The 72,089-nt window shown below is 42.7% G+C and overlaps 2 protein-coding genes across 3 annotated transcripts in view; one reads left to right on the forward strand and one right to left on the reverse strand.

The window, feature by feature from the left end:
- Window positions 1-2,224: 2,224 nt before the first annotated feature.
- FAF2 (Fas associated factor family member 2) lies at window positions 2,225-53,167 on the forward strand (the record flags this gene model as incomplete). Its single annotated transcript, XM_084243624.1, has 11 exons — window positions 2,225-2,287; window positions 30,000-30,068; window positions 36,329-36,463; window positions 38,026-38,102; window positions 40,565-40,703; window positions 42,308-42,393; window positions 42,500-42,591; window positions 44,611-44,788; window positions 45,711-45,882; window positions 48,021-48,164; window positions 52,609-53,167. 11 exons carry the CDS (start codon window positions 2,225-2,227, stop codon window positions 52,789-52,791), a joined length of 1,338 nt encoding a protein of 445 aa, XP_084099750.1. The 3' UTR covers window positions 52,792-53,167.
- Window positions 53,168-70,610: 17,443 nt separating this feature from the next.
- Window positions 70,611-72,089, reverse strand: part of RNF44 (ring finger protein 44) — a gene marked incomplete at its 3' end in the record, with an annotated part of 3,118 nt that continues 1,639 nt past the window's right edge. For both annotated transcript variants that reach the window (XM_084243191.1, XM_084243190.1), the window contains exons 5-10: window positions 71,867-72,016; window positions 71,652-71,776; window positions 71,279-71,366; window positions 71,070-71,191; window positions 70,834-70,933; window positions 70,611-70,673 (exon numbers count right to left, since the gene is read on the reverse strand). In XM_084243191.1, the coding sequence (XP_084099317.1) occupies window positions 70,611-70,673; window positions 70,834-70,933; window positions 71,070-71,191; window positions 71,279-71,366; window positions 71,652-71,776; window positions 71,867-72,016 (648 nt within the window). The remainder of the gene's footprint in view (window positions 70,674-70,833; window positions 70,934-71,069; window positions 71,192-71,278; window positions 71,367-71,651; window positions 71,777-71,866; window positions 72,017-72,089) is intronic.

Below are 72,089 nucleotides of genomic sequence, written 5' to 3' on the forward strand. Positions count from 1 at the left end.
TCATCTCGCGGTCTCTTCTCTGGTCTTCTCCTTTCCCAGTCTCCTCTTCAGTTTCTTCTCCTCCTTGCTCAGCTCCACCCTCCCTTGGGTTGTCAGGTTTTTCCTGTCCTCCCGCCATTAGCATCTATGACCTGTGGTCTTACACGCGTGCCTGATGTGGCCCCTGGAGCATGGTGTGGGCGTGTGTGAGTGGGTGCCCCTAAGCTAGAGACTTAGCATACAAGGGGAGCATCACAGAGGTACAGTGGCAGAGATCAGAGTCTGGCAGCAGAGGACGGGAAGCAGCAGAGGCCAGTGCAGCAGAGCACAGTAGAGACCAGAGAAGAGACCAGAGAGGATGCAGGGGCCCCAAAAAGAATACAGATTCACCCAGGGCTGGGAGGCCTGTTAGCCTCCTGTTCCCTGGCCCCTCTGCCTGCCCTGCACCTAGTTGCCTCACTACAAATGATATAGATATATCATTAAGGGCCCGAAAAAGCCACTGAGGGCTCCAGGACTCCTCCTTTACCTGTCTGGCAGGATCATAGAAAACCTGCTCTGTGCCTTCTTGGCACTACACCTACCCCCACCTCTCCTTTTTGACCTTGTGAAAACTTCTAAATATTTCAACTCTAAGTTTCCATCAAAAGTAGCCCAAGGGCCTCCCTGGTGGCACAAGGGGTTAAGACACAACCTATGAAGCTATCAGCAGCCACTGCAGCACCAGTTTGATCCCAAGCCAGGGAGCAACCCACATGGCACAGCTGACCTCTCCTGACTTGTCCCCGGCTCCCCTCAGCAGTGTACTTCAGTCAATCCGCCTGTTCTGTTCCCCACTCTGTCTCTGGTGAATCCTCTCACCCCCCACACCTCTGGCCTGTACCCCAGTTCTTGTATGCATAAATAAATAAATCTTAAAAAAAAAAAAGTAGCCCAAACTTAAGTCCTTCTATCCTTTAAGGTACGCTTCACAGAAATTTCAGCTTTCACAGCATTTCCTGTTGTGTCTAACTTCACTGATTCTGTGAAGTGGGCAGGGGTGGGATTCCACAGATGGATGGGACCCAGTCCAGGAAGAGGAGGGCCTCTGGAGGAGCTTCACAGGCAATCCGTGGAAAGCATGTGCCCACTCAGACCCCTCTATTCCCAAAGCCTTCATTACCGACAGGGAGGACAGAGGAGGCCGACAGTAGGGGAAGAGTAGTGGAAATGAAAAGGAGAGCTCTTAAGAGAGGTGGCAGGTTATAGGGCGCAAGAGAGTGCAAAGGGAGGCGGACATTGAGGGGTGGAGATAAGGCAGCAGAAAGGGTGAGGGGCTGTGGCCAGAGGGTGAGTTGAGAGGGCAAGGCAGCAGCTTTTGGGGAATCTCTTTCCACCACTGGCACAAGGGAGCCCAGAGAGCTGGCGGCTCACCCACGGAGATCCAGCACTGTTCCGGGTGGGCACTGGCGCCTGAACCCATCTTCTGATCCCCAGTCCAGGGAGCTCCCTGCGGTGGGTCACAGAAAGACGAGCCAGGGGCGGAGAGATGGCACCGGGCTTGGGCTAGCAGGGCAAAGGCCCAGCCTTGGCAACGGGGATGGATGAAAGGGCTGCCCGAGGCTGGTAGTGCCATTCATTGTCAAAGACCCAGGCAGCTGAGCCCCAACAAGGCTAGCAACCGACTCTGAAACTGCGGTTTTCAGTGACAGGACAACTGGCAGGGAAATACCCGATCAGAATTCGGGGACTTGCGGAACCTTCCAAGAGATGATCAGAAGCTTTTAGAAACGTCAGGGCCGGAATCAAGCATCGAAAGGTCGATATTTTGGAACAGCCACAATTTCCAAAAAAAATCAGTCAGGCATATGAGACGTTAAAGGCAAATAGTTTAGGGAACAAGAGAAGTCGGCCGAGTGGCATTCGGGAATTTGCGGAGTTTATGGCGAAGTCTTCGGGGCCTCTCGACTCCTTTCGTTCTATGCTGGCGCCGGGTCTCCAGCGGATGCGCTCGCGGCCTCACTCGAGAAGGCGACTCAGACCGACAATCTCTCGGCAATTTCCGGAGATGTCCGGGCTAGGCCCGAGAGTGGCGTCCTCTGGCGGCGAGAAGCGTCGCCACTCCCGACACCACTCCCGGGGCTGGGCTAGTGCGCGCAGACGCAGTTGCGCGCCCGCGGCCGTTCAGACCGGACGTGGTTGCTGCTGAGGTCAGTTCCGGCGGGTGACGGTGCGGACGGGTCAGAAGCGTAGAGGCGGCGGCAAAATGGCGGCGCCTGAGGAGCGGGATCTAACCCAGGAGCAGACAGAGAAGCTGCTGCAGTTTCAGGTAGCAGCGAGTACTCGGTGCAGCTAATACCGCCGCGGGCTGGGAAGTGGGTCCCTAGAGGAGCCCAGAACCTTCCTCAGATCAGGCTGGGGATCCTTCTCGGACCACAGGCGGCCCCCTCCCCCCAGCCACCAACTGCCCTGCTGCCCCCGGCCCCCGAGCCCCTGCCTGTCCCCGGCCTCCCAGCCATGACTGCAGTGAGACCCGCCTCTCTCTCCAGCCCCTCTCCCGTCAACGGGACAGCTTCCTTGGTTTCTCTTGGCGCCCCTCCGCACCCATCCTTCTCAGCTCGGTTACCGGACAAACGCTCTCCGCCCAACGCCTTTGCTCCTACCCGAGATGTCTGGTCCCCACCTCGGAGTTGATGTGGTTTCTGGTCTCTTGAAAGCCTCCCACTCCATTTCCACAAAGGCTTACTAAGTGAAGGCCTCTAGGTCGTCAGGTCCTGTGTTGGGCGCTCAGGTGGGGGAGGGGGCAGGCCTGGCCCCCGCCCCAAGGTGTAGGAGGACACAACGATAGAAGTGTCATCAGTGGCTTCTGTTGGGGTTTGTTAATCTGAGTTTACCCTGGACTCAGGTGCTTCACTCTGCTTGGGAGAGTGACTACCCAGTGACTTGAAGGAACCTGCCTCCTTTTAGTGGATGTTGGGTTAAGAACATTGGCACTAACCACCTAATGGCTTGACTGGAGAATTTGCTTGGAGTCGACCGCTAGTGTGGGTAACCTTGGCAATTCGGTACCGGGCTGCATACCCGTTTCCTAATTTCTAAAATACATATCTTAAGAATGTTTACTTCCTAAGGATGTTGTGGAGATCACATGATTTTGTAGATATCTGAAGGGCTTTGTAAAGTGTATAATGCTCCCAAAGAGTATTGATGCTATTAACCATTATTTAACGTAGGATGGAATTAAAATTAGTGGTGCATTTATTTATTAATGTAAAATGTGCTACTCATTTATTCCACTATGTTTACAAAGAACCTTCGTGCTCGGGTACCACTAATTAGAATACCATTTATTTATGATATTATAAGTACTTTACTAAACACTTAGTGTATGTTATTGCCTTTAGCACCACAACACTACGAGACTCATACATACCATTACAGTCCCTGTTTTACAGAAGAGAGATGTGAGGCTTAAGAAGTAACATGCTGGGCCTCCCCGGTGGCACAGCGGTTGAGCGCTGGGTTGTGAAGCTGCCCGCAGCCTCTGCAGCGCCGGTTCCATCCCCGGCTGCTCCCCGGCCACAGAGGAGGGTCCCACATGGCGCGCAGACCTCTCCTGCCGCCTTCTGCTCCCCTCAGCAGTGTGCTTCGGTCCTTCTGCCTGCTCTGCTCCCCGCTCTGGCTCTGGTGAATTCTCTCACCCTCTCGCGCTTCTGACTGTACCCAGTGCTTGTATAAATAAATAAACAATAATTAATAAATAAATAAATAATAAATCTTTAAAAAAAAGAAAAAAAGAAGTAACATGCTAGGTTACACAGCTAGTAAGTGGTGTCCAGTTGAAGCCAGGACCAATTTTCCAGAACTGTTTCTGAACTTTTGACTTGTGAGCTGTACAACCTGTGTAAGTATCAAAGAACAATTGAGAATGGAATACAAATGCTGTGATATTCAGGATGTCTTTTTTTTTTTTTTTTTTTTGGTACTTTGTCAGTTTTCCCTTGATTAAAGTTCACTGTACTTTTTTTTTAAAGATTTATTTATTTATTTATACAAGCACTGGGTACAGTCAAGCGCGGGAGGATGAGAGAATTCACCAGAGCCAGAGGGGAGAGCAGAGCAGGCAGACTGATGAAGCACACTGCTGAGGGGAGCAGCGGGCAGCAGGAGAGGTCTGCGCGCCATATGGGACCCTCGCCTGGCGGCGGGGAATCGAACCAGCGCTGCAGAGGCTGCGGGCAGCTTCGCAACCCAGCGCTCAACCACTGCGCCACTGGGGAGGCCCACTGTACTTACTTTTGACGGTTTTTTTTCCCCCTCTTAAGTTGAGCAAAGGGTTAGAAGTATATAAATGGGGAAAATATATGTTAGAAATCGTTGGCCTTTGCTTGGAGTTTTGAGTTAAAGAAATTGATGCACAGCAAATTAGAATCAGAGTGAATAGACAACAGGCTTCCACTTTGTGTAGACCACTAATTTCAGAGTTTTCTTTAACTTTGTCAGGGCATTGTTGCCCCATACAACTCTTCAGGATTAAGCCCCAGTATTTCAGTGTGATGGATGTGGTGATGTGAGTTGTAAGTCATGATGTGCTTACTGTGGTACTGGAAAAATAAGAATATGCAGTAGTATTTCTGAGGTAAAGTATTTAGAAACCTCCGTTTGAATTTTCATGGACATCTTTACCAATAAGAGCTGAGTAGCAGGGTACAGTTGTATCAAGATTGCTTTGTGAAATTGGATTTGAAAAGGCAAAGCATTTTGTATTTATCTGTTCTTTAAGCATCTGCTAGATCAGGTTCATCATCCTGATGCCATTCACCATTCTTTGACACTTAGATAATGTCAAGTATTATACCAGGTATTGGATGTACATTAACTCCTTTAAACCTCTTAATAACACTGTTAATTTCAATTCATTTTATTAATGACAAAATGGGTTCTGAGAGGTCAAGTAACTTGCACAAGTAGTAATTGGCAGAGATTTAGAAATGCATACTCATAACCACCTTGTTTGTAACCTGGTGGAGAAGTCAGATACATACAGGAATGGTGAATATCCTGAAATATATTTAATTACATATAACTTAGGGGTTAGCAGTTAATTAAGTGTCTTATGTACCTTGGGAATGGTTCATCCTCATAGTAGTCTTGTCAAGTTCCTTAGGTAGTATGCTGCCTTCTAAGTAGAGAGATCTGTTGAAGTATTTGCTCCAGGTCATTTAAGTTATTAAGTAGTGGAGATGGAATCAGAATTAGAAATCTATGGGATTGGGTCTGGATCTGGACTTCAAGCCTGGGCTATTTCTACTGTATTTTGCTACTTTAAAGAGGAATGAATTTCAATAGGTGGTGAGCAGAACATGTTCAAAGCTAAAGTACCAACTCAAGCAAGGTTATGGAGATGGAAAAGTAAGAGGTATGTTTGTTGTGATGGATTTAGAGAATTAGAAATGGAAAATAAGTTTGTAGAGGTAAATTAGAGCCACATTTTGGAGGTTTTTCAAAACTGCACAATTTTTTAAATTTTAGGTATGGGAGCCATTAAATGATTTTTTCAATTAGAGAGTGATGGAACTCTAGTTTCAGGTTTGCCTCACTAACAGTATAAAACTCATCCGTGGAATCTCCACAGGGGTCAGGACAGAATCAGGTGACATTGTTAGGAACGTGTTCCTAAAATGTTTTTTCATTTGATAATGTTAAAATTATCAAAATAAAGTATTTCAGAAATCTCAGGTTTCCTGTCTTATTTTTGTGTGACTTGTGACTTGACTGGAACTCCCTAGGGTATATTTATCATGCCTCTCAGTCTTTTTGATATCTTCTAAGATTTTTCTAGTTATCCTTGTCTCCTGTTTATTTTGGAACCAACATAATGTAGACATTAGGTTTTTAAGCTGTTTCAAATGGGAAAGAGGTTTTAAGAATAGCGTTGGGCAAGTATAAAGAAAGTTTTATTGAAGTCCAGTTTCCCCAAATTTCCAAATATAGCAGATTCTCCTAGTGTCTTGATTTACTGCCTCTAAGCTGTTGTTTGACCACCTGAAGAAGGATGACATGGACACAGAGAGAAGGGACTAAATGGGTCATATACATGGCCTTTTCTGCTTATTCCGGAATGAGACTTTTTTTCTCTTAAGTGATTCTGATCCTTGTTGGTTGCGGGGAAGGATGGGGTGAAGGCTGGAGGCTTGCAGGTAGAAGAATTCACCAGAGAAAGCGTGGAGAACAGAAAAGGGGGATTTATTGAATTACATTGCTGAGAGGAGTAGTGGGCAAGGTTCAGGGGTCCTCTGTGCTGAGAGGGTCCCCATGTTCTATACTCTAGGCATCAGTGGTTGGGTAAGATAGCTAGCCTTGGCCTGTCCTGACTAGATCTGGATCATCAGCTTAATTCCCTTCCCATGGCAGTCCCATCCCCTTATCCATTCCAGCCTCCCAAACTTGCCTGCTAAGCAGGGATTGGGTGCTTAGTTTTTTTGTTTTGTTTTTTAAGATTTATTTATTTAGTTATACAAGCACTAGGTACAGTCGGAAGTGCGGGAGGGTGAGAGGATTCACCAGAGCCAGAGTAGGGAGCAGAACAGGCAGAAGGACCGAAGAACACTGCTGAGGGGAGCAGCGGGCACGGCAGGAGAGGTCTGCGCGCCATGTGGGACCCTGACCGGCAGTCGAACTGAGCCCAGCACTCAGCTGCTGCGCCACCAGGGGAGGCCCTGGGTGCTTAGTTTTTAACTTTAAGTAATGATACTACTTCATTTTCCTTTTATTTTATTATTTTTTTTAAAGATATACAAGAACTGGGGTACAGGCCAGAGGTAGTTGGGGGTGGGGGTGAAAGGGTTTGCCAGAGACAGAGTGGAGAACAGAACAGGCAGATTGTCTGAAATACACTGCTGAGGGGAGCAGCGGGTGAGTCAGGAGAGGTCTGCTGTGCCATGTGGGTCACCTCCCTGGCCGGGGATCGAACTTCTGCTACAGTGGCTACAGATAGCTTCATAGGTTGCGTCTTAACCCCTTGCGCTACCAGGGAGGGAGGCCCTACATTTTCCTTTTAAATTATAGAAAATTAAATCTGAACTGAATGATATAACTAATTGCTATAGACTCAAACTTGTAACTCGTTTTGAAAATCTCATTTTGGCTTCATTTGACCATTACCTAAAGGGAAAAAAATACATGTGCTTTTTGTTCGTGTATTTTTTTTTTTTAATTGTAAAGTGATCTATTTGAATTTTTCGTTAGGAAATTTGGTATTATGGAAAAAATAAGAGTTTTGAAACTGTGGGCAGACCTGAGTTTGTCTTTAGACTTAGCTTCTGATCAGTACTCTGATCTTGGGCAAGTTTTTACTTCCCTGAATCTTTCCTTATCTATGAAATGGGCATACTATTATCTAATTCACAGGATGAATTGTTTTTAACTTTAAGGAAAATCTACTAAGTAATGCATACTTATTGCAAGTCTGCAACATAAAATTGTACAAAAAGGTAATTAGCTGTCACCTTGTTGGGAGAAAAGGATGTCCGGAACAAACTCCATAAACACAGGTTTTCTGGACTTCACCCCCACCCCAGATCAAGGAGGTCCAAGACACCAAGGATTACAAATCCCATAATGTCATCAGCACTGAAGGTAGGATTGCTGGGAATTGAAGGTGGAGTTAAGCAGCCAGTCTTGGTATATAATCAGACATGGACTTTAGGGGTCCTAGGTTTTCCACCAGCTTTCAGCATGCTTTTGGGGTCCCAGCTCAGTTAAATTGGTAGGATGCATTTACCAGTCTCTCTCTTTTTCCCGTAGTCATTCCTTTTTTCATTTTCCCTTTTTGTAAATAAACCCTTTATTAATCTTTTTATGTATGCCTGCAGTTGAGTCTCATTATAAGTCCTTTTTAAGTACATGGCTGAGAATCCATTCAGGCCACCCCATTTCACATTGGGGGTTGCCCTGTAACAGTCTTATTCCTTGTTGCCAGTTTGTTGTGTATCTTTGTAAATACACTTTTTTCTTCTGTATATACAAAGATGCTTAATGGATAAACTCTTACTCTAATTTATACCCAGGTATATTTGCTCTTATCAGTTGAGTTGTATTCTTGACAAGATTAAGTTGGGCTTGCTCCTAAACCAATGTATACTGGTTCTTTTTGCACTGTCAATATATTGTGTAAACCAATAAAGTATCAATGCAAAAAGTTTGGTGACATGAAAACTAAATTAAATGCCTTGGAAAGGCTGTTTAGATGCATTTCACTGGAAAATTGTTGAAGTATGTATGGACGAGATAACTTTGGGAATAATCCTTTTTTTTTTTAAAGATTTATTTATTTATGCATACAAGAGCTGGGGTAAAGGCCAGAGTTATGGGGGGTGAGAGGATTCACCAGAGACAGAGTGGGGAACAGAACAGGCAGATTGAAATACACTGCTGAGGGAAGCAGCAGGCGAGTCAGGAGAGGTCTGTCGCGCCAGGTGGGTTGCTCCCTGGCCGGCCGGGGATCAAACTTGTGCTTCATAGGCTGTGTCTTAACCCCTTGTGCCACCAGGGAGGCCCCGAATAATCCTTTTTGATGCATGATTGTGCTCTTACTACTTGGCAAGTGTTCAAGGTTGCACTCAACTTCAAGAAATCAAATCCATATCTATGGATATGGTTTATGTTAGAAAAGACTAGAGAATGCTAGTGGACACATTCTCTAAAGGGATAGGCTTTCATTAAAAGATTGCTGCATAAATATATATGCTTTATGTTTAAATGAAATATTTAAGTAATATATGGAATGTTTTTATTTTTCATTTTAAGCGATCTCTAAATTAGTTGTCTAGTTATGGTTCCAGTTCTCTTTGGGGAAGAGAACTTCTGCTGTCTTTCTCTTTCTCCCCCCCCCCCTTTTTTTTAAGATTGATTTATTTACACATGCAAGAGCTGGGGTACAGGCCAGAGATGCAGGGGGTAAGCGGATTCACCAGAGACAGAGTAGGGAACAGAACAGGCAGATTGACCAAAGTACACTGCTGAGGGGAGAAGTGGGCGAGTCAGGAGAGGTCTGCTGCACCATGTGGATAGCTCCCCGGCTGGCCGGGGATCGAACTTGTGCTGCAGAGGCTGCGGATAGCTTCATAGGTTGCATCTTAACCTCTTGTGCCACCAGGGAGGCCCTCTGCTGTCTTTCTCTTAGGGAGACAATACCATATATTTCGGAAAGGCAGCACAGCATGGTAAGTAGTCGTGAAGACTGGCTCTGAAGTAAGAAAATTCTGGGCTCTTCAATTACTAATGTGACTTCAGGCAAGTTATTTAACTTCTCTGTCTTAGTTTCTTCATCTGTGCACTAATATTACCTAACTTAGAAGTTGTTGCAGTAAATGAAATGTTAATATATCCAAAGCACAGGAAAATATTAAGCACTTAAGTGTTAAATATTATTTTAATCTCTAGTTTTTAAAACACTGATGGACAATCAGGTTGTTTTGTAACAATGTGATTCACATGAGTAGTACTGCGGTCAGTATCTTTATACATATACTTTTGTTGCATTCTCAGTCAACTCTTATTCAGCACCTGCTACTGCTAGTTACAGTTCTAGGTGCAGGGTACAGCAGCATATTAAACATAATTCCTACCCTTGTGGAGCTCATATTCTAGTGGGCGGAGACAAAGAAAAGTCAGTATAAGTAAGGGAAATGTGTACTACCTTAACAATAAGTGCTGTGGGAGAAAAATAAATAGAAAGTTTCAAGGAGGGGGGTGTTTCATTTTAAATAGGATAATCAAGGGATGGCCTTACTGAGAAACTGAGAAAGTCATTTGTGTGAAAATCTGAAGGAAATAGAAAACAAATCATGTGACTAGGGAAAGAGAATTCCAGATAGAGGGAATAAGGTATGCAAGAACCCTAAGGCATGGTCTCAGGGACTTCATCCAGGAATAGCAACGTGGCTACATGGCTAGAAGTGAAAGTGGGTGGAAGAAAGGTAGTAGGAGATAAGTCAGAGAAAGGCAAAACCAGTTCATAGAAGGCCTTGTAGGCTGTTGTAAAAATTTTTGCTTTAACCTGAGGTAAGGCATCTAACTGTGGGAAGACTTTGAATAATGACAGGATTTATGGTTTATTGGGTCACTTTGGCTGTTTCCTCGAGGACGGTCTGAAGAAAGAGAAGGGGGTCCAGTTAGGAGATTTTTGCAGTGAATAAGGACTTCTTGGGCCAGGATGGAGTAATCATGAGGAAGAGTTGGATTCTGAATATATTTTGAAGGCAAAATGGACAGGACTTACTTTCTTCTTCTTCTTTTTTTTTTTTTTTTAAAGATTTATTTATTTATTTATTTATACACGCACTGGATACAGTCACAAGTGCGGGAGGGTGAGAGAATTCGCCAGAGCCAGAGCGGGGAGCAGAGCAGGCAGACTGATGAAGTACACTGCTGAGGGGAGCAGCGGGCAGCTGGAGAGGTCTGTGTGCCATGTGGGACCCTCCTCCGGTGGCCGGGGAGCAGCCAGGGATGGAACCGGCGCTGCAGAGGCTGCGGGCAGCTTCGCAACCCAGCGCTCAACTGCTGCACCACCAGGGAGGCCCTGGATAGGACTTTCTAAGGGATTATATGTGAGGTGAGAGAAAAAGGGAGAAAACAAGGGTATCTAAGATTTTTTAGCTAAGTAACTGGAAGGGTGGAAGATTTATTAACTGAGATAAGGAAAGCTAAAGGAGATGGATGTTTGGGTGTGAGGATGAAATAAGCTCAGTTTTGGTCATGTAAAATTGGAAATTTCCAAGTGAAGATGACTGACTGGATATACTCGTATTGAGTGCAGGTTAATGATCTAGGCCAGCAATAAGAAGTTGGAAATCATCTGCATTAGATAATATTTATCTGTAGAAAAGATCAGAAGGCTAAGCCCCAAAGCATTTCAATCTCGAACATTCTAAGGATATAATGAGGACCTTGGCACAGGAGACTAAAGTGGCAAATATGGTAGGAAGAAAACCAGGTATTGTCCTAGAATGAAATACCTTGAGGAATGAGCAGCTCTCTGGATTTGCATTGTGGCAGTCATTGATGGTCTTTGCCAAAAGTTTTTTTAGGATCTTGGGGAGGTTTGGTTGGAGTGAGCTCAAGAGAAAAAAGCATGAGAAATTGGAGATTCCTACAGGTTTTGCTCTCAAAAGAAAAGAGTGGGAAGAATCTGGGGTGAAGTAAAGGGATTGTTTTTTGTTTTGTTTTTTAATTTGGATGGAATGTTGGCATGTGTGAGTGCTAATGAAGAACATGTTTTAAAAAGAAATCTTGGGGCCTCCCAGATGGTGCAGGGGGTTAAGATACAATCTATGAAGCTATTTACAGCCACTGCAGCACAAGTTCAGTCCCCGGCCTGCCAGGGAGCATCCCATATGGCACAGCAGACCTCTTCTGACTCGCCCACGGCTCCCCTCAACAGTGTATTTCAGTCAATCTGCCTATTCTGTTCCCTACTCTGTCTCTGGTGAATCCTCTCACCCCCTCACACCTCTGGCCTGTACCCCAGTTCTTGTATTCATAATAAATAAATCTTTAAAAAAAAAAAAGAAATCTTGGTGCAGAGGAAGGAGAATTGCTATTATGATACTCTTGAATACGTGAAGGGGGGATAGGATCAGATACAAGATGAGAAGGAATTGGCCTTTGCCAGGAGTTTGGATAAGTTTGTCCATAGTAAAAAAAAAAAAAGGTGGACATGGCACAGATGATGCATATAGATGGGTTGATGTGCTGGTTAAAGCTTTTGATTAAAGTCTCTGTGAAATAGGAAACATGATCATTAAGAATAAGGATGGAGGAGATGATATTGGAAGTTTGAGAAGAGAAGATGTGGTCATCTAGGAAAATGGGAATGAATTGACTAGACAAGTAGTATGAAGGCTGGACATTATTACAGAGCCACTTGAAGTTATCCATCATAAATTTATTTAAGAACAGTCAGCCTTTAAAAAAAAAAAAAAGAACAGTCACCTTTAGCTGTTGAGGGTACAGTGCAGTGTAGGCAGAGATTTGGAATTTAAGAAGATTGTGATTTAGGGCCTCCCCAGGTGGCTCAGGCGGTTGAGCGCAGCGCTGTGAGGCTGTCTGCAGTCTCTGCAGCACTGATTTGATCCCGGCCACCTGGCCGGCTCCCACATGGCGCAGCAGACCTCTCCTGTTTCACCCGCTGCTCCTCTCAGCAGTGTATTTCGTCAGTCTGCCTGTTCTGTTCCCTGCTCTGTCTCTGGTGAATCCTCTCACCCTCCCGCGAATCTGGCCTGTACCCCAGTTCTTGTATAAATAAATAAATAAACAAACAAACAGATAAATCTTTAAAAAAAAAAAAAGATTGTGAGGGCCTCCCCGGTGGCGCAGCGGTTGAGCGCTGGGTTGCGAAGCTGCCCGCAGCCTCTGCAGCGCCGGTTGAATCCCCGGCTGCACCCCGGCCACCAGAGGAGGGTCCCACATGGCGCGCAGACCTCTCCTGCCACCCGCTGCTCCCCTCAGCAGTGTACTTCGGTCCTTCTGCCTGCTCTGCTCCCCGCTCTGGCTCTGGTGAATTCTCTCACCCTCCCGCGCTTCTGACTGTACCCAGTGCATGTATAAACAAAAAACAAACAAACAAATAAATAAATAAATAAATAAAAAAGATTGTGGTTTAGCATGTAGGAATGTGATTGTGATGTGATTGTGATAGAGTGGGAAAGGAGTTAAGGATATGTGCAAGAGAGTGGTTATAGTATCTGCCTGTAGAATTTATGATGCGCGAGATGGAAAGTGAGTAGAGGAGAGGTATGAGGTACAGTGAAAAGGTAGAAGAATTAATGGAATGTAAGGCCCATAGATTGAAGAATTTAGAGATAGAGCATTAGGAGGAGGAAACTGAAAAGGTAGAAAGATAATAGTGGGAGAGTGTGGAAGGGCTTGCAGTTATTTATAATGGTGAGGTCTAGCTTTGACCCCAGAATAAGGTGGGTAAGGACTTGAGAGACCAAAACATTAGAAGTTATACAAATGGTGATATCACCAGGACACCAGCAGAGTTGTAGAGAATGATGGGAATCTAGGAGCTAAAATTTTAGAGTGAAAGGCAATGATTTGGATTGAGTAAATGATCTCAAGAGGGAAAGGAGACTGAGTGGTATACATTGATTAAATTTTGAGATTTGGAGAGGTTTTTGATGTTATTAATTATTAAGCATTTATTGAGCATTTACTTTCTCCAGTGTGCTCTGGATCCATTGTGTTACTGATTTCTCCCTAGTAAACAAATGGTGTAGGTTTTTGTATTGGTAAATAAACTAGGGTCAGTAGATAACCTACCTTAGCTAGTGACAAGTGTAAAACTGTGGATTTTCTTTTTTCTTTTTTGTCACCTAGCACCACCTCTTTGGCCCTAAGTTTTGATCTCTTTTTAACTATGGGTGAGTAGGGTGGTAGAATAGCTAAGCGGCAATTTTGTAAAAGCACACAGCAAGTGAATTCCAAAGTGTGATTCTACTCCTGGACATCATTCTTTAGTCTCCTCCACATGAAGGTAGAAGTTTTTATGGTGAAGAGAAGTGGAATCCTCAGAAGTGGGAGTGAATAAGGACAGTTCTCATTTCTATATCCACATGTGTGAGAGAGAAAATGAGGGGAGAGAGGGCCTCCCTGGTGGCACAGGTGGTTGAGCGCAGCACTGTGAAACTGTGTGCAGCCTCTGTAGCACTTGTTTGATCCTGGCCAACCAGCGAGCGTCCCACATGGCACAGCAGACTTCTCCTGTCTCGCCCGCTGCTACCCTCAGCAATGTATTCCGTCATTCTGCCTGTTCTGCTCCCCGCTCTGTCTCTGAATCCTCTCACCCTCCCACGCATCTGGCCTGTACCCCGGTTCTTGTATAAATAAATAAATAAATCTTTAAAGAAAAGAAAAGAGGGCCTCCCCGGTGGCACAGCGGTTGAGTGCTGGGTTGCGAAGCTGCCCGCAGCCTCTGCAGCGCCGGTTTAATCCCCTGCTGCTCCCTGGCCACCGGAGAAGGGTCCCACATGGCGCGCAGACCTGTCCTGCCACCCGCTGCACCCCTCAGCAGTGTACCTCGGTCCTTCTGCCTGCTCTGCTCCCCGCTCTGGCTCTGGTGAATTCTCTCACCCTCCTGCGTTTCTGACTGTACCCAGTGCTTGTATAAATAAATAAATCTTAAAAAAAAAATAAGTTATTAAAGAAAAGAAAAGAAAACGAGGGGAGAGACGTCTTCAGAGGAAGTATCTTCCAAAGGTGAAGCAAGTTTCAGTTAGAAATTCGAAGTGAAGAAAATGTTCAGAGAATTTAGGGATATGGGAAATGTTGCTGATACAATAGGACTTGTATTTCTGTAGAATAGAGTCCTAAAAATGCGTTACTGGGTCAAAACAAATGTTATTTGTACATTTAAATAACCACTGTCAGACTGCTTTCAAGGGAGCTTCCACAGTTTGCACTCCCACCAAGAGGCTGTGAGAGACCTGTTCCCTCACACCTTAGCAGTATTGGGTGGTATCTTTTTTCGATTTCTGCCCCTCTGATAAAGTTCTCATTTTGATTTGCTTTTCTAAAGTGGTAGTGGTGTTTGCAGTCAGTTGAATTTAAATAGCTAATGCAGACACTTGTTTTAAGCTGTTTCAAATAGGAAAGAGGAGGAACATAAGAGACATGGGTTTAGCAGCTTTTTTAAATTCAGGTATTGGTTACATCAACACCTTGGTTAATGTAAGATTAGCTTTCTGACCAGGTTGGTTGCAGAATAAAAGAAGTTATTTTAAGATTGAATTCCATTGTTCATTAACTTTTTTTTTTTTTAAGAGTTATTTATTTATACAAGCACTAGGTACAGTCAGAAGCGCAGGAGGGTGAGAGAATTCACCAGAGCCAGAGAGGGGGAGCAGAGCAGGCAGAAGGACCGAAGTACACTGCTGAGGGGAGCAGTGGGTAGCAGGAGAGGTCTGCATGCCATGTGGGGCCCTCCTCCGGTGGCCGGGGAGCAGCTGGGGATCGAACCAGCGCTGCAGAGGCTGCGGGCAGCTTCGCAACCCAGCGCTCTACCGCTGCGCCACCGGGGAGGCCCTCTTCATTAACTCTTGATTATGAATGGATTGAACTTCTTTTGGATCTTAGTTATTGTCAGTTGTCTATCCTTTGTTCATTTTCTGTTGAATTTCTTGATACTTTCTTATTAGTTTCAAGGAATTCTCTATATAAAAAAGGGACAAAAACAGTTTTTGTAAATATTTTGCTTTGTAGAATATATAATATGCTATGTAAGTGTTCAGTATTTGTCTTTCTTCATTCGGATTTGCTTTACTACACATAATTCCTTTGAATTCTTCCATTTTGCTATAAATGGCAACATTATATCTTAAAAAAAAAAAGATTTATGCATCCAGGAGCTAGCGTGTAAGGGGGGGGGTGTGTCTAGGGGAGGGTGTGAGAGGATTCACCAGAGACAGGGTGGGGAGCAGAACAGGAGGATTTACTGAAATACACTGCTGAGGGGAGCAGTGGGCGAAGCTGGAGAAGTCTGCTGCACCATGTAGGCCAGCTCCCTGGTCAGCGGTCGAACTTGCTGCAGTGGCTGCCAAAAGCCTCATAGTGCTGAGCCTCAACTCCTTGCGCCACCAGGGAGCCCCATTTTGTCTTTTTTTTGTGGCTAAGTAGTATTCCACAGTGTGGATATATCACATCTTAATCCACTACTCTCTGGTGAGTAGTAGGTTGTTTCCATGTCCTATATAAATATATTGAGGTAGGTCCTTCTAGTCCCATTTTGTTTAGAGTTTTTATCAAAAAATTCTGGGTGCTCAGTCTTAACAAAGGCTTTCTCTGCATCTGTTGATATTATGTAATTTTTGTCAGTACTTTTGTTGATACCATGTATTACATTGATAATGAATATTAAATTATCCTTGCACTGCCAGAGTAAATCACATTTGGTCATGATGTATAATCCTTTTGATATATTGTTGAATTTGATTTACTAATATTTTGAAGATTTTTCATCATTGTTCATCAGGGATATTAGTCTGTAATCTTCTTGTATTGTCTTTAATCTGGTTTTGCTGTTAAGATAATGTTGGTGTTGTAAAATATGTTAAGAAGTGTTCCCTCCTCTTGGTTTTTAGAAGTAATTTGAGCATGATGGGCTTAACTTCTTTAAAGATTTGACAGAATTTGTAAAGCCATCTGGCCATGGGCTTTTTATAAAGAATGAGTGAGTTTTTCAGTTTCCCTACTTGGCTTTTGGATTTTCTGTTTTGTCTAAGATGCTTTCCACTTAATGAGGTTATACAAATGTTCTCTTTTCTTCAAAATATTTTATTGTTTTCCTTTTTTATTTATTTATTTTTTTGAAGATTTATTTATTTATTTATACAAGCAGTGGGTACAGTCAGAAGTGTGGGAGGGTGAGACAATTCACCAGAGCCAGAGCAGAGAACAGAACAGGCAGACGACGAAGTACACCGCTGAGGGGAGCAGCGGGCAGCAGGAGAGGTCTGCGCGCCATGTGGGACCCTCCCCCAGCGGCCAGGGATGAACCGGCGCTGCAGAAGCTGTGGGCAGCTTTGCAACACAGCACTCAACTGCTGCGCCACCAGGGAGGCCCTGTTTTCCTTTTAAAATCAGATTTTTAATCTATGAGGAATTTTTTTTTTGTATGTACAAGGTAAGAAACTAACTTCACTCTTTTCTAGAAGGCACTGTAGGTAAGCCACACTGATTCCCCCCAACTCTTTATCATACTGTATTTTGTTTCACTAAACTGTTTTCTGGTACCATTAATTAGTAACAATAGCTTTATATAAAAAGTGTTACTATCTGATGGGACAAGACACCTATTTTTTTTTTTTAAATTGTTGATCCTTACAGATTATTTCATATAACATTTACACATCATTTTTGTGTAACTGTGGAGTTAATGGAATTGCATAAAGTATATATGTATTCATTTGGGACTTGCTCACATACAGGAGCAGTTACAGCCCTTCATTTGGATGTCACATTTCCTTCAAAATGTATTTTGTAACTTCATATAGATTTTTTTTTTTTTTAGAGGCATGGTTTATTTATTTGTTTGTTTGTTTGTTTATACATGCACTGGGTACAGTCAGGAGCGCGGGAGGGTGAGAGAATTCACCAGAGCCACAGCGGGGAACAGAACAGGCAGAAGGACCGAAGTACACTGCTGAGGGGAGCAGCGGGCGGCAGGAGAGGTCTGCGCGCCATGTGGGACCCTCCTCCAGTGGCCGGGGAGCAGCCGGTGATCGAACCGGCGCCGCAGAGGCCGCAGGCAGCTTCGCAGCCCAGAGCTCAACCGCTGCGCCACCGGGGAGGCCCCAACTTCATATAGATTTTGAAGTTTTGTAACTTCGTATAGATTTTAATCATACTAATTAAACATGTCTAAGCGTTTTGTGGTTTGGGTCACCATTTTGAATAAGGATATTTTTTATTTCTCTACCTGGTTGCTAAAAGAAAGAAATGCTGTTGATTTTTATATATTTCTATCCAGTTTCTTATGTTTTATGGTTATTACTAATATTTTTCTATATTATCTCTTTGACTCTTTTTGATAACTTGATTGAGATATAACTCACTTACCACAAAATTAGCCCTTTAAAAGTATACAATTCAGTGGATTTTACTGTATTTACTGAGTTGTGCAGTCATCACCACTACTTCCAGAAACTTTCATCACCCCGGAAAGAAACGCATACCCATTAGCAGTACCTCCCCATCCTCCTTTCCTTCTAGCCTCTGGCACCTTCTCATTTATATTCCGTCATGGATTCGTCTTTTTGGGGCATATAATATAAATAGAACCATATATTGTATCGCCTTTTGTATTTGTCTTCTTTCACTTAAGAGTCATGTTTCCCAGGTTCACCTGTGTTGTGCTCTATATCAGTGTGTCATTCTTTTTTATAGCTGAACAGTATTCCATTGTGTGAATAAGCCACATTTTTTTATTCACTCATCAGGTGATGGACATTTGGATTGTTTCCAAATGTTTCTACTTTTCAGCTATTAATGCTACTGTGAATATTTGTATACAAATTTTTGTGTGTCCATATTTTCATTTCTTCCTCAGAGTGGAATCTCTGGGTCATATGATAATTGTATTTGACTTTTGAGATATCGCCAAACTTTTCCCAAAGCTGCTATACCAGTTTTCCCCACCAATAGGATGCAAAGATTCCAATTTCTTCAGATCCTCACTAACATCCATCATCCATTTTGATTATAAACATTCTAGTAAGTGAATTGATAATTGTTTTCCATTTCCTAATGACTAAAATGATGTTGAGCATCTTTTCATATGCTTACTGTTCATTTTTTTAAAGATTGATTTATTTATGCATACAAGAACTGGGGTGTAGGCCAGAGGTGTGGGGTGGAGGGTGAAAGTATTCACCAGAGACAGAGTGGGGAGCAGAAAAGGCAGAACTAGTGAAATACATTGCTGAGGGGAGCAGCTGGTGCGACAGGAGAGGTCTTCTGTGGGTCAGTTTCCTGGCTGGAGATCGAACACATGCTACAGTGGCTGCCTATAGCTCAGTAGCGCTGAGTCTTTAACCTTTACATCACCAGGGAGGCCCTTGCTGTTCATTTTTAAATCTTTTTTTCAAGAAATGTCTGTTCAGATCCTTTGCCTATTTTTTAATTGGGTTGTCTTTTATGTTGGGTTGTAAAAGATCTTTATTGTAGATTAAGTTCTTTATCAGATATTCATTGGCAAAAATATTCTGCCATTTAGATTGTCTTCTCACTTGAATGGCGCCTTTGTGATTTTTAAATTTGATGAAATCCGTTTCATTTTATTTTTTTGTTGCTTATGCTTTTAGTGTGATATCTTAGAAACCATGGACTAATCTAGGGTTATAAAGACTTATACCTATGTTGTTTTCTATTACTTAAGAGTTTTGTAGTTTCAAAATCCATTTTTAGCTAATGATGTAAAGTAGGGGTCTCATTTCATCTTTTGCATGCAAATATCCTGTTTCCCCAGCACCATTTGTTGAAAAAAGTACTCTTTACCTATTGAATGATCCTAGATCGTTTTAAAAAATTACTTAACCATAAATATGGGTTTATTTCTGGACTCTCTTCCAGTAATCTGTATCTATCCTTATGCTAGTACTATAGCACTAGCATAGTCTTGACTATTGCAGCTGTGTGGTAAGTGTGAAATGAGGATGTGGAGTGCTCCAGCTTTGTTCTTTTTAAAAATTGCTTTGAGTACTCTGGGTCCTTTTCATTTCCAAGGTAATAAGTTTAGGTTCGCCTTGTCAATTTCTGCAAAAAGGCAGCTAGAATTTTGATAGGGATTGCTCTTTGCTTTGTAAGTTAATAGGAGGAATGTAAACATCGTAATATTAAGTCTTCCTATTTATGAACATGGCTAATTCCATTGTTTAAATAATCTTTAATTTCTCAATGATACTTTGTAGTTTTTGTGTATATCTTACACATTTATTGTTAAATTTATCCCTAAGTATCATTTTTTTTAGTGCAACAGCTATTGAAAAGTGCGGTGAAATTTGTTGGAAAATATTTTATTCTTTTTGATGGTATTGTAAAAGAAAGCACTCTTAATTTTATATTCAGATTGTTATGATGGTATATTGAAGTAGAACTGATTTTCATATATTGATCTTGTATCATGCAAATCTTGTGAACTTAGTATTAGTTCTTAGGGTTGTTTTTTCAGATTTCATAGGATTTTCTATGTACAAGGTCCTGTCATCTGTGAATAGACATTGTTTTACTTTCTGATCTGGATGCCCTTTTGTTTTGTTCTTGCTTATTTGTTCTAATAGTATAATGCTGAATAGAAGCAGTGAGAGCAAATATCCTAGTTGTGTTCCTGGTCTGGTGTGGGGAGGGGACATTTAGTTTTTCACCTATGTTGGCTATGAGTGGTTTCTTAGATGTCCTCTCTCAGGGTGGGGAAATGCCCTTCTATTTCTTGTTTAAGTTTTTATTATGGGAGGGTATTTTGAATTTTTATGATGGTTTAAATGAGACAACACATGAAAAGTACCTGATACATATTAGAGCTTTATGAGAAAGGGGGTAGTTCTGGAGACTGTTCAGTACACACATGTTCTCTTACGTGTCTCTTTATTTTTCTGGGGAATATTTAATGAAGGGTGAAACTAAGAATTTGTAAAAACATTGTCCTTTTCAAAATTGGAATTTTGGATATAAGAAATAGTTGTCAGGTAGCCTAAAATGTACTTGACAGTGCAAGTCCTTTTCAAAAAGGATGTGGGAAAAGATATTACATAGAGATTTTGTCTGTTACAATTCAAATGTACAGAATTAAATCCATCATTCAGAAATTCAAAATGTAGACATTAAATGCTGTGGGGTTTTTTCACATCAAAGTTCAAATTTAACTTACAGATTTACTATCTTTAACACATGATTCATAAGTCTAATATTAATATATTTCATTGCCTTTTTACTTAGCCTTTTCATATGCAAAAGTTTGACACTCATTCTCTCATTTCATCCTTATTATTGTGACTCCTAAAAAGATAAGCAGTTCCCTTCTGATCACCTGTGTGGTTACAGTGTTACAGTATGTACAATAAAGGCAGTATAATTAGACTTTTTTCTTTTAATTATTAGTGGGTTTTTTTTAAAAACAAATTTATTCTCAAACTAGCTGTTGGTGGCAATAGATTTTACGGTGGGGATGGAATTAAAGATTCCCATTGCCTCAGGCACAAAAACAATTTACTTTCTGCCAGATACTGTAATTCCATGTGACCAGGGGCCTTTCCCTGTGGCCTTTACTTTGAGTTCCTTGAGTTTCTTCTGCTCCTCTTTCTGTTTGACTGCCTTATTTTACTCCTTGGACATACTGCCTTCCAATTTTTTGGCTTGGTAGAAAAAATAGAGCAGTATGATGTAATGCTGAATTTGACCTGGTAGTTTTGAATCTTAATTGGATATATCAGACTGTTTTATCCTGAAATAAATGTTTGTGTGTATTATACGTATTTTCTGATGTTGTCAGTTACAAAGTTCTAGACCAACCCAGATCAGAACTCACTGATCCCATACCTGCTGCATTGATCTTAACTCACCAAAAAGAAACAAAAGTTCTTGGAGAAATGGTTGATTTTAGTTCTAGATAGAATATGCAACAAGATGAGTGTAAAAAATCATGTCAGAAAGCTAAAAAAGTAGGGCCTCCCTTGGTGGTGCAGCGGTTGAGCACTGGGCTGCGAGGCTACCCACAGCCTCTGCAGTGCCGATTCGTTCCCCGGCCACCAGCGAGAGTCCCACAAAAAAAAAAAAAAAAGAAAAGGCTAAAAAAGTAACTAAGACTACAGGGGCCATGGCAAAATGACAAGTCTTTTATAAGAAATAAAACAAAATTCTTAAAAACTAGAAAGGAAAATCTTCACTATGTCTCTCTCTCTGACCCATCCAGGCATTTGTGATCAGGTTTTTCAGTTTTAGGGTTATTTCTTCAGAATAGGTTGGGCATCTGTGTTTGTTTATGCACTCCTCTAAATGTTTTAAAGAATAATATTTGTGTAATTGACAGAGTAGTAGAAATTCAAATTATTATGAGTAAAGGATTACCTCTATGGCAGATAATCTTTTAGAAGCAAATCTTTGAGCATTGATAAAGACTAATTTTTTTCAGTTTTCTGTTGGGCCATTTAATGTATTTCCAAACTCTAGTTGCCATTTTTCCTGTGTACTTTTGCTTAAAATGAATAGCAAAAATTTAATAAAGATGAAGTTTTGATGTTAACTGCTTCTAGTTGTGTTTGTATTTTTAATCTACCATTTGAGAAAGTGCCAGAAGTAAAATATAGCAGAAATCACTGAGATACCTTTTAGCTTTGGATTTTCTCACCTTAAAAATTAAGAAAATTTTCTCACTGCCTTAGGATATATTTTTTTAAGCCTTCTAGAAGGCTGATTTTTATTTTTATTTATTTATTTATTTTTTATACAAGCACTGGGTACAGTCAGAAACGCAGGAGGGTGAGAGAATTCACCAGAGCCAGAGCGGGGAACAGAACAGGCAGACTGACAAAATACACTGCAGAGGGGAACAGCGGGTGGCAAGAGATCTGCGTGCCATGTGGGACCCTCGCAAGTGGCCGGGGATTGAACCGGCGCTGCAGAGGCTGCCAGCAGCTTCTCAGCCCAGTGCTCAACCTCTGCGCCACCGGGGAGGCCCTATTTATTTTTTTTTTAAGATTTATTTATGTATTTATTTATACAAGAACCGGGGTATAGTCCAGATGCACGGGAGGGTGAGAGGATTCACCAGAGACAGAGTGGGGAGCAGAACAGGCAGACTGATGAAATACACTGCTGAGGGGAGCAGCGGGCAAGCCATGTGGGTAGCTCTCTGGCTGGGGATCAAACTCGTGCTGCAGTTGCGTCTTAACCCCTTAACGCCACCAGGGAGGCCCTAAACATTAATTTTTGGGAGAAATGGGAAAACAAAAAATCTAGTTGACCATGTTCTCATCTTGCAACATGTTATAGGGTCAGAGGCCTATATTAGGAACTTGGCCATTTAAGATCCATGATAGTTCATTAACCCTTGTAGACCTGAGTTTCCATATATGTAAAGTGATTAATATTTATAACCTAACAGGGTTGTTACAAGGATGGATTTTAAAAAGCACATACTATAGGCAGCCGTCCTTCTGCACACCCGTGACTATGCAGGTGCTTCTTTCACCAGCTCTCACCTTTCCACAGGGCAGCAGCCTCCTGCCTGCCTATGACCTGTACCAGGCTGGGGCTTCTCTTAACTGATCTCCCTCAGTGGAGGCAGCTCTCCTCAAGGCCACCGCAGGCAACCATGCAGACCTCTCTCAGCAAACCTGTCCCTTTCAAGGCAGTTCTTTCTGCCCTCTAGTGTCGTGCAGTGTCTTTTACTCTCCTATCCTTTTCTCTAATAAACCTGCTCTTTTAAATTAAAAAAAAAAAATGTAAAATAAAAAGCACACACTACAGTGTTTTTCTCATAGAGGCTTAATAAAGTGTTGAATCTAAATCCTAGAACATTCTATAATGTTTATGCACCAGATCATGCATAAATATATACATATACATCACACATCTTACACATGTTAGGTTTTAGAAGTTGATTTCAAACCACTTTGAACATAATGTAGTTGCAGATTGTGTCAGCCTGGAAGGTGGAGAGGGAACAGGAAAGACGAGGCTCTCAGATGACTTTTGGAAGACTCATGAAGTTTGGTTTCTTACAGTGTTTTTCATAAAGAAGAAAACATGTCATTAAACAACTTTATTGTTTCATTCTGAGTAGTAAAGTCACATTAAGAAAAGCTGAAGAGGGCCTCCCCGTGGCAAAGCAGTTGAGCGCTGGGTTGCAAAGCTGCCCGAAGCCTCTGCAGCGCCGGTTCCATCCCCGGCTGCTCCCCGGCCACCGGGCGAGGGTCCCACATGGCGCGCAGACCTCTCCTGCCGCCCGCTGCTCCCCTCAGCAGTGTACTTCGGTCCTTCTGCCTGCTCTGCTCCCTGCTCTGGCTCTGGTGAATTCTCGCACCCTCCCACACTTCTGTCTGTACCCAGTGCTTGTATAAATAAATAAATAAATCTTTTAAAAAAAAAAAGAAAAGCTGAAGATGGGCCAAAATTTTTTTTTCATTTTTTAGCATGTAAATGAATGTTTTAGTTTACACACAAAAATGTTTTGTGTAAATGAAAGGATAAGAGATTGAAATAAGAATTGAATAAAAGGTGATTTGTTTGGTTCCCAGAAAATAAACGGACTGTAGTACTTGAGAATCTCTTAAACAAGTTCAGGCTTTATCCCACAATATTTTTTTTAAGATTTATTTATTTATACATGCAAGAACTGAGGTACAGGCCAGAGGTGGGGGGGGGGTGAGAGGATTCACCAGAGACAGAGTGGGGAACAGAACAGGCAGACTGACTGAAACACACTGCTGAGGGGAGCAGTGGGAGAGTCAGAGAGGCCTGCTGCGCCATGTGGGTTGCTCCCTGGCCAGCTGGGGATCGAACTCGTGCTGCAGAGGCTACGGATTGCTTCATAGTGCGGTGCTCAACCCCTTGTGCCACCAGGGAAGGCTTCACAATGTTTTTTCAGTGTCTTCCCCCCCGCCCCAATTTTTTATGCGGTTAAATACATATAAAATTTACCATCTTAACCATTTTAAATGTACATTTAGTGGTAGTAAATACCTTCATAATATTGTAACCATTGCTAATATTCATTACCATAATGCCTGTAAAACTGAAACCCCATACCTATTAAACAATTCTCCATTTCCTGCAAATGGCCAACAGACATATGAAAAAATGTTCAATATCACTTGTAATCAGGGAAATGCAAATCAAAACTACCATGAGATACCATCTTACACCAGTGAGAATGGCACATATTAAAAAAACTAGCAACAACAAATGTTGGCGAGGGTGTGGAGAAAAAGGAACTCTCCTGCACTGTTGGTGGGAATGCAAACTGGTCCAACCACTGTGGAGAGCTGTGTGGAGATTTCTGGACCTACTAAACATAGAGCTTCCATATGATCCAGCAATTCCACTCCTAGGTATTTACCCAAAGGACACAGAAACATCAATTCCAAAGAACACCTGCACCCCTATGTTTATAGCAGCACTGTTTACAATAGCTAAGCTTTGGAAACAACCCAAATGCCCAAAAATAGATGACTGGATCAGGAAGATATGGTATATATATACCATGGAATATTACTCAGCATTCAAAAAAGATAAACACATGCAATTTGCAGCAACATGGATGGCGCTGGAAGGGATCATGCTCAGCGAAATAAGCCAAAAAGAAAAAGAAAAATACCGGATGGTCTCGCTCATAGCAGGAATCTAGAAAACTTAAATAAGGGATCAGGAAAATGAATATAAGAAAGTGAAAATCAAAATCAACAAAAAACTATGAACCAGAGACACTTTTTGGGGGTGGGGGCAGGGAGGGGAGGGATTGGGGTCAGAATGGGGCATGTGCAGTTGTATGAGGGAATATAAAAATAAAATTTATTATTTAAAAAAAAAAACACAATTCTCCATTTCCCTTTTCTCCTAACCGTTGGCATCCACCATTCTACTGTGTCTGATTTTGACTAAATATCGCATATAAGTGGACTCATACAGTCTTTGCTTTTATATGACTAGCTGTTTGACTTAGCATAATGTCCTCAAAGTTCATCCATGTTGCAGTATACTATAGAATTTTCTTTCCTTTTGAAGTCTGAATAATATCCAGTTGGATGTGTATACCATATTTTCTTCTGTCAGTGGACACTTGGGTTTTAAAACATTTTAGCTATTATAAATAATGCTGCTATAAACATGGGACTACAAATAGCTCTTCAAGAGTGTTCAATTACCAGAAGTGGAATTGCTGTATCATAGGGTAATTCTATTTTAATTTTTTGAGGAACCCACCATACTGATTTCTGTAGTGGAGGTACCTTGCAGTTTACTTTTCCACCAGCTGCACAAGGGTTCCAGTTTCTCCACATCCTGACCACTTTTCTTTTCCTTTTTTTTTTTTTTAAGTACTAGCTATCCACTAGGTATGAAGAAATAGCTCATTATAGTTTTGATTTGCATTTCCCTAATGATTAGTGGTGTTGAGATCTTTTCAGATGTTTATTGGTCATTTGTATATGTTTTGGGAAAATGTCTATTCATTTCCTTTGCTCATTTTTGTATCAGGGTGGGTTTTGTGGTTTTGCTTGTTCTTTTTTCCTCAGTTCTGTGTGAGAACTTTAATTATAATTTAGAACCTTGGTGTAATCACTTCATTTCCTGAAGAGACTTCAGATTTCATTTCTCCAGCCTCTACCAGAGAAGGCATACTGCTTATTGCAAAAAGCAAAGCTATCTGTATAGGAAGAAGAGAACAAATATTCACGATTTTAGCCAAATTTCTCTCTGGGAGTCACTGAGAAAAAAGTTAAATGTGTATCCTCAACAAACTACAGTTAACAAGCCATTTGGAATTTAGAGAATTGAGATTTCATACTAACCTCTTACAGAGTTTGTTAGTATAAACATATGAGGTATGGAAAGACAAACACTTCTTAGGAAAGCAAGGTGATTACGTTATAGTTATCCAATTCCAATCCACATAGTTGAAAAAGACATCTGTTTAAAACACTATGCTGGGGGCCTCCCCGGTGGCACAGCGGTTGAGCGCTGGGTTGCGAAGCTGCCCGAAGCCTCTGCAGCACTGGTTCGATCCCCAGCTGCTCCCCGGCCACCGGAGGAGGGTCCCACCTGGCGCAGACCTCTCCTGCCGCCTGCTGCTCCCCTCAGCAGTGTACTTTGGTCCTTCTGCCTGCTCTGCTCCCGGCTCTGGTGAATTCTCTCACCCTCCTGCGCTTCTGACTGTACCCAGTGCATGTATAAACAAAACAAACAAACAAATAAATAAATAAATAAAAACATGCCTCTATTAAAAAAAAAAACACACCAAAAAAACCACTATGCTGGGCCTCCCTGGTGGCGCAGTGGGTTGAGCACAGCACTGTGAAGCTGTCCGCAGCCTCTGCAGCGCAGGTTAGATTCCCGGCCAGCCAGGGAGATTTCCACATGGCGCAGCAGAACTTTCCTGTCTTGTCCGCTGCTCCCCTCAGCAGTGCTTTCAGGCCACTGTCTGCCTGTTTTGCTCCCCACTCTGTCTCTGGTGAATCCTCTCACCCTCCTGCACCTCTGGCCTGTACCCCAGCTATTATATTAAAAATAAATAAATAAATCTAAAAAAAAAACCCATTATGCCATCTATTGTTTGTAATACCTTCCTTGAATTGTACTTAAGCAAGAGATAGATGAAGGATCATAGTATTTCAGAAGTAATTCCCAAGTGGTTGACATCCTCTTATCTGCTGACATGGGAGAAAAGGAAGTTAAACTATGGCTGCAATCGAAGGGTATAGAATAGTTCGTTCACTTTCTTCCAATTTCCCTGTGCATTTTACTTGTTAGATATTGGGGCTCGGTATTTTTTGCTCCAAAGATCAATACTGTCCTGTAGTAATGTCAGTTGCAATGTAAATTGCAATTCATGAAGGGGAGTTATCTGAGGAGGGGAAGGAAGAGAAGATCACCTTGGAACAAGCTATATTTTTCAGTAATACAAACCTAAGGGGCCTGCCCAATAGGGGATTTGTGGTTGACATTAGACGCTGGTCCTCAAAGATTAGAGAAGAAGGAGGTGCCAAAGTTAACTTTTTATCCATGAACCAAAGTTAACCTTTATATCCATTGCAACTATTTTGTCCAGTGCCATCTCAAGTATCAGTAGACTGAATGTGAACCAGACTTCTGAGCAAGCCAGTTAGAAGAGGCTGCCAATGAAGCTGCTGAATTGGTGGGGTTGCTCTTTTGAAAGTCTCAATATACTCCATTGTTAATGGTCGGGGTGGCGATATCTGTCTCAGGATTGTTGAAAAGTAAAACAAAGTTTAAAAACTAGTGAATGATGTGTAAACAAGTTTTTGGTGTGAGGGAAGAGTCATTTATTAACCATTTCCTACTGTATGCTTAAGGTATGGGAGTGGGTCTTGGTGATATAAACTAATTCTTGGTCTCAAAAGAAAGTTCCTTCCAAAAGATTTATATTTGTTGGATTCTAAAGAAATTAATTTGTGAGCAACTTAAAAATGAGTGATTGAGGGCCTCCCCGGTGGCGCAGCGGTTGAGTGCTCGGTTGCGAAGCTGCCCGCGGCCTCTGCGGCGCCGGTTCGATCCCCAGCTGCTCCCCGGCCACCGGAGGAGGGTCCCACATGGCGCGCAGACCTCTCCTGCCGCCCGCTGCTCCCCTCAGCAGTGTACTTCGGTCCTTCTGCCTGTTCTGCTCCCCGCTCTGGCTCTGGTGAATTCTCTCACCCTCTCACGCTTCTGACTGTACCCAGTGCATGTATAAACAAACAAATAAATAAATAAATAAATAAAACATGCCTCTATTAAAAAAAAAAAGACTTTAAAAAAAATAAAAAAATAAAAATGAGTGATTGAGGTTATTAAATCCACCAGTCTCTTAACTTGTTTCCCCTCTTCCATAAGTGCTAATAGCCAAACATTACACTTATCGCTGAAGAACTGGTTGCAAAGCTGATGTAATTTCTCCAGCCAAAATCGCAGTATTTTTTCTGAACAAAGCTTTAATTTAAAGCTCATGTTGGCACTGAAATGGGGGGAATGGATTTTGGCTTGAGACATACTTAACTTTGACTCACATGGAAAACCAGCCCTATCCAATGTGAATTGGAATAGTTTACTTATTTTTCAACTTCTACAATTTTTTAATTTTGCCTTTACAATATATCATATATCTGTCCCCTTTCCTCTTAACTTTTGCCATCTTATTCTACCTAAGCCACTGTTTTCCCCCTTGCTTGGGATTCTGTATAGTCCTTTTACTGGTGTCTTGCTCTTTTTTATGCCTTCCACAATGAATTCCTCTTACAGCAGCCACAATTACTTTTTTAAAAATATGTACATATAATCATGATTATTCTGCTGAACTTGGTGTTAAGGCTCTGGATAGTGACTCCCCTGTGTATATTGTAGTCACCTGAAAAAAAAAATTACCTAGCGCCTGAGACTTAACCGCTTGTGGCGAGGCCTTTTTTGAGCACCCAATCCAAAGGAATCCCCTAGACTAGACTAAAATTTAAATTTTGTGTGTCCCCATGTGTTTGTGTGTGTGTGTGTGTGTGTGTGTGTGTGTTTGGTTTTACTCAGACTCCTTCTAGTAGGATACAACAAACTTAATGAGTAACATGGACTATATCTGTATCCTAGATATTTAGAATAATGGATCAGGGAGTATTTGTTGATATATGAATAAGTCTTGTCCTAAGTGTATTCAGCATTGCTTATTCTTAGTACATAGTTACAATACTCAATAGTAGTGATTAAAAGCGGACCTATTAGGGCCTCCCTGGTGGCCCAAGGGGTTAAGACGTAATCTATGAAGCTGTCCGCAGCCACTATAGCACCAGTTTGATCTAGGCCAGGGAGCAACCCACATGGTACAGCAGACCTCTCCTGACTCGCCCACTGCTCCCCTCAGCAATATATTTCAGTCGATCTGCCTGTTCTGCTGCCCATTCTGTCTCTGGTGAATCCTCTCGCCCCGCCCCCTCCTAACCCCGCACCTCTGGCCTGTACCCCAGTTCTTGTATGCATAAAAATAATAAAATCTTTAAAAAAAAGGGGGGGGGCCTATTAAATTGTGCTTCCAGCTTACACTGATTCACTACTTATAGAAGGATTTTGCTTGCAAATTAGGTTTAGTATTTCAGGATATTGAAGATAGACAATTAAACTGATTGTCCTCTCCTGTGACCCTTTTTTAAATTGTTGAATAGGATATTGGAAATATGCTGCTGACCTTCAGAAGAGATGGCAGGTGCAGAAATTAAATTGAGCCATTTGAGTATAAAGGATGATTGAATACTGAGGATTACATGAGATTGCTAGGAGGGAGTATATAGGGAGACAAAAACCCAGGGCACATCCATAGAAAAGGAGCCAGAGGAGTTCTATTGTTTTTAGATACAACATGAATCCAAGACTAGTCCACGAACGGAGTAGGGAAAATACTTGCCATAGGGAAACATCTGAATTACAAACTCTTATTATTTTTATTTTTTTCAAAAGATTTATTTATGCATACAAGAACTAGGGTACAGGCCAGAGGTGTGGGGGTGAGAGGACTCACCAGAGACAGAGTGGGGAGCAGAATGGGCAGACTGACCCAAGTACACTGCTGAGGGGAGGCAGCAGGCGAGTCAGGAGAGGTCTGCTGCGCCACAACTCCCTGGCTGGTTGGGGGATGGCACTCGTGCTGCAGTGGCTGTGGATAGCCTCACAGGCCCTTCAACACTTGTCTTTTTTTTTTTTTTCAGCAATAGTCATCGTTATTCAAGAGGTAAAAATACCCAAATATGTGCTGTTGATTTTTCCCTCAGTAACTTTGTTTTTATCCTTCTTTTCAGGATCTGACTGGCATAGAATCTATGGATCAGTGTCGCCATACCTTGGAACAGCATAACTGGAACATAGAGGTATAATAGGATTCATTCTTAGCTTATAATAGGATTCATTCTGAGCTTTTTTTTCTTTGGTCTGATAATGAGCCAAAGACATGTATTTTTTCCACAGCAAGAATCTTTTCTCAATAGATATTTTTCCCCAAATGTGTGACTCCTTAGTCTTTACAAATAAATGTGTGGAAGAAGTGGAAATAAATGTGTGGAAAAAGTGGAGATTAAGATCAAAGTTTACAAAATCATAGAAAAGTTGGTAACCAGATCCCTCAATATAATATACACCTCCCTCAATTTTTTCTTAATGGCTCTTTGGGAAAACTATTGTCTTTTTGTATATTCGCTATAACCCAGATACCTTATTATTTAGTTTATTCCTTTGAATTTCTAGGTAGTTATGCTGTCTTCAACTTAATGATTTGTTCAGTACATGGATCTTTTTGTTTCTTTTCCTTGATCATTGAACTGGCTAGAATTTCAGAACAGTGTCATTTGCTAATGTTAATAGTAGCTGTCCTCACTTATAATGCCTCTGGTGTTGTATTATTAAGTGTGATGAGTTTTGTTTTGAGAGGACCCACTACAATATAGACTCCATGAAAGCAGAAACCTTTTTTTTTTTTTTCCTACTTTGGTAAGTGTTGTAGCCCCAGCATCTAAAATTAGTCCTGGTATTGAAAACTAATCCTAGCACATCATAATTCAGTAAATATTTGCTGACTGTTCTTCCATTCTTGGTACTTTGGTGGAGGGTAAGTGATGGATATGTATAAATGGAGGTGTGAAATTTTATTCTCAAAATTATATAGGTATGTACATGATTGGAACATCAATAAAATTTGAGAAAAATTAATGTGCTTTCTTCGAAAATGCTTTTTTCGTAGAAATGTTCAGTTTTTTAGCATAGTAGCATTCCTTTCAGTTTCCAATTTTTCTGTGTTTTCTTATCTTTTTTTATTTAATTTTTTAAATATAAGGCTTGCTGGAGATTGTAACTCTTTTTTTAAAGCATTTTTTTAAATATTATGCATGCAAGAACTGGGGCACAGGCCAGAGGTGGGGGGAGGGTCTTGGTGAGAGAATTCACCAGAGACAGAGTGGGGAACAGAACAGGCGGATAGACCAAAATACACTGCTGAGGGGAGCAGCAGGCTAGTCAGGAGAGGTCTCCTGCTCCATGTGGGTAGCTCCCTGGCCAGGGGTCCAACTCCTGCTTCAAGCTTCATCTTCATAGGTTGTGTCTTAACCCCTTGTGCCACCAGGAAGGCCCCCTGGATCTCTATTTGGTTAATAAAAAGCTCTTATAGTAATCAGTTCCTTTCTGGTTTTTTATTAGAAAACTGGTATATTTTCACTTTTTGTATATTTATTTATATTCTTTTTTTCCCCAAACTTCAATTTTTACATTTTGGTTAACTTATTTGTACTTTTCCTTGCATTTAAAGATATGAATTGTCTTCTGGAAATATATTTTAAAAGGTTTGATTTTCTTCTTTGTCTCGAGTTATTTCGGCACGTATTTGGAATTCCTAGCACCTAGTATTTTATTTTTTTGCTTTTGTTTACACTTTTCATAGTAATCTTATTTTCTATAGGTGTCTATTGAGGTTACATATTTTTTAATTAAATATTTTAAGCTTAGTGAAAAATACAGAATAGACAACATAACCCTGCACCTGCCATATTGCTCCTAAAAGCCAAACATTTTGCAATACTTGTTTAAAACTTTTTCAAACAAATATGGATAAAATTGAAGCCCTTTGTAAGTTGCTTGCACACCCCCCCAAACTCCTTTTATTTCCTTCTTTCCACATGTAACCTCTGGTCACAACTAGGTATTTATCAAGGGATGTGGTTTTTGTGGAATAAAGGTTTAAAGTCTGTATTCAATCAGACGTACTAAAATGTATACTTAAAAATTTCTATTTCCCTTTTCTTTCCTATTTGTTTAATGAAATCACATGAAACAATGAACTTAAATGTGGTTTTATAGTTTTCTCTATTTCCCACTAGTAATATCTCTTTTTTTTAAGATTGATTTATTTATGTATTTAAAAACTTTTTTTTTTAATAGAGGCATGTTTTATTTATTTGTTTGTTTTGTTTATACATGCACTGGGTACAGTCAGAAGCGCGGGAGGGTGAGAATTTACCAGAGCCAGAGCGGGGAGCAGAGCAGGCAGAAGGACCGAAGTACACTGCTGAGGGGAGCAGCGGGCGGCGGGAGAGGTCTGCGCACCATGTGGGACCCTCCTCCGGTGGCCGGGGAGCAGCCGGGTATCCAACCGGCACCGCAAAGACCGCGGGCAGCTTCGCAACCCAGCGCTCAACTGCTGCGCCATCGGGGAGGCCCTATTTATGTATTTAAGAGCTGGGGTATAGGCCAGAGATGCGGGGGATGAGAGGATTCACCAGAGACAGAGTGGGGAACAGAACAGGCAGACTGACTGAAATAACACTGCTGAGAGGAGCAGGGGTCGAGACAGGAGAGGTCTGCTGCGCCATGTGGGTTGCTCCCTGGCCAGCCGGGTAATTGAACTCGTACTGCAGAGGCTGCGGATTGCTTCATAGTGGGGTGTTTAACCCCTTGCACCACCAGGGAGGCCCCCCACTAGTAATATCTTTGGGTTATTTTTTCTGTTTATAAAAATGAAACATTATGAAAAATTGAGTTTATGAAGTTCAAAATGAAAGTTCTTGATCATCATACTTGAGATAACCACATTTGCTGCTTTAGTATATATCCTTTAAAATGTATATAATCAGTATGCTTATAATATGTATATACTTTTCCAGTGTTAATAACAATTGTGTCAAAAAGAACGCTTACATCTAAAATATATTAATGAATTCTATGTCCATTTTGATTTAGAAATGTTAGAAAAAAATTGCTGACTTCTGTATAGTTTTGAAACCAAGCAATCCCAGGGGAAAGGGGAAAAGACCCTGTTAGCGTCTCTCTCCTTACCTACACGATTACAACTGCAGGACATGACTCAAAAACAGACATGTGGGGAGAAACAACAATAGTAGGTTTATTAACAGGGAGTTAGAAAATGGAGAACTAAGACAGTGAGAAAGTTATTTTATCCTACCCCAGATAGTGTCCATAGTTCAGAGTTGAAGCAGTCGCCCACTATGGCAAAATGACAACAAGATCCTTAGCAGAGGAAGCAGTAGCCAGCATGTAAAGATGGCAGCATGCCTGCTGAAGGGAAACCTGGAGGTGGCTACGCACATGGTGGAAAGAAGCCAGGCAGCCAACTAAAGAGGAGACCAGAGGATCACATGGTCTGATGTCATTGACCACCAAGGAGCTGAGAGCAGATAAGAGCTGGCTCAGTGTGTTATGGCTTTTAAATTCCCACGGTATATTCCACCCCCTTCTCAGAAGCCTCCTTACTCAGGATGTCAGAGAAGAGTTCAGATCTCAGGGCTACAGGGGTGGGTGCCACTCCTCTAACAATTTGACTATTTTATTTGACACACAAAGACACATAGCTGTTAGAACTCCCTTGTAATGATTTGTTTTGCTTATATTAGATGATGCTTTCTTTAAATTCTAATTAGATTAATACTGTACCCCTGCCTTGTTCATTTATTGGTTTACAATTATTTGGCATAAAGTTAATAAAAACTTATTGTAAAAATACTGGTGCACTTGTGCACACCCACACAGGTAAATACTTTGAAGAGATACAGAAGAAAATGATCACCCTTAATCCCACCACTTCATAGATCGCTAGTGTTAAATTTTAGTGTATAATGTTACAAACTTTTAAATGTTCATTTACATGGCTCTGTAGATTTATATATAATTTTCTTATTACATAGATGAGATTATGCCATATTTACATTTCAATTTTATCTCTTTTAGTTAGTAAAAAACAGTTATAACAAAGCTAAGGTATAATATGAAAAGAAATCCTGCTTGATTCATTTCCTTACCATTATGTCTGAATCCCCCTGCACTCCCAGGGTTGCAGTATTCACAAATTCTTTTTTGACTTTTTTCCTGCCAGATGTACTTGTGCCTGACTGAAAACATGTGTATTTTCCCAAGAAAACCAAAAGATCTCAAACTTTTTGGTCTCATTCTTTACACTTCAGAATTATTGACGACCCTTTTTCTTATGTTTTTTCTTTTTAATTTATTATTACAAAATATTACCATATTACAAAATAAAATGAAAAAATTAGTTTATTGAAAAAGCTTGTTGCAAGTTAACATGAATTATTTTTGTATTTTTTTATTGAGGTTTACAGCAATGTATATGATTCAGAATCTGTGTTCACAATTCTTTATGTTAATGTAAATATAAATCTCTTAAATGTCTGACTTAATGGAAAATAGTTGGATTTTCATATCAATTTCTGCCTTCGATCTGTTGTGATATGTTGTTTTAAAGTGTATGAAGAAAATTTGGTTTTACCCAGATATGTAGCTGGAAATGGGAGGAGTATTTCAATAACTTTTTTAGATAACTGAATTTTCTTTAATATTGTGGTAGTTTCTTAAAGTTGCAATATGGAATTTGAAAGAATATCAAGGAGTTCATCCTCTTTTACATTGAAATCTATTGAAATCTATTGTTCTGCTTGCACTTTGAATGGATCTTCTACCAATTTTATAGCTTCATATATTGGTTACTGGATTAATACATACTTCCAAATGTTGATGCATTTTATTACATATTGAAATTCATTAATAGCACCCTTTGCTGAAAGAGTATTCTTTCTCTCATCAAATTGATCTTTACTACTTGAAAACATGAGAACTACTTGGAGTTAGCCACACTGCAGGTTTAAAGCCAGCTATCAAGATTAGTGGGCGGGCATACAATTAATCCAAAAGGTCACCCTCACCTCTGGCAGCAAATACAAGTTCAGGGGTTTCAAAATCATCCTCAGCTTTGATAATTCACTAGATGAACTCACTGAAAGCTGTTATACTCATAGTTATAGTTTAAATATAGAAAAAGGATACAGATTAAAACAGCTAAAGAGAACTTCAGTTTTGAGTTCTAAACAGAAAGTTTCCATACTTCTCATCAAATCTGTTACTCTCCTGGCATGAATGTATGATCAAAGGCATGAAGTTTTGTCAACCAGGGAAGAGGTTCCCCTGAGTTTCTGTGTCCACAGTTTTCATTAGGGCTTCATTGCATAGGCATGATTGATTTGATTGGTTGTCTACCTGATTGAACTCACTCTCCAGGTAGACTGATAATGAGTTACACAAATCCCCACCCTAAGTCACCCAGTTGCTTTTTCTGGGGTAGCCATCCCCACCTATAAGATCTGACAATAAAGACAGATTAACTCTCATAGGTAAAGGCAAAGACCAGACCTCTCTTTGAGGCCAGTATTTTTTACTACAGTGGGACATAGATCTGTTTTCAGGGGCAGAGTTAAGGAAAGTTTTTGTTTTTATTGAATATCATCTGTCATGAATTGTATTAGGATCTTAATGTATGGTCTTCTCATTAAATTTTTTTTTTTTTTAAATGTGAGTTTATTTTTTTTTTTTTAAGATTTATTTATTTATTTATTTATTTATTTAAGCACTGGGTACATTCAGAAGCGTGGGAGGGTGAGAGAATTCACCAGAGCCAGAGCGGGCGGCAGGAAAGGTCTGTGCGCCATGTGGGACCCTCCTCCGGTGGCCAGGGAGCAGCCGGGGAATCGAACCAGCTGTGCAGAGGCTGCAGACAGCTTCGCAACCCAGCGCTCAACCACTGCGCCACGGGGGAGGCCCACTTCTTCTCATTAAATTTTCACATTGACTTTGAGAAATACTGTTCTGCAGTTTGCACATGAGGGCACCAGATTCATAAGCCAGGTGAGTTTTTTGAGTGGTGGAGCTAGGATTCAGATGTAAGTTTCTCTGCTCTTAAGCCAAGCCCTCCCTCCAGTTAATCACCCTGCCTCCATAGCTCTAGGGGCACTGCATCTCTGTGGATGGCTTTCCTTAGACTTGCACAGTGAAACTGTATCCCATTCACCCTCAATCACACACAACATCTGAATAAAAGCAGTGTGCTAACTGCATAAATGTAGCTGCCAGACTGGTTTTCTGGACTCCTCCACAGTGAATTCTGGAGCCATCACCACCTTGCCTCCCGTTACAGCAAGTTAAAGGTCCATGAAGTTACACTCCTCCAGTGACTTTTTGTTGTATCATCCTGTTTTAAAACACCAAACACTGGTTGCCTTTTCTTTTCTAGGTCAATTTGAACTTTGCTAAAACTGTTGCTGCTCTATTTTTTACTTCTCAGGCTGCTGTACAGGACAGATTGAATGAGCAAGAGGGTGTACCAAGTGTTTTCAACCCACCTCCATCACGACCCCTGCAGGTTAATACAGCAGATCACAGGATCTACAGCTATGTTGTCTCAAGACCACAACCAAGGGCAAGTTATTTCATGACTAGAATTCCACTCCTCTCCCCACTTTTTAAAAGTTCATTCATTTGGTTGTATTGATCTCTATATATTGGGAACAAAAGAAATACTTGGAACATGAACCTGTTAGCTAGACCTGGCTCTTGGTAGATTCATGAGGTTTATCATGTTTCCCTGTTTCTTAATGAAGTGATACAGTGACTATTCTTTTTTGTTCCTTTTCCCATTTTTTGGAAGGGGGGGGGTGTTCTTTACTAGTTATTTGGAAAGTGTGTTTGTTTTGAGTACATAGTTTTGTTTACATGTCTAAAACTCTTCCTATAATAGTTTAATATATCTTAGAATGTTTGAGTTCTTGGTTGCTTCATTTTATTTAATTTTAAGCTTCTTCTAGGAAGTACTTGGAATCTTTGGCCATGTCTTTAAAATTAGTCTTGAAAGGGATAGTAGCAAGAGAGTGTTTGTTAAATTCAACAGATATTTAATTGTACTCCAGTGTGCCTGATATTTTGTCATTAGGGATACAGAGATGGATAAATATCCTCCCCCTTTCCACATCATTGTTCACAGTAATTAGAGAAGTCAGATGTGTGTACTGACAGTGACCTTCTGAGAACTTTTTGGAATTTCGTTCTGGCAGTTACATCCACCTCATACTTGCATTTAGAATTTTAAGGTGTCTATCCCTCAGCCTTGCAGCAGTTAGAATGTACTCCATCATCATGTCTTTTTGTTGAGTACTTGACAGCTTTTGAAAAACGGAGCTCCCAAGTTGTTCTGTAGTATCCTGAAGTAGAAGAGCAGAGATTCCTAGTGCAATTAATGATTCAAGGAGTGGTTCTCTATATACCCAAAGTCTCCCCTGTTTGTTTTTGGTTTGACTTTGGTGTTTGGGACTCCAATATCAGCCATGGTCCTCCAGAATGCCCTCGCCATGGACCAGAGAAGGTCTCAGGTTAACGCAATACGATGCATAATAAATTCATGTATAACACATATACGTGTGTGTGTCTGTGTCTCTCTGTATGTGTGTGTGTATATATATATATATATATATATATGCACCCTACATGTGTGCTAGTTAGTAACAGTGGCAGTAATCAACATTGTAAATACAGTAATTAGCATTGCTACTAAGCTTAGTGGCTATATGGATTTATAATTGTGGTTGATATAATTATTTGTCATTCTTGTACTACTGTACAAGATAGTAATAGTGGTTCTCTTATATTATTTTTGTATATCATATTTTAATACGTAAATCAAAAAGGAAAGACTGAATATTTATGATTTGGGAAGGAAAATTTGCAGTTAACTAATACATGTAGCTGCAGAAAAAGTGTTAAGACAGATTTAACTCAAAAATTTTATGGTAAAAGGAAAATATAGGTAGTGTTAGATGAAATGAGATGAAAAGCAGTTGATCTTTAGGAGAATGGAGTGGCCAAGAAGAGGGAACTCTGCTGTAGAGGAAGAAAGGATAAAAAAAAAGGGTGAAAATCTGAACTAGCCATTTAGAAGGTATTAGAGAACAGAGAAAATGGTCTCTAACTTTGTTTTTGGAATTTCAGGGGCTGCTTGGATGGGGTTACTACTTGATAATGCTTCCATTCCGGTTTACCTATTACACAATACTTGATATATTTAGGTACGTACCTTTGTAATTTATATGTTAGTAGCAGTAGGATAGACTTAGGAACTGAAACATAGACCAAAATAGGTTTGTGCTCTGGTAATGTTGACTTGCCAGTTTGTCGTCAGAGTGAATATTTTTCCTGAAGTCTTACTATAGTATGAAAATCTTTTAAATTGTTCAAACATAATAGGGAATTGTTTTCAAATAGTCTTACTGTTTTTAAGAATCAGTTTACCTACATTTATTGTTATCCTCCCTCCTCCCACCATGTTTATCACCTCTATATTCCCTCAGTAATCTTCACAACCTTTCCTTTCTAACCACCGTTATATCCAAGCTTCACACTCCTTGTAACTTTTACCCTAAACCATTAGACTCCATCTTACCACTCATAATTCCAACAAATCCTCTTGCTTTGAGGTTACTCACTTTTCTCTGGATTCCTCCCCAACTGTTTTACCCTCTAGAGACTTCTTACATTTCACTCTTGTCTAATAACCCATAGGTTGCTGACACTGGAACCCTCCCATTTATATGTCCCCTTGCTTCACACCTTCATCTTTCTTCTTCTTCATGGACCATTCAGAGAGCTCAACTCTGGAAGCTACAGAGAGCCGGGGCTAGAAAATGTTAAGGAGGCCCATGTTGCCAGCACATCAGACATGGGGGTTTTGGTCTTGAGCTGAGTAGTTGATGAATCCACACATAGGCTTTATAGACACCAGGGCCAACAGGTAGAGCTAGACTATGTGGTCTGAGCCTCATATACAGGGCAGCCTGTACCTCCCTCCAAATAGGGGCTATGCTTTGCTTGGGGAGCAGAGGCGGGGAGTAAGGACCAAGTAGCTACAGAAGTACAAGGCTCAGACAGTATCCTTTACCTTGACCACTTGGTGTTTTATGGGACTCCCGGCTTTAATGGCTTCCTTGCTTTAGCAGAGTTATTATTGGTCACCAGTTAGCTAAATAAGTACTCTTTTCATCCCTATTTTATTAGAGAATGAGAGTGTAAAAACCTTTAAAATCATAATGAAGACTGAGTTGCTATCTTTTTTTGAAAAGCTGATGATTCTACTTTGTGTAAACCATGGGGATATATTGTAATGAGAAACAAAAAAGCTAAAGCTTTTATCCATTTATCAAAATTTTGAATGGGTGGAATAAAAGAATAAGATAATCCTAAAATGCCTAATTTCAGAGAAAGTTATCAGAATATCATTCTTCTAGAGGATTTCTAACCATTCCCCCACATACACAACTTCATAGAGTTGTTTTTAATATGCTGTGGAATGTTTGTGTCGTTAATTTGATTGCTAAGGAGAAATTCCAAGTGAAATTATATATACGTGGGGAATTGGAAATTTGTGGAGGGATAAAGAGTTGGCTCAAGATTTGGTAAGAAAAGTGTTAGGATTTTCTGTACTGAAAACGCCTAAGTATCTGAATATTGTTTGTTTTCCTTAGGGAAAAAATATGCATGGCATGTGTTACTAATTTTAATGCAACTATATCATCCAAGCAGCTATTTGATGTTATATAGCACATTGACTTACCAAGCCACTGCCCGTTGCCTTCTGTGGGAACCCAAAGGATAAATAAATGGTGCTGTACAAATATGATTAGATGAGCTCTATAGAACCAGAAGGGTAGTGCCACCCTTCACCTTACACAAGCTGCCAGGTCTCCAAGTCTGCCAGTGTACTCTAGAACCATTTTATAACTTCCTCCTGGAAGCTGTCAACCATAAATCATCAAGCAGAATTTACTTGCCTCTTTGAAGAGCAAGTAATCATGACTGGAAGTTTGGGCTTGACGTTCCTGTCCATAATTTGAATAGCTTAAGATTATGAACTAAAAATTCAAAATCCCATGAGAACAGAAAGGAGAAGGAAGCAAGTAGGACAACCAGAAAGAGACAGAACTCTGTTCCGGAGTAGTGCTGTCTAACAGAACTTTCTGTGATGGGAACATTCTGTATCTGCAGTGTCCACTGTGGAAGCCTTGAACACTTAGAGTGGCTAGAGTGACTGGAGAACTGGAATTCTTTTCTTCAATTTAGATAGCCACAGGTGTGTAGAGGCCACCATAGTAGATAGTGCAATTCTTAGAGATGGGGACACAGCCTAACCTATGATCTTTTTGCATACTGTGTCTTCCTTTTCCATTTCTTCTAGCCCTAGATTTTTGCCTGTCCTGCAAAACGCACTCTGGATTTGTTTAGGCCAGTGTTGGAATTGATAATCCTAGTAGGTTGCATTCTTCTTGAACAGGCAATGGAACAATAGAACAATACTTGCTGCTCTGAGGCTATTGTGAGCCAGACTGTACTCTCAGGTTTAATGGTCCGCTCACAGACCACTCACCTCCCTTTGCTGCCGTGCCTCTGGCTCTGTTGCAGAAATCTTTACAAACTGGCCCACTCCATAAGCACTACAGTAAGCCGATTCATGTGATATTTATTCCTTCCTCCCCAGGTTTGCTCTTCGTTTTATACGGCCTGACCCTCGCAGCCGGGTCACTGACCCCGTTGGGGACATTGTTTCATTTATGCACTCTTTTGAAGAGAAATATGGGAGGGCACACCCTGTCTTCTACCAGGGAACGTACAGCCAGGTCAGTGCCACAAATCATATAGATGCCAATTTATTGATATGATTCTACCCTCAAAGGAAAGCGTAGCCCAGCACTGATCATGTCATTCTTTTACTCAGAAACCTTAAATAGCTCTTCACTGCTTACAGAAAAATAGACCAAACCTTTTAGCTGGGCCCTCTTTGATCTAATCCCAACCTCCTTATGAGGTCTTTCCTGCATAACTTGTTCCCCCATACCCTAGGTTCCAGCTAAACCATTCCCTGGACATACTCTGTACTTTCCCATCTCTGTGCCTTTGCTTTTGCTGTTCCCTCCACCTGGAATGCCTTCCTCACATTTTTGCTAATTGGAATCTTGCCTATCCTTCAACCAGCTCATATCACTCCCCTCTTATACCCTTTCTGATTGTTGTGCCCTACCCTGGCCTACCTTGCAATCTAAAATAGTAATCTTCCCTTTTGTGCTTTCATAGTTATTTTTTAAGACTTACAGCAGTTTCACAGTATTCCTTACTGTGTTGTTTGTATATGAGACTTACCTCCTATACCAGACTATAAGCCCCTTGAAGGCAAAGCCTCAATCTTCGATCCCTCACAAAATGAACGGGGCATGGACCATAGACTCAAGGCAGCGCATCTAATTCCACTGAAGCCACACAGACCTTTGTTACCTCAGGGGGCAAAAATTGAGTCCTGTAGTAGTTAGGCATATTTCTAGTTTGCCAGAGAAAATGTACAAATAGCAATGTGGGCCTAGGCCAAAGGGTTCTATTCTGCAGCCTTCAGGATATCTAAATCTATTTGGAGAAAAAGTGCTTACTCTTGCTTCCTGCTTTGGTTCTCCCACATCTGCTTTTTTCACTTTCCAGTCTACTCACTGGCTGTTTCCACTCCCACTTAATAAGGATTAAGCACCTACTATATGCCAGGCACTGTGCTCAGTGCTAGAAATAGAGGCATGAGGGAGATAGGCAGCTCTCATGTCCCTCTTTGTGGTGATCCTGAGGGGTAGATCACATTGGTCATTCCAGAAATCTGAATTGAATTGTAATGTGCTCGGGATTATTCACATGCATACACAGGAATCTAAGAAACTAGCCTTGTCTTTAAAGATCTTTTAAACCCTGTGCTCTTTGGAATGCCTTTGGGTCCCATACTCCCTCATCTTTGCTTGGTATGTGGCCTGAAGTCAGGCTCATCTTCGCAGTATTTTTTATCTCCAAGAGTGTTGTAGCTGTAAAGTGGCAAAAGTCTCACCTACCTCTTCACATGATCAGAGTCTCCTCTGTTTTTATCTTCCTTTAGATAGTGGGAACAGCTGACTTTTCTGTGATTTGCCAGGAACCTTTATTTGTCAGCCTGTCTACTCTGTTGTGCTAATTTAAACCCTTAACAACACTAAAATCTTTTCATTAAATTTTATTAGCTTGGACTTTCTATAGGGAGAAAAATGCCAGGGGTATGAAGGTAGGAGCCCAGTAATTTTCTGGTTTCTTGCTCACTTTTTTTCCTTATTTCTCCTTTTTGTTCCTTAATACATAGCTGTATCCTTTAGGACTTTAACCTAAGTAAAAGCTCAAGGCATAGTCAGTGTAATAATTAGTGATCTTCTGTTTCTCACAGGCACTTAATGATGCCAAGCGGGAGCTCCGCTTTCTTTTGGTTTATCTTCATGGAGATGATCACCAGGACTCTGATGAGTTCTGTCGGTAAGTTGACTGATTTTTTTTTTTTTTTTTCTTTTTTGGACTTGATCTGCTGATAGTTTGTAGTGTAAGCAAGGTCGTCTCATGTCCTGTTCATCTCTCTCCATAGCAACACACTCTGTGCACCTGAAGTTATTTCACTGATAAACACGAGGATGCTCTTCTGGGCATGCTCTACAAACAAACCTGAGGGATACAGGGGTAAGTTGTGTTTCTTTTACCTCACTGAGATTGTTGGGATATCTTTGAAATAATCTGGAGAGACTTGCCATTTTTTGTATAATCTATCTGTGGTAGACACAATGCTAGTTGCTATTTATGCATGATCTCATTTAATCCTCTCAGCAGCCCTGAGAGATGGGGATTAAATTACCTCTGCTTTAAGGTTTGGGAAACAGGGCCTTGCCAGTGGCGCAGCGGTTGAGCGCTGGGTTGCAAAGCTGCCCGCAGCCTCTGCAGCGCCGGTTCCATCCCCGGCTGCTCCCCGGCCACCGGAGGAGGGTCCCACATGGCGCGCAGACCTCTCCTGCCGCCCACTGCTCCCCTCAGCAGTGTACTTCATCGGTCTGCCTGTTCTGCTCTCCGCTCTGGCTCTGGTGAATTCTCTCACCCTCCTGCGCTTCTGACTGTACCCAGTGCTTGTATAAATAAATAAATAAATCTTTAAAAAAAAAAAAAAGGTTTGGGAAACAGGCTCAGAAAGTTTAATCCTCTGTCTGCAGATCACACAGCAAGTTTTAGAGTAGGCTCAGGTTTATCAGACTGTTGCCCATTCTTTACAGTTACTGCATTGCTGAGGCCTCTGACCGGAAGCTTGCTTTAGTCTTAATGGACTTTTTACCAAGGAGTTTATCTCATCATCATCTTTTTTTTTTTTTTTTTTAAGATTTATTTATTTATTTATACAAGCACTGGGTACAGTCAGAAGCGCGGGAGAGTGAGAGAATTCACCAGAGCGGGGAGCAGAGCAGGCAAAAGGACCGAAGTATACTGCTGAGGGGAGCAGCGGGGGACAGGAGAGGTGTGGGACCCTTCTCTGGTGGTCGGGGAGCATCCAGGGGTCAAACCGGCGCAGCAGAGGCTGTGGGCAGCTTCGCAACCCAGTGCTCAACCGCTGCGCCACCGGGGAGGCCCTATCTCATCATTTTTATAAGAACTTTCTTACATAACGAGTTAGTTATCTGAGTACTTTTGATGACAGTAACTCTTAATTGGAGAGAAGTGTATTTTTAGAAATAAGTATAAGATATAAAGGTATTCAATGAAGAAAAATGTACTTTGCAGCTACTTCTACTCAGCAACTTTTGAGTATATACTAGCATAACATGCACTGTACTTAGATTCTGGGAACCAAAGATGCAACAGATGTCTTACCTACATCCTAAAAATCTGAATTTTTACTTCTGATTGGTTTTTAAATACCTGATAAGTCCTTGAAGCATGCATTTCACCATTCTAATATGGTAAGGGGTGGGAGTTGTGGATAGAAGGGAACTTCGGATGTCTTTTGTAGAAGCTTATAAAATCTCTGAAAAATATAGGTAAAGCTACATTGTGATAAGTCTTAGTTATTTGGAAGTCCAACTTCCTAAACTCCTTTGGAACAGAAAAGCTAGCTCTTTTGAGGGGGAGAGGAAGAGAGATGAAAGAAGGGGTAAGGGAGGGATTGAATAAGAGGGAAAAAGAGAAGATAGTGATAGCTAAAAAGGTGCAAGCCTCTGAATTACATATGGTACTATATACCAACATTTACCTCAATAAATAATGCAGTTAAGAAAAATGAAGAAAGAATAACAAAATCTTCATTTAAAAAAAATATGGGTGGAGATCATTATTGACAGCATAAAGCTGATTTGCAATCTTGTCCCCTTTAGACTTAACTCCTGACATGGAAAATTGTGCTAAACAAGAGCCAGATTCTTTATAGATTATTTCCTATACATCAGATGGACAGTGTTCTTGAACTCTCAACCTTCCCTAGAATCATTAGGACAGCCACACCACCACCAGAAAAGCCTGTCCTATTCTTATCAAACAACCTGGAAATAGGGTCGTAAATACAGTAACAACAAAAAGATTAAGAAGGGGGAAGAAAAGTTAGGCAGAGAATAAATGACACCTCCCTTCTTTCCCAACTTATTCATTGTGGAAGGTTCTAAGAGGTGATCTGTTTCATACCCAAGTCCTGCCCTTCATCTGTTTGGGTCTTCTTTCTGTCAGTCTCACAGGCTTTACGAGAGAACACGTATCCATTCCTGGCCATGATTATGCTGAAGGATCGGAGGATGACTGTAGTGGGACGGCTAGAAGGCCTCATTCAACCTGACGACCTCATTAACCAGCTGACATTTATCATGGATGCAAATCAGACTTATCTGGTGTCAGAACGCTTAGAAAGGTACAGGGGAGTTCCTCTCTGGAACTGAGAGACCAGCTATGTAGACTTAAGGTTCCTCCAAATCATCACTTCTATTTCTTAGACAACTTTAAAAGCTCTGTCCATTTAGTGTTAAAATGTTGACCTTCTTTCATCTAAATAGTTCTCCATCAGATCATCTGTTCTTTGAGATGTAATTCAAAATAAAGATAGTGCTCTATCCTACAGAATGTATATTAGGTCATTTAGGATAGCAGAACATTCTATAAGGGGCTTAAATGTAAAAAAATGAAGGCTAATTATAACTCCCACCCACTCCATTAGTAATAGCATTAATTGTAGGAAAAATTGTAAAGCACAAAGGAGAAATTTTAACTTGCCCATAATCCTGCCACTACTTTTAATATTTTGTTGTTTTCTTTAAATTTATAGAGACACATTGGTATACGTTCACAATTTTTTGGATAGAAAATAGGAACTACACTAATATGTTACAATGATTTCTCATTGATTGGAACACTGACTGAAATGTTTTTACATTTTTCAAATCTTCCAAGATGTGTAGATGTGATTTATTGGCTTTACGCAAACAGTGTATGCAAAAGATACAGTAACCCAAAAGGGTATAACCTTTAAAATTGAATCTTAATGATTTTATAGCAATAATATTATGTTAGTTTCGTTAGAATTGGGTTGGGAGGAGGTAGTTTTGTTTGAAAAGTTAAAAGAGGGAGCAGAAAGCTTGCCATTTCTTTTTCTCCCAGCTGGGAAAAGAGATGGTTCATCTGATTCTGCAGTGCTTTGCTTTGGAATCCCTTATGGTAGTGTAAAATAACCACATGCTAAGATTGTTGACCGTTTTACCCCCAAAAAATTTCAATGTAAGAAAACGGAATTTTTGTAAGATTGCTGTTTTTTGTCTTTGCTTTTGATCTGTCTACAGGGAAGAACGAAACCAGACCCAGGTGCTGAGGCAGCAGCAGGATGAGGCCTACCTGGCGTCTCTGAGGGCTGACCAGGAGAAGGAAAGAAAGAAGCGTGAAGAACGGGAGCGGAAGCGGCGGAAGGAGGAGGAGGTGCAGCAGCAAAAGTTGGCAGAGGAGAGGCGGCGGAGGGTAATAACTCCATCTTTACTCCTGTGACTCCCCAAACTGTTTTTTTTTTTTTTTTTTAAGTATAAAAGGAAAAAACTAGAAGATAATGGGCTTGTGTGTCACTTAGATCCTCCATGCCATTTTTTTGACTACTGCATTTTCACAAGAAGTATTTTTAAATTAAAAAAATACATATTAGGGGCCCTCTAGTGGCTCAGGGGGGTTAAGTCTCAGTACAGTGAAGCTGTCGGCAGCATGAGTTTGAGCCCTGGGTAGGGATCAAACCCACATGGCACAGCCGACCTCTCCTGTCTTGCCTGCTGCTCCCCTTAGCAGTGTTTTTCAGTGGATCTGCCTGTTCTGCTCCCCACTCTGTCTCTGGTGAACCTTCTCACCCCCTGCACCTCTGGCCTACACCCCAGCTCTTGTATGCATAAATAAAATAAACCTTAAAAAAATAAAAAGTACATATTAAAAAATACAATGGCAAGTAAAAGGTTAAACAACTCTGCTCTATGAAAAGTAAGTGTAGGGCTATGGAGAGCTGTGTGGAGATTTCTTGACCTACTAAACATAGAGCTTCCATATGATCCAGCAATTCCTCTCCTAGGTATTTACCCAAAGGACACAGAAACAGTAATTCCAAAAGGTACCTGCACGCCTATGTTTATAGCAGCACTATTTACAATAGCTAAGATATGGAAACAACCCAAATGCCTAAAAATAGATGACTGGATCAAGAAGATGTGGTACATATACACAATGGAATATTACTCAGCAATCAAAAAAGATAAACACATGCAGCTTGCAGCAACATGGATGGAGCTAGAAGGGATCATGCTCAGCGAAATAAGTCAGAAAGAAAAAGAAAAATACCACATGGTCTCACTCATAGGAGGAATTTAGAAAACCTAAATAAGAGACCAGGAAAAAGACTAATCAATACAAAGTAATAATCAAAATCAACAAGCAACTATAAACCAGAGACACACTACAGGGCGGGGTTGGGGGTGGAGAGGAGGGAGGAGCGGGGACAGGAAGAACTAGAGTCAAAATAAGGGGGCGGGGGGGGTGCAATTGTGTGGGGAATATAACCGAAATGAAAATGCATGCATTGTGCAAAGATGAAAAATGATGTGAGAATTATATAAAATAAAATATTTAAAAAAAAAAAAGATTCAACAACAACAACAACAAAAAAAGTAAGTGTAGGGGCCTCCGTGGTGGCGCAAGGGGTTAAGACGCAACCTATGAAGCTTCCGCGGCCTCTACAGCACAAGTTCGATCCCCCGGCCGGCCAGGGAGCAACCCACATGGTGCAGCAGGCCTCTCCTGACTCGCCCGCTGCTCCCCTCAGCAGTGTGCTTAGGTCAGTCTGCCTGTTCTGTTCCCCACTCTGTCTCTTGTGAATCCTCTCACCCACCCCGACCCCCTCCCCACCCCCCACACCCCTCTGGCATGTATCCCAGCTCTTGTATGCATAAATAAATAAATCTTTAAAAAAAAAAAAAGAAAACAAAGGGTAAGTAGACAGTAAGCGGTTCAAATGCTGTTTATTCACACTAGTATTTAAGTATTTAGTCCCAGTACTGCAACTAAGCTAATCAGGACCTTCCTTATGTATTACGACTTGATTATAGCCAGCGTTGTTTAGTCATTCCCATTTTTTCAAATACCTGAACATCGTCAATATATAATACTTTTTTTTTTTTTAAGATTTATTTATTTATGCATACAAGAGCTGAGATACAGGCCAGAGATGCAGGGTGTGAGGGGATCCACCAGAGACAGAGTGGGAACAGAACAGGCAGATTGACTGAAACACACTGCTGAGGGGAGCAGCTGGCAAGACAGGAGAGATCTGCTACGCACTGTGGGTTGCTCCCTGGCCGGCCGGGGATTGAACTCGTGCTGCAAAGGCTGTGGATTGCTTCATAGTGGGGTGCTTAACCCCTTGCACCACCAGGGAGGCCCCAATATATAATACTTTTGATGCAGTACTACCCTGAATTAGGTTCTAACTCTTGCCAAGTTTTTCTTCTGCTATTTGTTTTTTTTTTTTTTTCTGACTGCACAATAAACCTACATGATGATTGTATTTCTTGCTTCCATTTTCCTTATTAGAGTTATAACCCAATCATTGCTTTGTGTATCTACAGAATTTACAGGAGGAAAAGGAAAGGAAGTTGGAGTGCCTGCCCCCAGAACCTTCCCCCGATGACCCTGAAAGTGTCAAGATCATTTTCAAATTACCCAATGATTCTCGAGTGGAGAGACGATTTCACTTTTCACAGTCTCTAACAGTAAGGAGCACTTGAGTTATATGAAATAAATGTAGGGTCTGGACTGTATATTTGCACACCCCTTGTTGGTTTATCTGCTACTCTGGTATCCAGAGGAGGTGGGAGGTGAGAGCAGAGTACAGTGTGCTCTTGAAGGTTCCCTCAGTTCTAGCTGTCAACTCAAAACAGTTACTATCTTTCATCATTTTTGAGTTCTGCTAAGAAAAATACCTTTCCAAGAAATCCCACAAAAGACTTTTGCTTGAGATGGGAAGCTCTTCCATGTTGCATGGCTTACTCTGACTTTGGAGTCTTACCAGAACCCTTTGCTCTGTAGAAAAAGCCCGGTCTCCACTGGCTGAGAAGCTCTGGAATTACATGTTTGGATATAAATAGTGCACAAGCACTTTTCATGCACTTATTCTTCTTCCTACTCATTCCTATGCATAAAAAGCCCCACAAAGTAGGGATTTCTTGCCTAGTTGGTACCCATAGGTAGTGTTTGTCATTGCATAGCAAGTAGTTAAAAGCAGTGATTCTTACAGTCTCGTGAAATGAGAAATTCTCATTCTTCCCGAGTGGCTTAGATGTTTTTCCTTGGTCAGTATACTTAATATGTAAGCCTCAGTTTCTTATCTGTGAAGTGGGTATGATAGACACTAACAGAATTGTTAGACTTAAATTCACATATGAAGTGTATCAGAAGATACTCTGGTTATATTGAGAGTTGGTTGGTATGTTACCTTTCCAGATTTACAACTATAAGCACACCTCGGAAATACTGCAGGTTTGGTTCTTAAGATCACTGCAGTAAAACAAATACTACAATAACGTGAATCCCAGGAGTACTTTTGTTTCCCAGTGCATATAAATGTTATGTTTATACTACACTGCAGTCTATTATGCATGCAATAGCAGTACATCTTTTGAATAGTGCGCATCCCTTACTTAAAAGTGACACTGAGATACGAAGTGAGTGCATGTTTTCTTTGGGAAAATAGTGCTGATAGACTTATTCAATGCAGGGTTTTGTTTTTTTTTTTTAAGCTAAATTTTGCTAAGTACAATAAAATGCGATATGCTTATGTAAGTATATTCTGCCATTTCCTTGATCACTTGAAATAGTCAAGAGTAAACTGTGTAAAAGGAATGAGGATACCCTGTAGTTATGTGAGGCTGGGGAGCACATGCATTACTTCTCCTTGTTAAATAGAGAACACTGGGCAAGTTAGTGAATTTTTTACAACACCTCAGATGTCCCATATGTAAAAGGGATATATTGATATAATCAGTCTTCTAATAGCTTTAAACTGAAATTTGTCAGGCACTGTGCTGAGTAAATAGAGAATACAGTAAAAAGTTATGGGCATCCATGGGAGAGAGAAGCAAATAGCTTCTCTTTTGTTTATCATTTATGCATTTGTTTATATTAGGGGAAGGTATTCATTTGCTAATTTTGGGTTTTTTAACTGGGATAACAGGAATGAGCCTCATGTACCTACCATGCAGCAGGTGGTTGCTTCCCCTGGTTATGTTTCCAACCTTCTGGTTTACATATGGGTTTTAGCTTGTAGTTATATCCTCTTGAACAGTTTCTATGCAGTACTCCTGAGCTAATATGGCGTTTTAATCCCCAAACACTGCTTATGTGAAAAACCTAACTAGCAATTACTCTGTTGAGAGTTTTAGGGGAAAACTTGTTTGAATTGTGGAATATATTGGGCTATGGCCACAGAGGAAGCAACCCATTTAACTATTTATATATCCTCACTAACAAGTATTTTTTAAATAAACAAAAACCCAATTATCAGATTGAGAAAAATACTCGTCAATTGTGAATGGATAGTAGACTCATAATAAGAAAGAAATATAAAGGAGAATAAGTAACTTAGTTACCTTTGAGTGAATAACCTTCATAGAGTTAATGCATAAGAGAATAATGATTTGTAGTTTCTTAGTACTCTTGCAGCTGTGTTGTGTTCCTGTGGACCCTGCCTGTTTCATTATCTCAAGAGTGAATTCAGTGAAATATTCAATTTACCCGTGATGCTCAGTTCCTGACTGGTAAAATGTTAAAATAAAAAAGATAAATTGTAGAAAAATCATTAGGTAGAAAAGTCACAGCTGAGCTTCTTTTAAGTAATGCATGTAATAGAGAATCCAAATTATACTCAGCCCAGAACTTATTTTTCTATCTACTACAAACCAAAGAGGGTGATGATCTGTTTCCTGATGCTGGTAATCCATTGTCAGTGGTAAACAAAAAGTGCCACTTTATGCCAATGTTGAGTATTCTCAAGTAGTGATTGAAAGAAAAAGATGCATTATTTCAACCTTACATAAAACCTATGTTGGATTCATACCAAGAATACTTGGTGCAAGTCTAATCGATGCATCTCAAGAAAAGGCGAGTAAATGTTAATAGAAATTGCTATCAGAAGGAAGAAGTGGAAAATGATTGACATTGATAGACCAAAATATAAGAAGTTTACAAAATCATGACTAGATTAGATAAGAGGAACATGGGTTTACCCCTAACGTTTGGAGGTGTATTCCCTTAAAAGCTCTAGAAAAGGAAGCTTAAGACAAATGAAGGGAGAAGTGTTTCACACAGACTTATGAAAGGTAGAACAGAAAGAAAATAGAATCCCTCTAAAAACTAGCTTGAGTGATATATTTCTAATCTTTGGATTTGGCCTTAAGAAAGTTAACAATGCTCTTATATCGCATCCCTTAGAGTCTGTTAGAAAGAGAATACTGGATGAAGAAGGCCATTAAGTAGACCAGTGTGCCTGGTCTTAGTGTGTAGCATTCAGAGACAGGGAAAGGTAAAGGTGGCCTGTTTCACAGGTATCTCATTTAAGTTTTAGCAGTGTAAGATTTCCTCATGTCGCCTTACTTCTCAAGAATTTAGCTATGCCTTGTCAGAACCAAAGGGCATTCCCACTGAGGAAAGGTCCAGGATGGTATCAAGTCTCAAATCAGGTTAAGAACATGTAGACACAGCGAAGCCAGATCCTGAGAATCCCAGGGTGAGGGTGGAACTTAAAAAGCCAGAATTAGGTGAGGATGGGTGCACGCAGGAGTGCAAGGTATGAAATTGGATTTTCAATATATTTATGAAAATATAGATTTAGATGTATATATACACATGTTCTCTTTCTCCACAGAGAATCCTTGAGAGTAGCAGTGAGTAAGAACAGTGAACATACTTAGTAAAACCTTGATCATGACTTTTAATTATCATTGTCTGTTAAGAACCTGAACTTTTTGGAGAAATGGCTGGTTCCAGGGTCAGAGCAGGGAAAATATAAAATGAGCCTGTAACACCTTATGCCAAACAGAAAGGAATTTTTCAAAAGAACAATGGAGACATATTAGACACAGAGGCCAGCTTGACCAAGCTCCTTCTGGTTACATCAGGAGCAATTTAAACATTAAAATAAATTATAGTAACATTGACTTTATTGAGTAAGATAGGAAATTGTGACTATTAAAATAAATAAATAAATTGAAAGTTTGAGGAGTACAGTGTCTCCATAGTTTCAGAATACCTCTCCACAAAATACTCTTAATTACAAAGGAGAATAACTTACAGTAGAGAGGTAACCAGGTATCACTGTAATCAAGTCATAAACATGAACTTCATAAATAATGACACATTGAAATTGTGCTCCACCTGAAAGGGAAGTATTGAGTATAATGTAGCATCATTTCTGTAGTATTCCTAATACTAATCGTGAGTAAATATGAGACAAACTAATTGAGAGACAGTGTGCAAAATAACTGACCAGTAGCCTTTAGACGTGCCAAGGTTGTGCAAGTCAAAGGAGAGATTGAGGATTTGTTTGTTCCGGGCTAAAAGAGGAGGCTTAGGAGATTTGACAACTAAATGCAATACAATTCTAAGTTGGATCCTTTTGCTGTAAAGGGCAACTGGCCAAACTTGAATTGTGCATATTACATTACAGTAATGTATCACTTAAATTTCCCGATTTTGAGGGCTGTGTTATGGTTATGGTAAGATATTGTGTATGTTAGTAAGACATACACAACTATTCTGGGATGATGGAACATCAGATTGGCAGCTTGCTTTCAGCTGGTTGAAAGAAGAAATTCTATGTCCTATACTTCCAACTTTTGTGGAACTGATTATTTCTAACTAAAGCTTTGTTGCTTTGTATTAGACAAGTTCTCAAAGAAAAAAACAGATGAATCATCTCAACATAGGGCTAGCATTGGGATGTGTAATACATCTCTTGAAAGAACTTCCTTGGTGCATTTGCCCTGTGAAATGAAAAGCCCTCAAAGTGGAATTCCAATGTATATCATGAAGACTTCATATGTCAGAGTCATGTTGGGGAGAGATGAGGGATTTCTGATTTCATATTTGTGTGTGTGGCGGTTCGTCTTTTGATTTTTGTCTTTTTCTCACCACCTTTCTTTTTCTATGTGACCTCTGTAGGTAATCCATGACTTCTTATTCTCATTGAAAGAAAGCCCTGAAAAGTTTCAGATTGAAGCCAACTTTCCCCGGCGGGTACTGCCCTGCATCCCTTCAGAGGAGTGGCCCAACCCCCCCACACTGCAGGAAGCTGGACTCAGCCATACAGAAGTTCTCTTTGTTCAGGACCTAACAGACGAATGACACTTTCTTCCTCTCCCTCTCACCCCAATCCCTAAAAGAAATGGAAAAAAAAAGCCAAAAAAAAAACAAAAACAAAACAAAACAAAAAAGAGAGAGAAATTCATATTATTATAATACAATATTTTTTTTAAAAGACTGCTGTATCCTAAGGAAGGATCAGAAACCATGCTGCCTGCAAGAGTCACCACCTGTGTGTGCGCACGAGGTTAGCGATGAACGTTCCCACCGGCAAGCCTGCCCTTCCCTACTGCCTCTGCAGCGCGCCTTCCAACGGAAGGAGACTCTTCGCCTCCCACCCAGCTGTTGTCCCAACTGGGGAAGGGGACATTCCCACTAGTTCTCACTCATTCTTGCTTTTATGAAAATAAAAGTGAAAAAACCTCCATCAACCAGCTGTTGCAGCATATTCTGAGGACTCACTTCTCCGACCCTGGAGAAGAAAGGGAAGAGAAGGCACAGAGCAGAGATGTTCCTTGCACTTCCCGCAATTTATAAATAACTTAAAATTTTCTTTGTAATGACCAAAGGAATGAGGCTGACAGGTGTATTTTTTTTCCCTTAAATTTATTTGATAAAGAGCCAATTCTTAATCCTATGAGTTCACGCCCTGGGCTCCTTAACCCACAAGCATGTAATAAAGGTGCCCTGGGCTGGTTTGTGCTTATTTCTGCCATTGTCCCTCTCAAGTTCCCAGAGAAGTTGTTCTTTATGGTCCAACTCATGCTGTCCTTTCATGCCAGCAGTCCAACCCACTTGGAGCAGTGGAAGGAAATTGGGGTTGTAGCCCCACAGAGACTGTGTATGTATAGATGCACCATACAGACAGGGAGTGCCTGTCCACAAGACCGCAGCTTTTCCTTGGACTCTACCAGGTGGTGGTTATGGGTCTGAACCAGAGGGCAGCAGCTCTTCATTCCTCTACGGACACGTGTGTGCGGTTCCTGCCCAACCCTAAGCGCTTCTGAATTGCCAACTTGGTGCCTTTCCAAAGGACTAGCAGGGCCTGTGGTAGAACTAGCAGAACCACATGAGGTAGTGATGTTGTAAGGCTGGAACAGGGGCTTTGAAGGGAGCCTGTGTAAAGTGTTGGGTGGCACATTTCAGTTTCTGACAGAGCCCCCTACTGGAGGCCGCTTTTTTCCTCCTATTGCTGTGTTGAAGTAATAGGGATTTTTAACCTCTGGATGTCTCATCTGTGGTTGAGTTTATGGTAATGGGTACATGGGTCAGGCCATGTATCAGCAGAGGCCAGCATGAGCTGACAAGTATTCCAAAGTGTTCTATAGCTAGACTGGTGTAGACTTGTAATGCTGCAACTTCTGATGTGACTAATTCCTAGCGTGCTGTGAGGCGGGGGTTCAGATCAAGATGAAACAAAACCTGCTAGATTTGCAGTCTTGCTTAACAAACCTAAAGACCACTCTTATAGGTAGCAGTGATGTAGTTATTTTCTACACCTCTGGTTGGGGTAAACACCAAGGAATGGCTGGGGAGCTTCACGAGTGTCACCTGCAGAGCCAGTTACCTTGGCACAAGTGTTTCGAACAACGTCTCTAGGAAAGTGTAATTTTCCCAACTACATCATATTCTTTCCCTTTGTCTCCTGCTGTAAAAGTCCAGATGAGTGGGAATCACTATCTGGAGTCATAAAGTGTATCTGAAACAGACAACAGGATAAACCATGTTCTCCACTGAACAGCATGTGAAGTCTACTTTGTTGACAGCCACACACACAGAAATTTTCCCACTTAGAGACTCCCAGTCTGGAATTCTCACCTGTTTTCTTGCCCTAATACACAGGAAGGTGTCAAAAGACCTTTGTGAGGCTGCCTGTACTATCTTGCCCATACCTCTTTGGGAAGTTGTAAATTTTTTAATAATTAAATCTGCATCTACAATATGCACTTTATGCCTCTTGCCTTTTGATAATTTGTTTAGTGAGGAAGTCAGATATTAAGAAAAAGCCTCTTGTTTTTGTCGGTACAGTGCTGGGATGGCCTGCTATCTACTTTAGGTTTCAAGAGGCTTCACCTGAAGCACATGCTCCTTCCCAGTCCATGTTGTGCAGCCCTGCTCTGCACATACCCCATTCCTGTCTCCTTGCTGGCTCTGGAGCTGTGGCCTAGGTGCCATCTCCCTCCATGAAAGGTGCACATTTTGTCACATTGCCAGTACAATCTCACCCCCAGGGGCCGATGGGAGCTCGATGGCACCTACAAGGGAGAAAAACGGAGAAGCCAATAGTCTGCAAGCGTTTACTCATTTCCAAATCACCTGTGGGTTCTTTCAGCTCTTCCTTTAAAATGGCAGTCGTCGACTAAGCAACACTTGTTTTGAGCTTTGTTCTGCGGTCCCAAGACCTGTAGATTCGGCTGAATAACCATGGGAGATGACCAAGCAAAGACATCCAATTGGAGTTCATTGAATTTTGGCAGCCTTAGTGGGCCTCTCTGGTCTTTTCTTCCACTTCTGCAGACTCGTACAGCAAATAATTCTTTTTGCTTGCCTTCACTGTATTTGGCCAGAGGAGAATATCTCTTAAAAGAAAAAAAAAAAGAACCTAGAATCTTCCACCTGAGCAGTCATTATGAAAATTGCTAATGGTGCCAACCAAGGCCAAGGAAAGAGTTTCAGAAAAACAAACTTGGGAAGGATAATCCCCAGAATGCAAAATTGGGAGTATTTTCTGGTGCTTGGACAAGGAGCTCCACTTTACAACTGGTTTTTTAGGACTTGTGAGGAATGCAGCAACAGGAAATCCACAAAAGATGCAGTGCCCCAACTTGTACTGCACCTGAATAGTTATGTGATAATTTACTGAAGAAATCTAGTGTACTTAAAATTTTTTTCATAAAAGTTTACATTGTATTGTAGGTTAACATTAAATGTTTTATAACAAATTTGGTTAAGTTGTGGGTCTTTCTATCTAGGAGAGATCTGCTAGATAATTTTGTGTGTGTGGAGGAAATTGGAAAACATCGTGAGAGGTACCAGCCGGCGAGAATCCTACATGGCACAGCAGACCTCTCCTGCCGTGCCCGCTGTTCCCCTCAGCAGTGTCTTCAGTCCGTCTGCCTGTTGTGCTCCCCACTGGTAAATTTGCTTAGCCAACGGAGAAACAGTTAAATTGGATCTCTATATGGTGTGTGCCTGTGGAAATGGGCATAAACTTAGGCAGTGTGGTATAATAGAAAGCAGCCAAATTTAGCTTCAAAGCCTGCTTCTGTCATTTGTCGGCTTCAGGACCTCAGACAAGTTCTTCAGCAACCTGAACTTTAGGTTCCCCAACTATAAATGACGTTAAGTCAGAGTAAGTTTATATTGTTTAATCAAATAGACGTAGATAGAGCACCTGACAGGTCATTGAGCATTTGTTTCTCCCTGTGGTAGTATATTTTGATGGAATGTTTTCTTCTAGTAATGACCCAAAATTTCTTAAGGAATTTGCCATTTCTTCTGCATAGACCTCTGTCCTTGCAAAGAAGTGACCAGAGAAGAGTCACTTGGTTTAACAGATTGTGTGCTGCTGGAACTCCCTTCCTGGGTATTTTTGCTCATTTTCGTTTCCAAGAGAAATTTTAAGCCTTGGTGCTTTGCATTTCTCTTCCTCCCTCTCTGCCCTTGTGCAAAGACCTCACCCCTGTGAGTTATGGATTCTTGTCACCATCAGTCTGCCCTGTTGCTTCCCCAAAGATATGGGGCCTTCATTTTTAAGTTTACGTCTTAAGTGTAAACTGGAGTGTCTGCTGCTCGCTTAAGTTCTGAAAGAATGTATTCACCGAAAGTCAAATCCACTAAAAATTAACATTTTACATTTGATGGGGGAGCTTGCATATAAAATTCTTGCCTCAACACAGGGAATACTCCAACTCTGACAGATCTACCTGGTACCAAGTCCTGCTTGTTGATTTGACATATCCTCATATCTGATTAAAAATTCAGAGCCAGGGCCTCCCCGGTGGCGCAGCGGGTTGAGCGCTGTGCTATGAAGCTGTCCGCAGCCTCTGCAGCGCGGGTTGGATCCCCGCCAGCCGGCGAGAATCCTACATGGCACAGCAGACCTCTCCTGCCGTGCCCGCTGTTCCCCTCAGCAGTGTCTTCAGTCCGTCTGCCTGTTGTGCTCCCCACTGGTAAATTCTCTCACCCTCCCGTGCCTCTGACTGTACCCCAGTTCTTGTATAAATAAATCTTTAAAAAAAAAATTCAGAGCCATTTAAGCCTGATGATACATGTCAAGTACCTGGCGCTGGGTAGACAATGCTTAGTAAACATTTGCTGCCTTCTCTTCCTCCCAGCAGGGCCATGCTTTGAGCTGGCCTTCATTTGGAGCTCTCTCGACCTCAGAACCAATCCCTCTCAGCCTACACCTTTATCCCTCTTAACTCTGCTATCCCTATTCTGTCCGCAAGCCTTTCTGTCCCTCCGAACTCATCACAGCCCTCCCTGCTAGAATTATTTTAGTTTCATGCCTTTCTCCACTACTGACTGTCAAATTTCCTAAAATGACTTCTTCCTTGGCTGTTTGAGCCGCAGAACCCTAGTATACATAATGAGTGGTGGGGCCCTGGGGTTTGGGCCTCTTTACTTGATCCAGCTCTGGGATACCCCCAGTGTATTTCTTCCTCGTGGGCTCTGTACTCTGTGTTCCCCTTTCTCAAGCCCACCTGCCTCTTCACTCATTACTACAACAACACAGTTCCTGAGAAATGTGAGGTCTTGTCACAGAACTTCGTCTTCCCTTCTCACCTCAAAATTGTTCTGTCTTGTTCACTGCTTCCTCTCTCCCATATGCCTTGTGGGTATATTTCCTTTTAGAAGAGATAGAATTCACACATAGTAAAATGCCCAAATTTTAAACCTCAACTTGATAAAATTTTACCTAGTATACCAAAACCAAGATGCAGAATGTTATCACCCCAGAAAGTTCCCTTGTGCATCTTCCCAGTTAATAACCCCTGAGAATACCACTGTGCTCACTTTCACCATAGATGTTTTGCAATTCTTGACCTTAACATAAATGGACTGTATGATTTTATAAATTATTTTCCTGATTCAAGTATAATTCCTTTTCGTGATAGGAAAATTTAGGAAATGCAAAGAAACCAAAAATTCTTATCACACTCCAAAGATGGCCTTCGTTAATATTCTGATGTGTGGCTTCCAGAATTTACATATTAAGACAATTTTTTTTCCTGCAGAAATGGGAGTATATTGTAAATGCTATATTACTTTACACACATATTTTTCTATTTGTTAACCACTGCAGTATTTCACTGGATGGTTGTACCATACGAATCTTCTTGTGACATTTAGGTGATTAAGCTTTTTTTTTCTTTCCATTTATTTTATGTAAGAGAACTGGGGTGTAGGCCAGAGGTGCAGGGGATGATAGGATTCACCGGAGACAGTGGGGAGCAGAACAGGTGACTCTATTGAGATACACTTCTGAGGGAGCAGCAGGCGAGACGAGAGAGGTCTGCTGTGCCATATGTGGGTTAGCTCTCTGGCCGGGGATCGAACTCAGGCCATAGTGGTGATAGTGCTGTGATTTAACCCCTTAGGCTACCAGGGAGGCCCCACTTATTTTTGCTTTTCAAGAGAACAGATTGGGAACCATCCCTGTAACTAAATGTGCACATCCATGCTTGTTTTCTCAGGAGAAAAAAACAAAACAAAACCCTAAAACTGAAGTTGCTGAGTCAAAAAGGAATGGAAATTTTTACTTTTTTTAACGTTTGTGTTTTCTCCAAGTTGTAGTCCAGAGAAGTTATTTATACTCCTATCAGCAGTGTGTGCTCATTCTTCCATCTGTGTCATCGCCCGAACAGTTACTAACAACTATCCTTGTTTCATTTGCTCGGATTTCTTTATGTTCCATCTAAAAATGGTGTCTCCTCCCTGACAAAACCTTAATCTTGCTTTACCCACAAATCACTGCTCTGTCTCCTTCCCTGCTGAAAGAGTTTACACAACCAGCCTCCATGTCCTTCTTAACCTTTGTTAATTGTACTTTCTTCTCCACTGATCATCTCTTATAGTCACCTGTGACCTTTAAATTATTTCCATTGACCTCTTACAAGACCTTTCTGGATGTAGAAGTTGCCCGGCTGGCACCTGAGAGTAAGTGTCCCCTTGTTCCTGTTCCCACAGGTTGAGGGTCAGATTACATGAACTAGATTAAAGAAATTGAGGGACTTCAAGCAAAGGAAACATACCAGATTTGGGTTTTAAAAAGATTCTGTCACCATGGGGAGACTGGGTGGAAGGAGGTAAGGGTAAGGTAACATGGTAAGTTTTAAGGCCCTGTTGGGGTGGAGAGAAGCTAATGATGGACTTAAGAACTGTTTCGAAGGCACAGTGACTCAGCCGTGGGGGTTGATTCAGTCTAGAGGATGGAGAGTGAAATACTGAGGGTGATGTCCAGGTTTCTGACAACTAGCTTTAGGAACTTCACAGTTTGTTTTTTTCACTTCGTCCACGTGGTCACACTGATTAGACAGACCATATACTCGCGCCCACAGCGAGGCTGACGTAACTGACAGTCCAGAGAAATGATTTAGAGGCTATGCTACCAAACCCACCTGGTCAGTAGAGTATGGTGTCAGAAGGCAAAAGTCACAAATCGGAGGGAAGTAGAAAGACTGAGGACGGGCAACACTCAAAACACTTGTAGGTGAAAGTTGCTGGGGAAAACAGGGCAGACCAGAGAAGCCAGGATTAAGGGAGGGTTATTTGCCTTAAGGTAGGAGCAACCTCATTATGCTTCAATGCTGAAAGAAATAAGGTTGTGGAGAACAAGACTGACGATGTTCAGAGGAGGAGAATGGAGAAAGATGTCGCTGGATGGGAGGGGTTGGCTCCAGGAGGAATGGGGGGGGGGCAAGTCTTACATTGTAGGTCTCCAGGAAAGATGAGGGTGTCCCCTCGTGACCAATGTCAGTTCTTACTGACAGGTTGGGGGAGGAGGGTAAGGGGCAGGGGTCAAAGACCTAAGAAGATGGAGACTGGACATAGCTGCTTTCAAAAGGAGAGTGTGCAGGGACACTTAGGAGGTTTTCTGAGCAAAAACCCAGGTGCAATTGAGACCAGAATATATGGTGGGAGGACACATGAAAGCCAGGCACTGTCACCCATCTGCCTCCTCACTGCTGCCAATATTTTCCTGAAAACAGGTTGTATGCAGACTCAGAAGCTCCCAGGACCCACTTTATACAGCAACCCAGTCTGGAAGTCAGGATGTTTGCAGAATTCCACAACTTTACTTTGCTCTATTCCTCCACACAGTCATGCTACTTAGCCACACAGATCTCTTATTCCAGAGAAATGGTTTAAGGGCTATGATGCCAATCTCTCAAACTCCTCTGACTGCCAGCAAGGCAAGTGCCCAGACCACATGATTCTGGTCTTCCAGAATCACATTGATGACTGCAGTTTAACTCTGGCTTCATTACAAACCAGATATTGCACAGAAAGCGGATGCAAATCCTAATTAGCATGCTATACCAATTTAGACACACAAACTGCACACACCTGGATGATCTCCTGCAGCACTTGCTGCACATGTTAGGACTTTAGCTGTCAAGTAACAAACAGAAAGTACCACCTCGCTAATTTAAGAAAAAAAACCTAATGTGTTGGAAGGATGTGGGATAGGTCGCAGAGGTAAAAGCCAGACCTCAGAAAGGGTAGGGCCAGGGCTCAGGAAGGGTGGGCCAGGAGCACTTGAGGCAAGGGAGGTGTTAGAGATCAGGTCTTGCACCTTCAGGATGGGGGAACATAACTGGCAAGGAGTTTCTGTGCTTGGTTGCACCTGATTCAGCAAGGCAGAGCCTTAAAAAAGAAAGAAAGAGGTGGCATAGGGGTTGAAGTCTCAGCACTATCAAGCTATTGTCAGCCACTGCAGCATGAGTTGGATCCCTGGGCTGGCAGGGACCTAACCCACATGGCTCAGCAGACCTCTTCTGTCTCGCCTGCTGCTCCCCTCAGCAGTGTATTTCAGTGGCTCTGCCTGTTCTGCTCCATTCCCCACTGTCTGTGGTGAATCCTCTCATGTCCCCTCCATCTGGCCTACACCCCTGTTCTTTTATGCATAAATAAATAAAAATAAAATCTTTTAGAAAAGAAGCATAAAGATCTTATAGCCACTATTCACATTTTCACCACCCAAAATATGTTGGCATATTTGCTTCCAGTTTCTTTTCTCTGGGTATACTTTGGTTAGACTCATATAATATGTTTATACATTTGCCAAAATAAATCCATTCATGCTCAGCAGATGTGGGTAATTTCTGGCTGAACGACCTGCCATTGTGTTGTCAGGAGGGCTTTCCCAGCATTAACTTCTCTGTCAGATTTATCTGAGGTTGAAATAACAGCAGAGACCAAGTTTGTCCCAACCTGTCAGAACTGCAGAGGCCAGGAAGGGGGGGAATACAAGAGATCAGCATACAAAAAATACAATTGAAAACAAAACAGATCTAACAGCTGGTTTCACTGTGCTGGGACACTGGGAAGAAGGGAGGGCAGGGCCCTGGTTTTCTGGGCCCTGGCTTTGGGGTGCAGGGCACTTTTCCTCCCAGCAGCTTGTTCCTTTGTCTATTTAATCATCTATTCAGAAAATGCTGCTGCCTGCTGGGTCCTGGCCCTTTAGCTGGGTGTGGGGGTGTGGCAAACTTGATGACCCTTGGCCCAGGGAAGCAGACATGGGCAACCAGCAGGACTGAGGGTAACAGGCAAGAGGTGGGGTGAAGAGCCTTGTGTGTGGCCTGCCAGAGTGGAAATGTGGCCTGGAAATGTGGCTTGAGGGAGGTCATCTCGGAAGCTTAGTTGAGCAGGGGACGGTCACCTGGGTCTGGGGAAAAGAGCACGCTTACCAGGAGAGGCAACAGCTTGATTCAAGGACAAAGGGTACAGAGGGCACCAGCCTCCCTCTTCTCAGTCTGTCTTCAGTTTCCTCAAAGGGAACCATGAAGATAGTAGTCACAGTTTTACAATAAGAAAGAGGGCCTTCCTGGTGGCTCAAGAGGTTAAGCATTAGCACCATGAAGCTATCGGCAGCCACTGCAGCACAAGTTTGATCCCCAACCAGGGAGCTACCGACATGGCGCAGCAGACCTCTTCTGTCTCACCAGCAGTGTGTTTCTTTTTTTTTTTTTTTTAAGATTTATTTATTTATACAAGCACTGGGTACAGTCAGAAGCGCGGGAGGTGAAAGAATTCACCAGAGCCAGAGCGGGGAGCAGAACAGGCAGAGTGACGAAACACACTGCTGAGGGGAGAAGCGAGCGCAGCAGGAGAGGTCTGTCACGCCGTGTGGGACACTCGCTGGTGGCCGGGGATTGAACCGGCGATGCAGAGGCTGCGGGCAGCTTCGCAGCCCAGTGCGCAACTGCTGCGCCACCAGAGGAGGCCTTCAGCAGTGTGTTTCAATTTGCCTGTTCTGCTCCTGACTGTCTCTGGTGAATCCTCTCACCCCCTGCACTGCTGGCCTGTAACCCCAGTTCTTGGATGCATAAACAAATAAATATTAAAAAAATATCAGAAGGACCCCATGAGGGATGATTGGCAGCATGGTGGGCACTTGTGAGATGGGAGAGTCTTCCGAAAAGAGGAAACAGGAGTCACCAACACACGACAACCCCAGGACTCTGGAGGGACCTGGAAGGGAGGGAGGCGAGGCAGGAGCTGACATGAGCCAGGCTAGACTAGGGAACTGGTTCTTCCACAGCCTCGAACCACTCCCACAGGAGAGAGAACACAGAAACCCATTTCTTTGACATTGCCCATCTTCACTGACAAGACAAAGAGGTTTGTCTTCAGAGCTAAATCACTCTAATTTCAGTCCCCCCATTCGTGAAAAAAGAAAATTCCTTCTGTGACTACCAGCTCCCCAGACTCCTTACAAGGGACAGGGCCCCTCCGCTTCCTATTACTTTCAGGGAGGTGTGGGTGGCAGGGGGTGGAGGTTGGAGAGCTTGGAGAGCGCACCTGGAGCCTGGAGGACAGGCAAGAGTGGACTGAAAAGAGCTTTTATTTGGACTTTCCCAAAGGGGATGCGCTGACTTGAGCAATGCAGGACGACATGGCTATTCTGATTCTCTCACTTGGGGCCTCCCTGAGTCTTGGGTCCTCCAAAGGGAAACACAGAAATATTAAATATCTCTACTTGGGGTGTTGAGGAGCAAAGGGCACCCTCACCTCCTCTTCAGCTTCACCCTGTGCTCCTTGCCCAAACTCATTCTAGGCTGAATGTTCTGTCAGTATATAGACTGAGCTCAGGGCATTGAGGTCAAAGGCAGCGCAAACTCCACCTTCCTCCCTCCAAGAACAACTAGTGGTGTGTGCCCCTTGGAAAGATGCTGCTAGCTACACCAATTGTTGTTAAAGACAAGATTTACAGCCAATACATTCATTCAAAAAATGGCCACCAAAGTCAGGCACTGGTAGGCAGAATTTCTGACAAAAAGGAGATAACCAGAATGACCTCCCCACCCACCCCACACCCCCGCCACAACTTCGAACAGAACTGAGGTACAGGCCAGATGTGAGGGAGGGTGAGAAGATTCGCCAGAGACAGAGCAGGGAGCAGAACAGGCAGACTGACAAAATATATTGCTGAGGGGAAAAGCGGGGAGACAGGAGAGGTCTGCCGCGCCATGTGGGGCCCTCGCTGGCTGGCCAGGATCGAACCGGCGCTGCAGGGGCTGCGGGCAGCTTCACAGCACGATGCTCAACTGCCTGTGCCACCAGGGGAGGCCCCCAAAAAATAACTTTTTGGAACCTTCCTGGTGGGCAGGGGTTAAAGACATAGCACTGTTAAGCCAGCCACTGCAACATGAGTTCGATCCCTGGCCAGGGAGCTAACCCACACGGTGCAAGCAGACCTCTCCTGACTTGCCCGCTGCTCCCCTCAGCAGTGTCTTCGGTCCGTCTGCCTGTTCTGCTCCCTGCTCTGTCTCTAGTGAATCCTCATACCCTTCCGCGCCTCTGACCTATACCCCCGTTCTTGTATAAATAAATCAATCTTTAAAAAAAAAAATCTTTAAAAAAATTGCAGAAAGATCTTGTGGATGTTTCCATTTCCTTCAATGGTGATACCTTAACTAAAACCAGAAAATAGAGCTCACTAACAGCAGTTGGTGCAGGGATGATCTGTCAATTTCATCATGTGTAAATTTGTAACCACATCAAAACCAAGAGAGGGAACTGTTACATCACTGGAAAGCCCTTCCTGCTACACATTTATAGTCCCCCTCCTTTGTGGCCCATCCCTAACCCCCAACAACCACCAACCTATTCTCCAGCTCTCTAATAGTTATCATTTCAATAATGTTATATAAATGGAGGTATATGTCCCTAGTCATTGACTTTTTTCATACAGCATAGTTCCCTTGAGATCCATCCAAGTTGGTGGATGTATCAATAGTTCCTTCCTTTAAGTTGCTAAGTAGCATTCCAAGATCTGGTGTGTACCACAATTTGTTTAACCATTTGTTCACTGAAGGTCTTTTGGTTTGTTCCCAGTGTGGACATGCTTTCATTTCTGGAATATATGCCTGGGTGTGCCACCGCCGGTAAGTGCTTGTTTAGCTTCATAAGAAACTGCGAGGCTGTCCCCATGGTGAAGCTGAGTAGGGGCCAAGCAGAGGCTGCTGCAGCTTTTCAAGGACAGCCAATTTGCCATCCTCTGGGGCTTTTATTCCTATCATGATTTACTGGGATTTAAGAGGGGCACAGATCCCGGGAATGTCTGAATCAACTGTTTTGAGCTTACTTTGGAAATAAGGGACCCTTTGGTTTTCTGGATTTGGAAGCAACCAATGCACATGGAGGGTTGTGCCCGTGTCTAGGATGACTGAGGGGGTTGAATGGCACTGGGCTCTTCTCAGATGCATCCACGCAGAGGAACCCCACTAACTCATTATGACAGACCGTATCAAAATAAATGTTTTAACAATGTTAAGAAAAAAGAAACTACCAAGCTATATTCTGAAGTGGCTGTACGACTTAACATTCTCAGCATCCTTGCCAGAACTTGAAACTATAGTTATTATTTTAGAGTTTTCAGTAAGTTTGCAGTAATTTTTTTGTGGTTTAATTTTCATTTCTCCAATGGTTAGTGGTGTTGAACGTGTGACATGTTGCTGTCTTTTGCCCATGTTCTAATTGGATTGTTTTTTGTTGAGTTCTGAGAGTTCTCCATATTTAGATACAAATCTTTTCATGTATGTGACTTACAAATTAAGTTTGTAATTTTGATGAAGTTCAGTTTATTGATTTTTTTTCTTTTATGGATTGTTTTTGGTGTCATGTTTAAGAACTCTTCACCTAGGGCCTCCCCGGTGGCGCAGCGGTTGAGCGCTGGGTTGCGACGCTGCCCGCGGCCTCTGCGGCGCCGGTTCCATCCCCGGCTGCTCCCCGGCCACCGGAGGAGGGTCCCACATGGCGCGCAGACCTCTCCTGCCGCCCGCTGCTCCCCTTAGCAGTGTCCTTCGGTCCTTCTGCCTGCTCTGCTCCCCACTCTGGCTCTGGTGAATTCTCTCACCCTCCTGCGCTTCTGACTGTACCCAGTGCATGTATAAACAAAAACAAACAAACATACAAATAAATAAAAACATGCCTCTATTAAAAAAAAAAATAGAACTCTTCACCTAGCCCCAGATCCCCAAGATTATCACTTCCTTGCTATTCTGGTTCTACTTTTAAATCTGTAATGCATTTTGAGCACATTTTTGTATTGTTAGGTCAAGATTCCTTTTTTAAATCACTATTTTTTTCACTTATGGATGTCCAGCTACTCCCATGTTATTTGTTGAAAACACTATCCCTTCAGTGAATGTTTGAAAATCCCTTCAGTGAACGTTTGAAAATCGGTTGGCTTGTGCGGGTCTATTTCTGTGGTCTTTAGTCTCTTCCATTGATCTTTTCTCTCCTTCTGCCAGTACACATTGATGCAGAGCGATTTTCTTCACTTCATTCTTTTTTTCTTAAAGATCTATTTATTTATGTCTACAAGAACTGGGGTGTAAGCTAGAGGTGTGGGGGAAGGGGTGAGAGGATTCCCCAGAGACAGAGAGGGGAGAAGAACAGGTTGATTGACTGAAATACACTGCTGAGGGGAGCAGTGGATACAGGAGAGGTCTGCTGCGCCATGTGGGTCAGCTCCCTGGCTGGGGATGGAATTGTGCTGCAGAGGCTAAGACTCAACCCGTTGAGCCACCAGGGAGACCGCCTCACTTCATTCTTAATTTTTTTTTTAAAGATTCATTTTTATTTATACAAGAACTGGGGAACAGGTCAGAAGGTGCGGGAAAGTGAGAGAATTCACCAGAGAGCTGGGAGCAGAACAGGCAGACGGCCCAAAGACACTGCTGAGGGGAGTAGTGGGCGAGACAGGAGAGGTCTGCCGCGTCATGTGGGAATCTCCCTGGCCGGCCGGGAATCGAACCTGCGCTGCACAGCCTGTGGACAGCTTCACAGCGCAGCGCTCAACCCGTTGAGCCACCAGGAAGGCCCCATTCTTAATTTTCAAAACTGTCTTAGTTCCTCTAGCTTCTTTGCCTTGTCATATTAATTTTAAAATGTCTGTATATCACAAGAAAAACATTTGCTGGAATTTTGGTAGGAAGTGTATTAAACTTACAGATCAGGGGCCTCCCTGGTGGCCTAGGAGTTAAACCTTAGAGCTATCGACATTAAGGCCTGGGCTCCATCCCCGGCCAGGGAGCTAAACCACGTGACACAGCAGACCTCCTGTCTCATCCACTGCTCCTCTCAGCAGTTTATTGCAATAGATCTGCCTGCTCTGCTCCCCACTTTGTCTCTGGTGAATCTTCTCGCCTCCTGCACCCCCGGCCTACACCTCAGTCCTTCTACATAAAAAAGGAACATACGAGAACACCCCAGTTCTTGTATGTATAAATTAATAAATGTTTGAAAGAGAAACACATGCACAAATCTAATGAAACAAGTTACAGAATTGTATGTTGGATCTAGAAGAGAAGCAGTGGACTTGGGTCCAGAGACCTGGGACCATGTTTCTCCGCAAGGCCACTATCCACAGCCTGGGTCAGGGCACTTCTCTTTTGCATTTGGGTCATCTGCAAATTAGCGAAGAGACTCCACTATAGAGAGATAGTACAAAGACATGAAAAAAAGCCAAGATTAACACAAATGGAGAAACATTCTGAATTGGAAGATGTCACTTCTTCCCAAACTGGTTTATTTCCTCCCTTTCTTTCTTATGTAGAAGTGAGGTGTAGGCCAGAGGTTGGGGGGAAATGAGAGGATTCACCAGAATGGGGAGCAGAACAGGCAGATCTACAGGAATACACTGCTGAGGAGAGCAGTGGGCGGGACAGCAGAGGTCTGCTGAGCCTTGTTGGTCAGCTCCGGGCTGGCGGGGATAGCTTGATCGTGCTGTCTTTAACTCCTGAGCCACCAGGGAGGCCCTCCATGTGTTTCTCTTTTGACTGTAGACTTAACTTTGACTTCCATGCATTTGTTAGTATACAAAATACAATTAGTTTTGTACATTGATCTTGTAGTCCATGACCTGATGAACTCAATTAATTCTGGGGTTTTCTGTCGATTCCTTGGGATTCCAACATGGCGCAGCAGACCTCTCCTGTCTCGCCCACTACTCCCCTCAGCAGTGTCTTTGGTCCGTCTGCCTGTTCTGCTCCCAGCTCTCTCTGGTGAATTCTCTCACTTTCCCGCGCCTTCTGACCTGTTTCCCAGTTCTTGTATAAATAAAAATGAATCTTTAAAAAAAAAAAAATTTAAGAATGAAGTGAGGCGGCCTCCCTGGTGGCTCAAGGGGTTGAGTCTTAGCCTCTGCAGCACAATTCCATTTATCATAACGTCTACATTCAGGAATAGTTCTATTTCTTCCTTTTTAATCTACATGCTTAACTTTATTTTCTTATTCTTGCCTTACATGATGGCTAGGACTTCCAGTATGCTGAGTATGAGGTTTTGTTCTGATTTGGAGGGAGGATGTCCATCATCTTTGACATGGTTAAGAATATGACATTAGCCAGAAACTGTTAGAATTCTCAGGGAAAAATTGGTTTTCCCATGGAGAGGATAGAAAATAGATGAAACTGACACCAAGAACCATTACAGAGGAAGAGCCCTTTCCAACCATAGTTTAAGATGTTGACCTTGGTTCCTTATGATACACCTGAGCCCTATCCAGCTTATCTGAGGCAGAACCTACCTCCAGAATTCAATTGTGGGGCACGAGTGATGCTGACCTCAAACTAGTTACGTGGGACCCTGTGGATGCTAACAGAACCCTAATTTGCAGATGGTCTAGTATAAACTATCACTTGGTAGATCTCATTTCCCCCGAAGATCCGCAGCACGATTTCCCCTACCCACCTCGTCCTGACCCCTACCCGCTCTCAGAATCACCCTCCACCCCCCGAAAAGAAGAAGAGGCAGCCAAAGGCAGCTTGGGCAATACTTGATATACGTCATACATTTATTAGTGAATATCCCTCTGAAATCAGCAACAATATTAAAAAAAATAATGATTGCACTACTTGGTCAAGCAGAACTAGCAACTTTCATTTTAAAAAAAGTACAAATCTGTTAAAAATTTCAATCAGTATACACATATATATAATACAACATACTAGTTATGTTAAATGCTACAAACCAATGTGAATCCAATGGAATGGAAAAAACCACACATTTAAGCTTTAAGAACCTTTTTTTTTTTCTCTATATATTAGCATTTTCTCAAATACATACATGGGAAAAAATGAGGTAACTGTAAAATGTGCAAGGAACAGGGCCCCCCAAAATTACATATATATACACACACATATATATATATGTAATTATATATATATAAAACCTTTCTAACACAGAACACAGGTGCTGGGCCCAGCCAGGGCTGGGGGATGGTGTCCACTGTCATGCCTAGGCCAGAAGTTGGTAAATAAAAGAGTAAACAATGACAAGCCCCCACCACAGGAAATCATTGGTAACATGGCATCTATAGCAAGGTCGGCAAATCACAAACATCCTAAGTAATTGTTTCATAAATCTTTTTTTTTAATGATTTTTTTTTTTAAATGTTGTGTTTCCCCCCATAGCTGCTTGTTGGAACCATGGCTGCAGCCGACACGCAATCCGTGAGCCTGTTTCCGCCTGCCCCAGGAACCGTAAGGGTTTTGAAAACCTTTTGTTGGGGTGGGAGAGGGAGGGGGGTGGGAGAGGGTGGTTCTGTGTAAAACATGTGGGGTTTCAACACTGCTATAAATATAGAAACGTCACCTGGAGTTATATACAGTAAGACTTTGGGTTCTCCATGGGGGTGGGGCCGGGCTGATGGGGCCCCATGGCAGGCTAGGAAGAGGCAGGGAGCCAGGGTGCTACGGGAGAACGAGGGTGGTTGGAGCATCCCTGAGGCAGCAGGCGCCAGGGGCTGCCTGCTAGGATGTGCCGGCCCCACACGCGGTTCGTTCAGGGCAGCAACCCCAGCTGGGGATAGGAAAGGCAAGGAATAGGACCGGGGAGGAAGAGGGAGCTCAGCCAGACCCTATTGGGGGGGGGGGGTTTCCTCCAGGCCTGGAGAGCAGGGTTCAGGCTGGGAGGGGACCCCCGGAAGTGGGGTCCATGCCCTCCCTGGTCCCTGCCCTCTTGGGACTTCCTTGGAGGAGACTCACCCAGGCAGGTGGGAGACAGGCCCTGGCTGGAGAGGGATAAATGCCCTGAAAAGCGTACGGTCCCGGTAGGCTCTGGGGACGTGTGCAGTACAGTGCATGGCAGTTATCAGCTGAGCACAGAGCGCCCCCCCAACCCCAACCGTGACCACCAGCCGCCTGGTCCAGCCCAGCCACGCGCATGCAAACCAGGCGGCACCACAGGACCAGTTCCTGCCCCCTGGGTACTCGGTCCTAGTTGGTCCCTAGACCCCCTCCCCCCATTAAACCAGAAGAAAACAAATTGTTTTAAAAATCCACACCCCCAAATCCTACACGCGATTTTGGGCCAAATGAATAAGCAAAAACTGCTGCTCCTCACATTCATGCAAAACGACAGAGGGGAGATTGGACATGGGTCTGGCCCCCGCCACCAGCAGGGGGTGGCCACTAGAACACAGGTCACTCTTCCTGGCACGGGGCAGGCCCCCTCAGGATCTGTGCCGCCCCAGCTCAGGGTCTGTCTCCCACGTGCTTGGGAGGCTGGCTCTGACACCCTCCAGCCTGGGGGTGGGGCTGGAATGTTGTGCCTGGGGTAAGAGTCCTCCTGGGAACCAGAGTGACCCCCTTCACTGCAGCCTGGGCTGGGCTGGCTGCCTGAGTCTGTCTGGGATCATGGCAGGAGGACCTGGGCCTGGGGCTCAAGATGGCCTCGTGCCACTGTCTTGCTGCATGCCCGTCCGTGCCACCTGGGCAGATGGGATAACACTTCAGTGCTAGAGACCAGGCTACTCAGGACTGTGCCCCGTTTGCCCATCCCGGGGCCAAGGACCCACCAACTGCACTGGGGGAATGGACCCCTGGCTCCCAGTGCCGGCAGGAAAGAGGTGGACCCAAGGGCAAACAGGAAGGAGACCGAGTTGGGGACACTCAGGCAGCTCCGTGGCAGGCGGACTGGCAGGCAGATGGGGGAAGGAGTCTTTGGAGCTTGGCAAGTGCAGGGGCTTATTGCAGGGGCTTCTCTTGGGGCTGACCCTGGCACCAGCTCTGGAGATGCAGGTGAGAACGATGGGGCAGGCCTGGGTCACTCCCTCCCCATCCTCCCTGGGTCCCCCCCGAGTTTCCAGAGCTTCGGACAGGGTTCTCCTGGACAGTTGTGGGGCCTCACTCAGCCTCCCTGGGCACCTCGGAGGCATCAGCCCGGCAAATGGGACAGGTCCGGTTGGCCTGGGGGGGAGCAGCCAACGTCAGGCTCCACTCACATCCCCCACCCAATACAACACTGCCACCTGTGGGGACCTGGCCCCTGAATGGAGCCAGCGCTGACAAAGATGAGGATACTCCCCTATGCCCACGCAACACCTGGGAGCCCCTGGGGTCATGTTACCTTCAACCACTTGTCGACACACTTGGTGTGGAATTCGTGGTTGCAAGGGAGAACTCGGAGCAGCTGCCTCGCCTCGAAGTCGCTGAAGCAGACGACACACCTGGGAGGAGGCACAGAGGGTCACCTTGTCTCTGACAGCTGAGGGAAGGCTGCTCATCATAAAGCAGAGTCTCCCTGGAAGAGGGGGCCCTTCGCAGCCCATCACGGGGGGGCACAAGCTGGAGCCTGGCACTCACAGGGTCTGCTCCGACTGGTGACCATCTGGGTTGAAGCGGTAGGACGGAAGCTGCTCAATGTCCGCTTTGGTGAGGCCTCGGGGCTTGGCGTCTCCCAGCCGCTCTGCCAGGTTCAGGAGGGCCTGGACAGGGGCAGGAGGGGAGGGTCAGCAGTGCCCAGGGCCGGAGTGCCCCCAGTCCCCACCTCCCAGGACAGGGCTCCCTGGGACCTCATAGTTCTCCATCTCCACGTCATCCACGTCAAGGTCCAGACTGATGGTGGGCCCCATTGCTGTTGGTGACATTGGCAGCATCGAGCTAGAGAGACAGGTATGGGGGCCCAGGGTCAAGTCAGTAGGTGTGCAGAGCTGCTCTCTTCATGCAAACAAAGTCCAGAACTCTGCACCATTCACCGTGCACCCTGGTGTTAGCTCAGGAGGTTGTAGGAGAGCAGGGAACCTGCTGGTGGGTGTTGGTGGTTTATGGGGATGACAGATGGCTTGAGAGGCCCTGGGAACCCCAGGGAGCTGTGTTTAGGACTAACCACTGGGGCCCTAGGAGTACAGAGGTCTGTGGTTCTGGGGCACAAGAAATGGTACTTACAGGAAGTAGGGCAGGAAGCTGGGGTAATATGGTGGTGGGGGCGGCGGCGGGGGTGGCGGGGGCAGCGGCTGTTGCAGGCGGTATCTCTGGGTGCTCAGTCTCCGTGGCATCATATGGGAATACGGCTGTGAGAGGGGGGCCAGGGGCAGGTCAACAGCCAACCAGTCTCCAACGGCTCCGGACTGTGGGGTGTGGGGCAAGAGCGCAGCACTCACCACACCGAAGGACAGCTCCTGATGCAGTGGATCGTGGGGCAGGTAGTGCAGGGGCAGGGCTGGGCCCGGTGCAGAGGTGGAGTAGGTGAAGCTCCCCAGGGGGTGCTGGTCCCCCCGCAGATCCACATCATTATCTAGCCGCTGCAGGGGCTGGAAGAGACAGGGTTGGGTGCCCTGGAGTCAGTGACGGGGCAGCCCCTGGGCCCTGGCTCCCCATGCCATC

The sequence above is a fragment of the Talpa europaea genome (assembly GCF_964194135.1).
Source record: "Talpa europaea genome assembly, chromosome: 9".
Classification (NCBI taxonomy): domain Eukaryota; kingdom Metazoa; phylum Chordata; class Mammalia; order Eulipotyphla; family Talpidae; genus Talpa; species Talpa europaea.